The sequence below is a fragment of the Mobula birostris genome, unplaced genomic scaffold, assembly GCF_030028105.1.
Source record: "Mobula birostris isolate sMobBir1 unplaced genomic scaffold, sMobBir1.hap1 scaffold_1234, whole genome shotgun sequence".
NCBI lineage: Eukaryota > Metazoa > Chordata > Chondrichthyes > Myliobatiformes > Myliobatidae > Mobula > Mobula birostris.
Genome location: NW_027274275.1, coordinates 7 through 71,621, shown reverse-complemented (window position 1 = coordinate 71,621; position 71,615 = coordinate 7). Strand labels below are relative to the sequence as shown.

Here is a 71,615-nt window from a genome sequence, read left to right as displayed (position 1 = left end):
TTTTTCCCCTCACACCAGAAACTTTCTCCTCTCACACCAGAAACATTCTCCCCTCCCACCAGAAACTTTCTCCCTCTCCCACCAGAAACCTTTTCCCCTCACACCAGAAACTTTCTACTCTCTCACCCAAAACTGTCACCTCTCACACCAAAACTTTCCTCCCCTCCCACCAGAAACTTTCTCCCCCTCACACCAGATACTTTCTCCCCTCATACCAGAAACTTTTTCCTCTCTCACCAGAAACTTTTCCCTGTCACACCAGAAATTTTCTTCTCCCTCACCAGAAACTTTGTCCACTCACACCAAAAACTTCCTCCCCTCCCACCAGAAGCTTTCTCCCCGTCACCAGAAACTTTCTCCCATCACATCAGAAATTTTCTCCCCCTCTAACCAGAAACTTCTTCCACCTCTCACCAGAAACTTTCTCCCCCTCTCACCAGAAACTTTCTCCGCTCACACCAGAAACTTGCTTCCCTCCCACCAGAAACTTTCTCCCCTCCAACCAGAAACTTTCCCCCCTCCCACCAGAAAGCTTCTCCCCTCACACCAGAAACTTCCTCCTCTCTCACCAGAAACTTTCTCCTCTCACACCAGAAACATTCTCCCCTCCCACCAGAAAATTTCTCTCTCTCCCACCAGAAACTTTTCCCCCTCACATCAGAAACTTTCTCCTCTCTCACTAGAAACTTCCTCCCCTCCCACCAGAAACTTTCTCCCCCTCTCACCAGAAACTTTCTCCCCCTCCCACCAGAAGCTTTCTCCCTCTTCCACCAGAAACTTTCTCCCTCTCCCACCAGAAATTTACTCCCATCCGACCAGAAATTTTCTCCCCTCCCACCAGAAACGTTCTCCCCCTCTCACCAGAAACTTTCTCCCCCTCACACCAGAAACTTTCTCTCCTCTCACCAGAAACTTTCTCCTCTCTCACCAGAAACTCTCTCCTCCTCTCACCAGAAACTTCTTCCACCTCTCATCAGAAACTTAATCCCCCTCCCACCAGAAACTTTCTCCCCCTCCCACCAGAAACTTTCTCCCGTCCCACCAGAAAGTTTCTCCGCCTCACACCAGAAATTTTCTCCCATCCCACCAGAAACTTTCTCCCCCTCTCATCAGAAACTTTTCCCCCTCACAACAGAAACTTTCTCTCCTCCCACCAGAAACTTTCTCCCCCTCTGACCAGAAACTGCTTCCCCCTCTCACCAGAAACCTTCTCCTCTCCTACCAGAAAATTTCTCCCCCTCTCACCAGAAACTTTCACCTCTCTCACCAGAAATTTTCTCCCCCTGTCACCAGAAACTTTTCCCTCTCACACCAGAAACTTTCTCCTCCTCTCACCAGAAACTTTCTCCCCTCCCACCAGAAACTTTCCCCCTCACACCAGAAAGATTCTCCCCTCCCACCAGAAACTTTCTCCCTCTCCCACCAGAAACTTTCTCCCCTCACACCAGAAACGTTCTACTCTCTCACCAGAGACTTTCACTTCTCACACCAAAATCTTCCTCCCCTCCCACCAGAAACTTTCTCCCCCTCACACCAGATACTTCCCCCCTCATACCAGAAACTTTTTCCTCTCTCACCAGAAACTTTTCCGTCACACCAGAAACTTTCTTCTCCCTCACCAGAAACTTTCTCCTCTCACAACAAAAACGTCCTCCCCTCCCACCAGAAACTTTCTCCCCATTACCAGAAACTTTCCCCCCTCACACCAGAAACTTTCTCCCATCACATCAGAAATTTTCTCCCCCTCTCACCAGAAACTTCTTCCACCTCTCACCAGAAACTTTCTCCCCCTCTCAGCAGAAACTTTCTCCTCTCAAACCAGAAACTTGCTTCCCTCCCACCAGAAACTTTCTCCCCTCCAACCAGAAACTTTCCACCCTCCCACCAGAAAGCTTCTCCCCTCACAACAGAAACTTCCTCCTCTCTCACCAGAAACTTTCTCCTCTCACACCAGAAACATTCTCCCCTCCCACCAGAAAATTTCTCTCTCCCACCAGAAACTTTTCCCCCTCACATCAGAAACTTTCTCCTCTCTCACCAGAAACTTCCTCCCCTCCCACCAGAAACTTTCTCCCCCTATCACCAGAAACTTTTCCCCCTGCCACCAGAAACTTTCTCCCCTCCCACCAGAAATTTACTCCCATCCCACCAGAAATTTTCTCCCCTCCCACCAGAAACTTTCTCCCCCTCCCACCAGAAGCTTTCTCCTTCTTCCACCAGAAATTTTCTCCCCCTCACACCAGAAACTTTCTCTCCTCTCACCAGAAACTTTCTCCTCTCACACCAGAAACATTCTCCCCTCCCACCAGAAACTTTCTCCCTCTCCCACCAGAATCTTTTTCCCCTGACACCAGAAACTTTCTCCTCTCACACCAGAAACATTCTCCCCTCCCACCAGAAACTTTCTCCCTCTCCCACCAGAAACTTTTTCCCCTCACACCAGAAACTTTCTCCTCTCTCACCAGAACATTATTCCTCTCCCACCAGAAACTTCCTCCCCTCACACCAGAAACTTTCTCCTCTCTCACGAGAAACTTTCTCCTCTCACACCAGAAACATTCTCCCCTCCCACCAGAAACTTTCTCCCTCTCCCACCAGAAACTTTTTCCCCTCACACCAGAAACATACTCCTCTCTCACCAGAAACTTTCACCTCTCACACCAAAAGCTTCCTCCCCTCCCACCAGAAACTTTCTCCCCCTCACACCAGATACTTTCCCCCCTCATACCAGAAACTTTCTCCTCTCTCACCAGAAACTTTTCCTTGTCACAGCAGAAACTTTCTTCTCCCTCACCAGAAACTTTCTCCTCTCACAACAAAAACGTCCTCCCCTCCCACCAGAAACTTTCTCCCCGTTACCAGAAACTTTCCCCCCTCACACCAGAAACCTTCTCCCATCACATCAGAAATTTTCTCCCCCTCTCACCAGAAACTTCTTCCACCTCTCACCAGAAACTTTCTCCCTCTCTCACCAGAAACTTTCTCCTCTCAAACCAGAAACTTGCTTCCCTCCCACCAGAAACTTTCTCCCCTCCAACCAGAAACTTTCCACCCTCCCACCAGAAAGCTTCTCCCCTCACACCAGAAACTTCCTCCTCTCTCACCAGAAACTTTCTCCCCTCCCACCAGAAACTTTCTCCCCCTATCATCAGAAACTTTTCCCCCTGCCACCAGAAACTTTCTCCCCTCCCACCAGAAATTTACTCCCATCCCACCAGAAATTTTCTCCCCTCCCACCAGAAACTTTCTCCCCCTCTCACCAGAAACTTTCTCCCCCTCCCACCAGAAGCTTTCTCCTTCTTCCACCAGAAATTTTCTCCCCCTCACACCAGAAACTTTCTCTCCTCTCACCAGAAACATTCTCCTCTCACACCAGAAACTTTCTCTCCTCTCACCAGAAACTTTCTCCTCTCACACCAGAAACATTCTCCCCTCCCACCAGAAACTTTCTCCCTCTCCCACCAGAATCTTTTCCCCCTGACACCAGAAACTTTCTCCCCCTCACACCAGAAACATTCTCCCCCTCCCACCAGAAGCTTTCTCCTCTCTCACGAGAAACTTTCTCCTCTCACACCAGAAACATTCTCCCCTCCCACCAGAAACTTTCTCCAACTCCCACCAGAAACTTTTTCCCCTCACACCAGGAACTTTCTCCTCTCTCACCAGAACATTTTTCCTCTCACACCAGAAACTCCTACCCTCCCACCAGAAAATTTCTCCCCCTCTCACCAGAATCTTTTCCCCCTCACACCAGAAACTTTCTCCCCTCCCACCAGAAACTTTCTCCCCTTCTGACCAGAAACTTCTTCCCCCCTCTGACCAGATACTTTTTCCCCTCCCACCAGAAACTTTCTCCCCTCCCACCAGAAATTTCCTCCACTCCCACCAGAAACTTTCTCCACCTCTCACCAGAAACTTTCTCCCCCTCCCACCTGAAGGTTTCTCCCTCTCCGACCAGATACTTTCTCCCTCTCCCACCAGAATCTTTTCCCCCTGACACCAGAAACTTTCTCCTCTCTAACCAGAAACTTTCTCGTCTCAGATCAGAAACTTCCTCCGCTCCCACCAGAAACTTTCTCCCCCTGTCACCAGAAACTTTTCACCCTCACAACAGAAACTTTCTCCCCTCACACCAGAAACTCTCTCCTCCTCTCACCAGAAACTTCTTCCACCTCTCATCAGAAACTTACTCCCCCTCCCACCAGAAACTTTCTCCCCCCCCCACCAGAAACTTTCTCCCCTCCCACCAGAAAGTTTCTCCCCCTCTCAATAGAAACTTTTCCCCCTCACACCAGAAACTTTCTCTCCTCCCACGAGAAACTTTCTCCCCCTCTGACCAGAAACTGCTTCCCTCTCTCACCAGAAACTTTCTCCCCTCCCACCAGAAACTTTCTCCCCCCACACCAGAAACTTTCTCCCCCTCCCACCAGAAACTTTTTCTGCTCCCACCAGAAACTTTCTCCCCCTCACACCAGAAACTTTCTCCTCTCTCACGAGAAACTTTCTCCTCTCACACCAGAAACATTATCCCCTCCCACCAGAAACTTTCTCCCTCTCCCACCAGAAACTTTTTCCCCTCACACCAGAAACTTTCTCCTCTCACACCAGAAACATTCTCCCCTCCCACCAGAAACTTTCTCCCTCTCCCACCAGAAACTTTTTCCCCTCACACCAGAAACTTTCTACTCTCTCACCCGAAACTGTCACCTCTCACACCAAAACCTTCCTCCCCTCCCACCAGAAACTTTCTCCCCCTCACACCAGATACTTTCCCCCCTCATACCAGAAACTTTTTCCTCTCTGACCAGAAACTTTTCCCTGTCACACCAGAAACTTTCTCCTCTCTAACCAGAAACTTTCTCGTCTCAGATCAGAAACTTCCTCCGCTCCCACCAGAAACTTTCTCCCCGTCACCAGAAACTTTTCCCTCTCACACCAGAAACTTTCTCTCCTCACACCAGAATCTTTCTCCCCCTCCCACCAGAAACTTTTTCTGCTCCCACCAGAAACTTTGTCCCCCTCACACCAGAAACTTTCTCCTCTCTCACGAGAAACTTTCTCCTCTCACACCAGAAACATTCTCCCCTCCCACCAGAAATTTTCTCTCTCTCCCACCAGAATCTTTTTCCCCTCACACCAGAAACTTTCTCCTCTCTCACCAGAAAATTTTTCCTCTCACACCAGAAACTTCCTCCCCTCCCACCAGAAACTTTCTCCCCCTTTCACCAGAATCTTTTCCACCTCACACCAGAAACTTTCTCCCCTCCCACCAGAAATTTTCTCCCCTCCCACCAGAAACTTTCACCCCCTCTCACCAGAAACTTTTCCCCCTGCCACCAGAAACTTTCTCCCCTCCCACCAGAAACTTTGTCCCCCTCACACCAGAAACTTTCTCCTCTCTCACGAGAAACTTTCTCCTCTCACACCAGAAACATTCTCCCCTCCCACCAGAAACTTTCTCTCTCACCCACCAGAATCTTTTTCCCCTCACACCAGAAACTTTCTCCTCTCTCACCAGAACATTTTTCCTCTCACACCAGAAACTTCCTCCCCTCCCACCAGAAACTTTCTCCCCCTTTCACCAGAATCTTTTCCACCTCACACCAGAAACTTTCTCCCCTCCCACCAGAAATTTTCTCCCCTCCCACCAGAAACTTTCACCCCCTCTCACCAGAAACTTTTCCCCCTGCCACCAGAAACTTTCTCCCCTCCCACCAGAAACTTTTCCCTGTCACACCAGAAACTTTCTTCTCCCTCACCAGAAACTTTCTCCTCTCACAACAAAAACGTCCTCCCCTCCCACCAGAAACTTTCTCCCCATTACCAGAAACTTTCCCCCCTCACACCAGAAACTTTCTCCCATCACATCAGAAATTTTCTCCCCCTCTCACCAGAAACTTCTTCCACCTCTCACCAGAAACTTTCTCCTCCTCTCACCAGAAACTTTCTCCTTTCAAACCAGAAACTTGCTTCCCTCCCACCAGAAACTTTCTCCCCTCCAACCAGAAACTTTCCACCCTCCCACCAGAAAGCTTCTCCCCTCACAACAGAAACTTCCTCCTCTCTCACCAGAAACGTTCTCCTCTCACACCAGAAAAATTCTCCCCTCCCACCAGAAAATTTCTCTCTCTCCCACCAGAAACTTTTCCCCCTCACATCAGAAACTTTCTCCTCTGTCACCAGAAACTTCCTCCCCTCCCACCAGAAACTTTCTCCCCCTATCACCAGAAACTTTTCCCCCTGCCACCAGAAACTTTCTCCCCTGCCACCAGAAATTTACTCCCATCCCACCAGAAATTTTCTCCCCTCCCACCAGAAACTTTCTCCCCCTCTCACCAGAAACTTTCTCCCCCCCCCACCAGAAACTTTCTCCCCTCCCACCAGAAAGTTTCTCCCCCTCTCAAAAGAAACTTTTCCCCCTCACACCAGAAACTTTCTCTCCTCCCACGAGAAACTTTCTCCCCCTCTGACCAGAAACTGCTTCCCTCTCTCACCAGAAACTTTCTCCCCTCCCACCAGAAACTTTCTCCCCCTCCCACCAGAAACTTTTTCTGCTCCCACCAGAAACTTTCTCCCCCTCACACCAGAAACTTTCTCCTCTCTCACGAGAAACTTTCTCCTCTCACACCAGAAACATTATCCCCTCCCACCAGAAACTTTCTCCCTCTCCCACCAGAAACTTTTTCCCCTCACACCAGAAACTTTCTCCTCTCACACCAGAAACATTCTCCCCTCCCACCAGAAACTTTCTCCCTCTCCCACCAGAAACTTTTTCCCCTCACACCAGAAACTTTCTACTCTCTCACCCGAAACTGTCACCTCTCACACCAAAACCTTCCTCCCCTCCCACCAGAAACTTTCTCCCCTTCACACCAGATACTTTCCCCCCTCATACCAGAAACTTTCTCCTCTCTCACCAGAAACTTTTCCCTGTCACACCAGAAACTTTCTTCTCCCTCACCAGAAACTTTGTCCTCTCACACCAAAAACTTCCTCCCCTCCCACCAGAAACTTTCTCCCCGTCACCAGAAACTTTCTCCCATCACATCAGAAATTTTCTCCCCCTCTCACCAGAAACTTCTTCCACCTCTCACCAGAAACTTTCTCCCCCTCTCACCAGAAACTTTCTCCGCTCACAGCAGAAACTTGCTTCCCTCCCACCAGAAACTTTCTCCCCTCCAACCAGAAACTTTCCCCCCTCCCACCAGAAAGCTTATCCCCTCACACCAGAAACTTCCTCCTCTCTCACCAGAAACTATCTCCTCTCACACCAGAAACATTCTCCCCTCCCACCAGAAAATTTCTCTCTCTCCCACCAGAAACTTTTCCCCCTCACATCAGAAACTTTCTCCTCTCTCACTAGAAACTTCCTCCCCTCCCACCAGAAACTTTCTCCCCCTATCACCAGAAACTTTTCCCCCTGCCACCAGAAACTTTCTCCCCTCCCACCAGAAATTTACTCCCATCCGACCAGAAATTTTCTCCCCTCCCACCAGAATCTTTCTCCCCCTCTCACCAGAAACTTTCTCCCCCTCTCACCAGAAACTTTCTCCCCCTCCCACCAGAAGCTTTCTCCCTCTTCCACCAGAAACTTTCTCCCTCTCCCACCAGAAACTTTCTCCCCCTCACACCAGAAACTTTCTCTCCTCTCACATGAAACTTTCTCCTCTCTCACCAGAAACTCTCTCCTCCTCTCACCAGAAACTTCTTCCACCTCTCATCAGAAACTTACTCACACTCCCACCAGAAACTTTCTCCCCCTCCCACCAGAAACTTTCTCCCCTCCCAGCAGAAACTTTCTCCCCTCCCACCAGAAATTTACTCTCATCCGACCAGAAATTTTCTCCCCTCCCACCAGAAACTTTCTCCCCCTCTCACCAGAAACTTTCTCCCCCTCACACCAGAAACTTTCTCTCCTCTCACCAGAAACTTTCTCCTCTCTCACCAGAAACTCTCTCCTCTTCTCACCAGAAACTTCTTCCACCTCTCATCAGAAACTTAATCCCCCTCCCACCAGAAACTTTCTCCCCCTCTCAACAGAAACTTTTCCCCCTCACACCAGAAACTTTCTCTCCTCCCACCAGAAACTTTCTCCCCCTCTGACCAGAAACTGCTTCCCCCTCTCACCAGAAACCTTTTCCCCTCCTACCAGAAACTTTCTCCCCCTCTCACCAGAAACTTTCTCCTCTCTCACCAGAAATTTTCTCCCCCTGTCACCAGAAAATTTTCCCTCTCACACCAGAACCTTTCTCCCCCTCACACCAGAATCTTTCTCCCCCTCCCACCAGAAACTTTTTCTGCTCCCACCAGAAACTTTGTCCCCCTCACACCAGAAACTTTCTCCTCTCTCACGAGATACTTTCTCCTCTCACACCAGAAACATTCTCCCCTCCCACCAGAAACTTTCTCCCTCTCCCACCAGAATCTTTTCCCCCTGACACCAGAAACTTTCTCCTCTCACACCAGAAACATTCTCCCCTCCCACCAGAAACTTTCTCCCTCTCCCACCAGAAACTTTTTCCCCTCACACCAGAAACTTTCTCCTCTCTCACCAGAACATTATTCCTCTCACACCAGAAACTTCCTCCCCTCACACCAGAAACTTTCTTCTCTCTCACGAGAAACTTTCTCCTCTCACACCAGAAACATTCTCACCTCCCAACAGAAACTTTCTCCCTCTCCCACCAGAAACTTTTTCCCCTCACACCAGAAACTTTCTACTCTGTCACCAGAAACTGTCACCTCTCACACCAAAAGCTTCCTCCCCTCCCACCAGAAACTTTCTCCCCCTCACACCGGGAACTTTCTCCTCTCTCACCAGAAACTTTCTCCTCTCTCACCAGAAACTTTTCCCTGTCACACCAGAAACTTTCTTCTCCCTCACCAGAAACTTTCTCCTCTCACAACAAAAACGTCTTCCCCTCCCACCAGAAACTTTCTCCCCGTTACCAGAAACTTTCCCCCCTCACACCAGAAACCTTCTCCCATCACATCAGAAATTTTCTCCCCCTCTCACCAGAAACTTCTTCCACCTCTCACCAGAAACTTTCTCCCTCTCTCACCAGAAACTTTCTCCTCTCAAACCAGAAACTTGCTTCCCTCCCACCAGAAACTTTCTCCCCTCCAACCAGAAACTTTCCACCCTCCCACCAGAAAGCTTCTCCCCTCACACCAGAAACTTCCTCCTCTCTCACCAGAAACTTTCTCCTCTCACACCAGAAACATTCTCCCCTCCCACCAGAAAATTTCTCTCTCTCCCACCAGAAACTTTTCCCCCTCACATCAGAAACTTTCTCCTCTCTCATCAGAAACTTCCTCCCCTCCCACCAGAAACTTTCTCCCCCTATCACCAGAAACGTTTCCCCCTGCCACAAGAAACTTTCTACCCTCCCACCAGAAATTTACTCCCATCCCACCAGAAATTTTCTCCCCTCCCAACAGAAACTTTCTCCCCCTCTCACCAGAAACTTTCTCCCCCTCCCACCAGAAGCTTTCTCCTTCTTCCACCAGAAATTTTCTCCCCCTCACACCAGAAACTTTCTCTCCTCTCACCAGAAACTTTCTCCTCTCACACCAGAATCTTTTTCCCCTCACACCAGAAACTTTCTCCTCTCTCACCAGAACATTTTTCTTCTCACACCAGAAACTTCCTCCCCTCCCACCAGAAACTTTCTCCCCCTTTCACCAGAATCTTTTCCACCTCACACCAGAAACTTTCTCCCCTCCCACCAGAAATTTTCTCCCCTCCCACCAGAAACTTTCACCCCCTCTCACCAGAAACTTTTCCCCCTGCCACCAGAAACTTTCTCCCCTCCCACCAGAAACTTTCCCCCTCACACCAGAAAGATTCTCCCCTCCCACCAGAAAGTTTCTCCCTCTCCCACCAGAAACTTTTTCCCCTCACACCAGAAACGTTCTCCTCTCTCACCAGAAACTTTCACCTCTCACACCAAAAGCTTCCTCCCCTCCCACCAGAAACTTTCTCCCCCTCACACCAGATACTTTCCCCCCTCATACCAGAAACTTTTTCCTCTCTCAGCAGAAACTTTTCCCTGTCACACCAGAAACTTTCTTTTCCCTCACCTGAAACTTTCTCCTCTCACAACAAAAACGTCCTCCCCTCCCACCAGAAACTTTCTCCCCATTACCAGAAACTTTCCCCCCTCACACCAGAAACTTTCTCCCATCACATCAGAAATTTTCTCCCCCTCTCACCAGAAGCTTCTTCCACCTCTCACCAGAAACTTTCTCCCCCTCTCACCAGAAACTTTCTCCTCTCAAACCAGAAACTTGCTTCCCTCTCACCAGAAACTTTCTCCCCTCCAACCAGAAACTTTCCACCCTCCCACCAGAAAGCTTCTCCCCTCACAACAGAAACTTCCTCCTCTCTCACCAGAAACTTTCTCCTCTCACACCAGAAACATTCTCCCCTCCCACCTGAAAATTTCTCTCTCTCCCACCAGAAACTTTTCCCCCTCACATCAGAAACATTCTCCTCTCTCACCAGAAACTTCCTCTCCTCCCACCAGAAATTTTCTCCCCCTATCACCAGAAACTTTTCCCCCTGCCACCAGAAACTTTCTCCCCTCCCACCAGAAACTTTTTCTGCTCCCACCAGAAACTTTTTCCCCTCACACCAGAAACTTTCTCCTCTCACACCAGAAACATTCTCCCCTCCCACCAGAAACTTTCTCCCTCTCCCACCAGAAACTTTTTCCCCTCACACCAGAAACTTTCTACTCTCTCACCCGAAACTGTCACCTCTCACACCAAAACCTTCCTCCCCTCCCACCAGAAACTTTCTCCCCTTCACACCAGATACTTTCCCCCCTCATACCAGAAACTTTTTCCTCTCTCACCAGAAACTTTTCCCTGTCACACCAGAAACTTTCTTCTCCCTCACCAGAAACTTTGTCCTCTCACACCAAAAACTTCCTCCCCTCCCACCAGAAACTTTCTCCCCGTCACCAGAAACTTTCTCCCATCACATCAGAAATTTTCTCCCCCTCTCACCAGAAACTTTTCCCCCTCACATCAGAAACATTCTCCTCTCTCACCAGAAACTTCCTCCCCTCCCACCAGAAACTTTCTCCCCCATTCACCAGAAACTTCTCCCCCTGCCACCAGAAACTTTCTCCCCTCCCACCAGAAATTTACTCCCATCCAACCAGAAATTTTCTCCCCTCCCACCAGAAACTTTCTCCCCCTCTCACCAGAAACTTTCTCCCCCTCCCACCAGAAGCTTTCTCCTTCTTCCACCAGAAATTTTCTCCCCCTCACACCAGAAACTTTCTCTCCTCTCACCAGAAACTTTCTCCTCTCACACCAGAAACTTTCTCTCCTCTCACCAGAAACTTTCTCCTCTCACACCAGAAACATTCTCCCCTCCCACCAGAAACTTTCTCCCTCTCCCACCAGAATCTTTTCCCCCTGACACCAGAAACTTTCTCCTCTCACACCAGAAACATTCTCCCCTCCCACCAGAAACTTTCTCCCTCTCCCACCAGAAACTTTTTCCCCTCACACCAGAAACTTTCTCCTCTCTCACCAGAACGTTATTCCTCTCACACCAGAAACTTCCTCCCCTCACACCAGAAACTTTTTTCTCTCTCACGAGAAACTTTCTCCTCTCACACCAGAAACATTCTCACCTCCCAACAGAAACTTTCTCCCTCTCCCACCAGAAACTTTTTCCCCTCACACCAGAAACTTTCTACTCTGTCACCAGAAACTGTCACCTCTCACACCAAAAGCTTCCTCCCCTCCCACCAGAAACTTTCTCCCCCTCACACCGGGAACTTTCTCCTCTCTCACCAGAAACTTTCTCCTCTCTCACCAGAAACTTTTCCCTGTCACACCAGAAACTTTCTTCTCCCTCACCAGAAACTTTCTCCTCTCACAACAAAAACGTCCTCCCCTCCCACCAGAAACTTTCTCCCCGTTACCAGAAACTTTCCCCCCTCACACCAGAAACCTTCTCCCATCACATCAGAAATTTTCTCCCCCTCTCACCAGAAACTTCTTCCACCTCTCACCAGAAACTTTCTCCCTCTCTCACCAGAAACTTTCTCCTCTCAAACCAGAAACTTGCTTCCCTCCCACCAGAAACTTTCTCCCCTCCAACCAGAAACTTTCCACCCTCCCACCAGAAAGCTTCTCCCCTCACACCAGAAACTTCCTCCTCTCTCACCAGAAACTTTCTCCTCTCACACCAGAAACATTCTCCCCTCCCACCAGAAAATTTCTCTCTCTCCCACCAGAAACTTTTCCCCCTCACATCAGAAACTTTCTCCTCTCTCATCAGAAACTTCCTCCCCTCCCACCAGAAACTTTCTCCCCCTATCACCAGAAACTTTTCCCCCTGCCACAAGAAACTTTCTACCCTCCCACCAGAAATTTACTCCCATCCCACCAGAAATTTTCTCCCCTCCCACCAGAAACTTTCTCCCCCTCTCACCAGAAACTTTCTCCCCCTCCCACCAGAAGCTTTCTCCTTCTTCCACCAGAAATTTTCTCCCCCTCACACCAGAAACTTTCTCTCCTCTCACCAGAAACTTTCTCCTCTCACACCAGAATCTTTTTCCCCTCACACCAGAAACTTTCTCCTCTCTCACCAGAACATTTTTCCTCTCACACCAGAAACTTCCTCCCCTCCCACCAGAAACTTTCTCCCCCTTTCACCAGAATCTTTTCCACCTCACACCAGAAACTTTCTCCCCTCCCACCAGAAATTTTCTCCCCTCCCACCAGAAACTTTCACCCCCTCTCACCAGAAACTTTTCCCCCTGCCACCAGAAACTTTCTCCCCTCCCACCAGAAACTTTCCCCCTCACACCAGAAAGATTCTCCCCTCCCACCAGAAAGTTTCTCCCTCTCCCACCAGAAACTTTTTCCCCTCACACCAGAAACGTTCTCCTCTCTCACCAGAAACTTTCACCTCTCACACCAAAAGCTTCCTCCCCTCCCACCAGAAACTTTCTCCCCCTCACACCAGATACTTTCCCCCCTCATACCAGAAACTTTTTCCTCTCTCAGCAGAAACTTTTCCCTGTCACACCAGAAACTTTCTTCTCCCTCACCTGAAACTTTCTCCTCTCACAACAAAAACGTCCTCCCCTCCCACCAGAAACTTTCTCCCCATTACCAGAGACTTTCCCCCCTCACACCAGAAACTTTCTCCCATCACATCAGAAATTTTCTCCCCCTCTCACCAGAAACTTCTTCCACCTCTCACCAGAAACTTTCTCCCCCTCTCACCAGAAACTTTCTCCTCTCAAACCAGAAACTTGCTTCCCTCTCACCAGAAACTTTCTCCCCTCCAACCAGAATCTTTCCACCCTCCCACCAGAAAGCTTCTCCCCTCACAACAGAAACTTCCTCCTCTCTCACCAGAAACTTTCTCCTCTGACACCAGAAACATTCTCCCCTCCCACCTGAAAATTTCTCTCTCTCCCACCAGAAACTTTTCCCCCTCACATCAGAAACATTCTCCTCTCTCACCAGAAACTTCCTCTCCTCCCACCAGAAATTTTCTCCCCCTATCACCAGAAACTTTTCCCCCTGCCACCAGAAACTTTCTCCCCTCCCACCAGAAACTTTCTCCCCCTCCCACCAGAAACTTTTTCTGCTCCCACCAGAAACTTTTTCCCCTCACACCAGAAACTTTCTCCTCTCACACCAGAAACATTCTCCCCTCCCACCAGAAACTTTCTCCCTCTCCCACCAGAAACTTTTTCCCCTCACACCAGAAACTTTCTACTCTCTCACCCGAAACTGTCACCTCTCACACCAAAACCTTCCTCCCCTCCCACCAGAAACTTTCTCCCCTTCACACCAGATACTTTCCCCCCTCATACCAGAAACTTTTTCCTCTCTCACCAGAAACTTTTCCCTGTCACACCAGAAACTTTCTTCTCCCTCACCAGAAACTTTGTCCTCTCACACCAAAAACTTCCTCCCCTCCCACCAGAAACTTTCTCCCCGTCACCAGAAACTTTCTCCCATCACATCAGAAATTTTCTCCCCCTCTCACCAGAAACTTCTTCCACCTCTCACCAGAAACTTTCTCCCCCTCTCACCAGAAACTTTCTCCGCTCACAGCAGAAACTTGCTTCCCTCCCACCAGAAACTTTCTCCCCTCCAACCAGAAACTTTCCCCCCTCCCACCAGAAAGCTTATCCCCTCACACCAGAAACTTCCTCCTCTCTCACCAGAAACTATCTCCTCTCACACCAGAAACATTCTCCCCTCCCACCAGAAAATTTCTCTCTCTCCCACCAGAAACTTTTCCCCCTCACATCAGAAACTTTCTCCTCTCTCACTAGAAACTTCCTCCCCTCCCACCAGAAACTTTCTCCCCCTATCACCAGAAACTTTTCCCCCTGCCACCAGAAACTTTCTCCCCTCCCACCAAAAATTTACTCCCATCCGACCAGAAATTTTCTCCCCTCCCACCAGAATCTTTCTCCCCCTCTCACCAGAAACTTTCTCCCCCTCTCACCAGAAACTTTCTCCCCCTCCCACCAGAAGCTTTCTCCCTCTTCCACCAGAAACTTTCTCCCTCTCCCACCAGAAACTTTCTCCCCCTCACACCAGAAACTTTCTCTCCTCTCACATGAAACTTTCTCCTCTCTCACCAGAAACTCTCTCCTCCTCTCACCAGAAACTTCTTCCACCTCTCATCAGAAACTTACTCACACTCCCACCAGAAACTTTCTCCCCCTCCCACCAGAAACTTTCTCCCCTCCCAGCAGAAACTTTCTCCCCTCCCACCAGAAATTTACTCTCATCCGACCAGAAATTTTCTCCCCTCCCACCAGAAACTTTCTCCCCCTCTCACCAGAAACTTTCTCCCCCTCACACCAGAAACTTTCTCTCCTCTCACCAGAAACTTTCTCCTCTCTCACCAGAAACTCTCTCCTCTTCTCACCAGAAACTTCTTCCACCTCTCATCAGAAACTTAATCCCCCTCCCACCAGAAACTTTCTCCCCCTCCCACCAGAAACTTTCTCCCCTCCCACCAGAAAGTTTCTCCGCCTCACACCAGAAATTTTCTCCCGTCCCACCAGAAACTTTCTCCCCCTCTCAACAGAAACTTTTCCCCCTCACACCAGAAACTTTCTCTCCTCCCACCAGAAACTTTCTCCCCCTCTGACCAGAAACTGCTTCCCCCTCTCACCAGAAACCTTTTCCCCTCCTACCAGAAACTTTCTCCCCCTCTCACCAGAAACTTTCTCCTCTCTCACCAGAAATTTTCTCCCCCTGTCACCAGAAAATTTTCCCTCTCACACCAGAACCTTTCTCCCCCTCACACCAGAATCTTTCTCCCCCTCCCACCAGAAACTTTTTCTGCTCCCACCAGAAACTTTGTCCCCCTCACACCAGAAACTTTCTCCTCTCTCACGAGAAACTTTCTCCTCTCACACCAGAAACATTCTCCCCTCCCACCAGAAACTTTCTCTCTCTCCCACCAGAATCTTTTTCCCCTCACACCAGAAACTTTCTCCTCTCTCACCAGAACATTTTTCCTCTCACACCAGAAACTTCCTCCCCTCCCACCAGAAACTTTCTCCCCCTTTCACCAGAATCTTTTCCACCTCACACCAGAAACTTTCTCCCCTCCCACCAGAAATTTTCTCCCCTCCCACCAGAAACTTTCACCCCCTCTCACCAGAAACTTTTCCCCCTGCCACCAGAAGCTTCCTCCCCTCCCACCAGAAACTTTCTCCCCCTCACACCAGATACTTTCCCCCCTCATGCCAGAAACTTTTTCCTCTCTCAGCAGAAACTTTTCCCTGTCACACCAGAAACTTTCTTTTCCCTCACCTGAAACTTTCTCCTCTCACAACAAAAACGTCCTCCCCTCCCACCAGAAACTTTCTCCCCATTACCAGAAACTTTCCCCCCTCACACCAGAAACTTTCTCCCATCACATCAGAAATTTTCTCCCCCTCTCACCAGAAACTTCTTCCACCTCTCACCAGAAACTTTCTCCCCCTCTCACCAGAAACTTTCTCCTCTCAAACCAGAAACTTGCTTCCCTCTCACCAGAAACTTTCTCCCCTCCAACCAGAAACTTTCCACCCTCCCACCAGAAAGCTTCTCCCCTCACAACAGAAACTTCCTCCTCTCTCACCAGAAACTTTCTCCTCTCACACCGGAAACATTCTCCCCTCCCACCTGAAAATTTCTCTCTCTCCCACCAGAAACTTTTCCCCCTCACATCAGAAACATTCTCCTCTCTCACCAGAAACTTCCTCTCCTCCCACCAGAAATTTTCTCCCCCTATCACCAGAAACTTTTCCCCCTGCCACCAGAAACTTTCTCCCCTCCCACCAGAAATTTACTCCCATCCCACCAGAAATTTTCTCCCCTCCCACCAGAAACTTTCTCCCCCCTCACCAGAAACTTTCTCCCCCTCCAACCAGAAGCTTTCTCCTTCTTCCACCAGAAATTTTCTCCCCCTCGCACCAGAAACTTTCTCTCCTCTCACCAGAAACTTTCTCCTCTCACACCAGAAACTTTCTCTCCTCTCACCAGAAACTTTCTCCTCTCACACCAGAAACATTCTCCCCTCCCACCAGAAACTTTCTCCCTCTCCCACCAGAATCTTTTCCCCCTGACACCAGAAACTTTCTCCTCTCACACCAGAAACATTCTCCCCTCCCACCAGAAACTTTCTCCCTCTCCCACCAGAAACTTTTTCCCCTCACACCAGAAACTTTCTCCTCTCTCACCAGAACATTATTCCTCTCACACCAGAAACTTCCTCCCATCACACCAGAAACTTTCTCCTCTCTCACGAGAAACTTTCTCCTCTCAAACCAGAAACATTCTCCCCTCCCAACAGAAACTTTCTCCCTCTCCCACCAGAAACTTTTTCCCATCACACCAGAAAGTTTCTACTCTGTCACCAGAAACTGTCACCTCTCACACCAAAAGCTTCCTCCCCTCCCACCAGAAACTTTCTCCCCCTCACACCAGGAACTTTCTCCTCTCTCACCAGAACATTTTTCCTCTCACACCAGAAGCTTCCTCCCCTCACACCAGAAACTTTCTCCTCTCTCACGAGAAACTTTCTCCTCTCTCACCAGAAACATTCTCCCCTCATACCAGAAACTTTCTCCTCTCTCACCAGAAACTTTTCCCTGTCACACCAGAAACTTTCTTCACCCTCACCAGAAACTTTCTCCTCTCACAACAAAAACGACCTCCCCTCCCACCAGAAACTTTCTCCCCGTTACCAGAAACTTTCCCCCCTCACACCAGAAACCTTCTCCCATCACATCAGAAATTTTCTCCCCCTCTCACCAGAAACTTCTTCCACCTCTCACCAGAAACTTTCTCCCCCTCTCACCAGAAACTTTCTCCTCTCAAACCAGAAACTTGCTTCCCTCCCACCAGAAACTTTCTCCCCTCCAACCAGAAACTTTCCACCCTCCCACCAGAAAGCTTCTCCCCTCACACCAGAAACTTCCTCCTCTCTCACCAGAACATTATTCCTCTCACACCAGAAGCTTCCTCCCCTCACACCAGAAACTTTTTCCTCTCTCACGAGAAACTTTCTCCTCTCACACCAGAAACATTATCCCCTCCCACCAGAAACTTTCTCCCTCTCCCACCAGAAACTTTTTCCCCTCACACCAGAAACGTTCTCCTCTCTCACCAGAAACTGTCACCTCTCACACCAAAAGCTTCCTCCCCTCCCACCAGAAACTTTCTCCCCCTCACACCAGATACTTTCCCCCCTCATACCAGAAACTTTCTCCTCTCACACCAGAAACATTCTCCCCTCCCACCTGAAAATTTCTCTCTCTCCCACCAGAAACTTTTCCCCCTCACATCAGAAACATTCTCCTCTCTCACCAGAAACTTCCTCTCCTCCCACCAGAAATTTTCTCCCCCTATCACCAGAAACTTTTCCCCCTGCCACCAGAAACTTTCTCCCCTCCGACCAGAAATTTACTCCCATCCCACCAGAAATTTTCTCCCCTCCCACCAGAAACTTTCTCCCCCCTCACCAGAAACATTCTCCCCCTCCCACCAGAAGCTTTCTCCTTCTTCCACCAGAAATTTTCTCCCCCTCACACCAGAAACTTTCTCTCCTCTCACCAGAAACTTTCTCCTCTCACACCAGAAACATTCTCCCCTCCCACCAGAAACTTTCTCCCTCTCCCACCAGAATCTTTTCCCCCTGACACCAGAAACTTTCTCCTCTCACACCAGAAACATTCTCCCCTCCCACCAGAAACTTTCTCCCTCTCCCACCAGAAACTTTTTCCCCTCACACCAGAAACTTTCTCCTCTCTCACCAGAACATTATTCCTCTCACACCAGGAACTTCCTCCCCTCACACCAGAAACTTTCTCCTCTCTCACGAGAAACTTTCTCCTCTCAAACCAGAAACATTCTCCCCTCCCAACAGAAACTTTCTCCCTCTCCCACCAGAAACTTTTTCCCCTCACACCAGAAAGTTTCTACTCTGTCACCAGAAACTGTCACCTCTCACACCAAAAGCTTCCTCCCCTCCCACCAGAAACTTTCTCCCCCTCACACTAGGAACTTTCTCCTCTCTCACCAGAACATTTTTCCTCTCACACCAGAAGCTTCCTCCCCTCACACCAGAAACTTTCTCCTCTCTCACGAGAAACTTTCTCCTCTCTCACCAGAAACATTCTCCCCTCATACCAGAAACTTTCTCCTCTCTCACCAGAAACTTTTCCCTGTCACACCAGAAACTTTCTTCACCCTCACCAGAAACTTTCTCCTCTCACAACAAAAACGTCCTCCCCTCCCACCAGAAACTTTCTCCCCGTTACCAGAAACTTTCCCCCCTCACACCAGAAACCTTCTCCCATCACATCAGAAATTTTCTCCCCCTCTCACCAGAAACTTCTTCCACCTCTCACCAGAAACTTTCTCCCCCTCTCACCAGAAACTTTCTCCTCTCAAACCAGAAACTTGCTTCCCTCCCACCAGAAACTTTCTCCCCTCCAACCAGAAACTTTCCACCCTCCCACCAGAAAGCTTCTCCCCTCACACCAGAAACTTCCTCCTCTCTCACCAGAAACTTTCTCCTCTCACACCAGAAACATTCTCCCCTCCCACCAGAAAATTTCTCTCTCTCCCACCAGAAACTTTTCGCCCTCACATCAGAAACTTTCTCCTCTCTCATCAGAAACTTCCTCCCCTCCCACCAGAAACTTTCCCCCCCTATCACCAGAAACTTTTCCCCTGCCACCAGAAACTTTCTCCCCTCCCACCAGAAATTTACTCCCATCCCACCAGAAATTTTCTCCCCTCCCACCAGAAACTTTCTCCCCCTCTCACCAGAAACTTTCTCCCCCTCCCACCAGAAGCTTTCTCCTTCTTCCACCAGAAATTTTCTCCCCCTCACACCAGAAACTTTCTCTCCTATCACCAGAAACTTTCTCCTCTTACACCAGAATCTTTTTCCCCTCACACCAGAAACTTTCTCCTCTCTCACCAGAACATTTTTCCTCTCACACTAGAAACTTCCTCCCCTCCCACCAGAAACTTTCTCCCACTTTCACCAGAATCTTTTCCACCTCACACCAGAAACTTTCTCCCCTCCCACCAGAAATTTTCTCCCCTCCCACCAGAAACTTTCACCCCCTCTCACCAGAAACATTTCCCCCTGCCACCAGAAACTTTCTCCCCTCCCACCAGAAACTTTCCCCCTCACACCAGAAAGATTCTCCCCTCCCACCAGAAACATTCTCCCTCTCCCACCAGAAACTTTTTCCCCTCACACCAGAAACGTTCTCCTCTCTCACCAGAAACTTTCACCTCTCACACCAAAAGCTTCCTCCCCTCCCACCAGAAACTTTCTCCCCCTCACACCAGATACTTTCCCCCCTCATACCAGAAACTTTTTCCTCTCTCAGCAGAAACTTTTCCCTGTCACACCAGAAACTTTCTTCTCCCTCACCAGAAACTTTCTCCTCTCACAACAAAAACGTCCTCCCCTCCCACCAGAAACTTTCTCCCCATTACCAGAAACTTTCCCCCCTCACACCAGAAACTTTCTCCCATCACATCAGAAATTTTCTCCCCCTCTCACCAGAAACTTCTTCCACCTCTCACCAGAAACTTTCTCCCCCTCTCACCAGAAACTTTCTCCTCTCAAACCAGAAACTTGCTTCCCTCCCACCAGAAACTTTCTCCCCTCCCACCAGAAAGTTTCTCCGCCTCACACCAGAAATTTTCTCCCGTCCCACCAGAAACTTTCTCCCCATCTCAACAGAAACTTTTCCCCCTCACACCAGAAACTTTCTCCCATCACATCAGAAATTTTCTCCCCCTCCCACCAGAAACTTTCTCCCTCTCCCACCAGAATCTTTTCCCCCTGACACCAGAAACTTTCTCCTCTCACACCAGAAACATTCTCCCCTCCCACCAGAAACTTTCTCCCTCTCCCACCAGAAACTTTTTCCCCTCACACCAGAAACTTTCTCCTCTCTCACCAGAACATTATTCCTCTCACACCAGAAACTTCCTCCCCTCACACCAGAAACTTTCTCCTCTCTCACGAGAAACTTTCTCCTCTCAAACCAGAAGCATTCTCCCCTCCCAACAGAAACTTTCTCCCTCTCCCACCAGAAACTTTTTCCCCTCACACCAGAAAGTTTCTACTCTGTCACCAGAAACTGTCACCTCTCACACCAAAAGCTTCCTCCCCTCCCACCAGAAACTTTCTCCCCCTCACACCAGGAACTTTCTCCTCTCTCACCAGAACATTTTTCCTCTCACACCAGAAGCTTCCTCCCCTCACACCAGAAACTTTCTCCTCTCTCACGAGAAACTTTCTCCTTTCTCACCAGAAACATTCTCCCCTCATACCAGAAACTTTCTCCTCTCTCACCAGAAACTTTTCCCTGTCACACCAGAAACTTTCTTCACCCTCACCAGAAACTTTCTCCTCTCACAACAAAAACGTCCTCCCCTCCCACCAGATACTTTCTCCCCGTTACCAGAAACTTTCCCCCCTCACACCAGAAACCTTCTCCCATCACATCAGAAATTTTCTCCCCCTCTCACCAGAAACTTCTTCCACCTCTCACCAGAAACTTTCTCCCCCTCTCACCAGAAACTTTCTCCTCTCAAACCAGAAACTTGCTTCCCTCCCACCAGAAACTTTCTCCCCTCCAACCAGAAACTTTCCACCCTCCCACCAGAAAGCTTCTCCCCTCACACCAGAAACTTCCTCCTCTCTCACCAGAAACTTTCTCCTCTCACACCAGAAACATTCTCCCCTCCCACCAGAAAATTTCTCTCTCTCCCACCAGAAACTTTTCGCCCTCACATCAGAAACTTTCTCCTCTCTCATCAGAAACTTCCTCCCCTCCCACCAGAAACTTTCCCCCCCTATCACCAGAAACTTTTCCCCTGCCACCAGAAACTTTCTCCCCTCCCACCAGAAATTTACTCCCATCCCACCAGAAATTTTCTCCCCTCCCACCAGAAACTTTCTCCCCCTCTCACCAGAAACTTTCTCCCCCTCCCACCAGAAGCTTTCTCCTTCTTCCACCAGAAATTTTCTCCCCCTCACACCAGAAACTTTCTCTCCTATCACCAGAAACTTTCTCCTCTTACACCAGAATCTTTTTCCCCTCACACCAGAAACTTTCTCCCCTCCCACCAGAAATTTTCTCCCCTCCCACCAGAAACTTTCACCCCCTCTCACCAGAAACATTTCCCCCTGCCACCAGAAACTTTCTCCCCTCCCACCAGAAACTTTCCCCCTCACACCAGAAAGATTCTCCCCTCCCACCAGAAACATTCTCCCTCTCCCACCAGAAACTTTTTCCCCTCACACCAGAAACGTTCTCCTCTCTCACCAGAAACTTTCACCTCTCACACCAAAAGCTTCCTCCCCTCCCACCAGAAACTTTCTCCCCCTCACACCAGATACTTTCCCCCCTCATACCAGAAACTTTTTCCTCTCTCAGCAGAAACTTTTCCCTGTCACACCAGAAACTTTCTTCTCCCTCACCAGAAACTTTCTCCTCTCACAACAAAAACGTCCTCCCCTCCCACCAGAAACTTTCTCCCCATTACCAGAAACTTTCCCCCCTCACACCAGAAACTTTCTCCCATCACATCAGAAATTTTCTCCCCCTCTCACCAGAAACTTCTTCCACCTCTCACCAGAAACTTTCTCCCCCTCTCACCAGAAACTTTCTCCTCTCAAACCAGAAACTTGCTTCCCTCCCACCAGAAACTTTCTCCCCTCCCACCAGAAAGTTTCTCCGCCTCACACCAGAAATTTTCTCCCGTACCACCAGAAACTTTCTCCCCATCTCAACAGAAACTTTTCCCCCTCACACCAGAAACTTTCTCTCCTCCCACCAGAAACTTTCTCCCCCTCTGACCAGAAACTGCTTCCCCCTCTCACCAGAAACCTTCTCCCCTCCTACCAGAAACTTTCTCCCCCTCTCACCAGAAACTTTCTCCTCTCTCACCAGAAATTTTCTCCCCCTGTCACCAGAAACTTTTCCCTCTCACACCAGAAACTTTCTCTCCTCACACCAGAAACTTTCTCCTCCTCTCACCAGAAACTTCTTCCCCCTTTCACCAGAAACTTTCTCCCCCTCACACCAGAATCTTTCTCCCCCTCCCACCAAAAAACTTTTTTCGCTCCCACCAGAAACTTTGTCCCCCTCACACCAGAAACTTTCTCCTCTCTCACCAGAACATTATTCCTCTCACACCAGAAGCTTCCTCCCCTCACACCAGAAACTTTCTCCCCCTCACACCAGATACTTTCCCCCCTCATACCAGAAACTTTCTCCTCTCTCACCAGAAACTTTTCCCTGTCACACCAGAAACTTTCTTCACCCTCACCAGAAACTTTCTCCTCTCACAACAAAAACGTCCTCCCCTCCCACCAGAAACTTTCTCCCCGTTACCAGAAACTTTCCCCCCTCCCACCAGAAACCTTCTCCCATCACATCAGAAATTTTCTCCCCCTCTCACCAGAAACTTCTTCCACCTCTCACCAGAAACTTTCTCCCCCTCTCACCAGAAACTTTCTCCTCTCAAACCAGAAACTTGCTTCCCTCCCACCAGAAACTTTCTCCCCTCCAACCAGAAACTTTCCACCCTCCCACCAGAAAGCTTCTCCCCTCACACCAGAAACTTCCTCCTCTCTCACCAGAAACTTTCTCCTCTCACACCAAAAACATTCTCCCCTCCCACCAGAAAATTTCTCTCTCTCCCACCAGAAACTTTTCGCCCTCACATCAGAAACTTTCTCCTCTCTCATCAGAAACTTCCTCCCCTCCCACCAGAAACTTTCCCCCCCATCACCAGAAACTTTTCCCCCTGCCACCAGAAACTTTCTCCCCTCCCACCAGAAATTTACTCCCATCCCACCAGAAATTTTCTCCCCTCCCACCAGAAACTTTCTCCCCCTCTCACCAGAAACTTTCTCCCCCTCCCACCAGAAGCTTTCTCCTTCTTCCACCAGAAACTTTCTCTCCTATCACCAGAAACTTTCTCCTCTTACACCAGAATCTTTTTCCCTTCACACCAGAAACTTTCTCCTCTCTCACCAGAACATTTTTCCTCTCACACTAGAAACTTCCTCCCCTCCCACCAGAAACTTTCTCCCCCTTTCACCAGAATCTTTTCCACCTCACACCAGAAACTTTCTCCCCTCCCACCAGAAATTTTCTCCCCTCCCACCAGAAACTTTCACCCCCTCTCACCAGAAACTTTTCCCCCTGCCACCAGAAACTTTCTCCCCTCCCACCAGAAACTTTCCCCCTCACACCAGAAAGATTCTCCCCTCCCACCAGAAACTTTCTCCCTCTCCCACCAGAAACTTTTTCCCCTCACACCAGAAACGTTCTCCTCTCTCACCAGAAACTTTCACCTCTCACACCAAAAGCTTCCTCCCCTCCCACCAGAAACTTTCTCCCCCTCACACCGGATACTTTCCCCCCTCATACCAGAAACTTTTTCCTCTCTCAGCAGAAACTTTTCCCTGTCACACCAGAAACTTTCTTCTCCCTCACCAGAAACTTTCTCCTCTCACAACAAAAACGTCCTCCCCTCCCACCAGAAACTTTCTCCCCATTACCAGAAACTTTCCCCCCTCACACCAGAAACTTTCTCCCATCACATCAGAAATTTTCTCCCCCTCTCACCAGAAACTTTCTCCCCCTCTCACCAGAAACTTTCTCCTCTCAAACCAGAAACTTGCTTCCCTCCCACCAGAAACTTTCTCCCCTCCCACCAGAAAGCTTCTCCCCTCACAAAAGAAACTTCCTCCTCTCTCACCAGAAACTTTCTCCTCTCACACCAGAAACATTCTCCCCTCCCACCAGAAAATTTCTCTCTCTCCCACCAGAAACTTTTCCCCCTCACATCAGAAACTTTCTCCTCTCTCACCAGAAACTTCCTCTCCTCCCACCAGAAACTTTCTCCCCCTATCACCAGAAACTTTTCCCCCTGCCACCAGAAACTTTCTCCCCTCCCACCAGAAATTTACTCCCATCCCACCAGAAATTTTCTCCCCTCCCACCAGAAACTTTCTCCCCCTCTCACCAGAAACTTTCTCCCCCTCCCACCAGCAGCTTTCTCCTTCTTCCACCAGAAATTTTCTCCCCCTCGCACCAGAAACTTTCTCTCCTCTGACCAGAAACTTTCTCCTCTCACACCAGAAACTTTCTCTCCTCTCACCAGAATCTTTTCCCTCTCACACCAGAAACATTCTCCCCTCCCACCAGAAACTTTCTCCCTCTCCCACCAGAAACTTTTTCCCCTACACCAGAAACTTTCTCCTCTCTCACCAGAACATTATTCCTCTCACACCAGAAACTTCCTCCCCTCACACCAGAAACTTTCTCCTCTCTCAGGAGAAACTTTCTCCTCTCAGACCAGAAACATTCTCCCCTCCCAACAGAAACTTTCTCCCTCTCCCACCAGAATCTTTTTCCCCTCTCACCAGAAACTTTCTACTCTGTCACCAGAAACTGTCACCTCTCACACCAAAAGCTTCCTCCCCTCCCACCAGAAACTTTCTCCCCCTCACACCAGGAACTTTCTCCTCTCTCTCCAGAACATTTTTCCTCTCACACCAGAAGCTTCCTCCCCTCACACCAGAAACTTTCTCCTCTCTCACGAGAAACTTTCTCCTCTCACACCAGAAACATTCTCCCCTCCCACCAGAAAGTTTCTCCCCCTCTCAAAAGAACCTTTTCCCCCTCACACCAGAAACTTTCTCCTCTCTCACCGGAACATTTTTCCTCTCACACTAGAAACTTCCTCCCCTCCCACCAGAAACTTTCTCCCCCTTTCACCAGAATCTTTTCCACCTCACACCAGAAACTTTCTCCCCTCCCACCAGAAATTTTCTCCCCTCCCACCAGAAACTTTCACCCCCTCTCACCAGAAACATTTCCCCCTGCCACCAGAAACTTTCTCCCCTCCCACCAGAAACTTTCCCCCTCACACCAGAAAGATTCTCCCCTCCCACCAGAAACATTCTCCCTCTCCCACCAGAAACTTTTTCCCCTCACACCAGAAACGTTCTCCTCTCTCACCAGAAACTTTCACCTCTCACACCAAAAGCTTCCTCCCCTCCCACCAGAAACTTTCTCCCCCTCACACCAGATACTTTCCCCCCTCATACCAGAAACTTTTTCCTCTCTCAGCAGAAACTTTTCCCTGTCACACCAGAAACTTTCTTCTCCCTCACCAGAAACTTTCTCCTCTCACAACAAAAACGTCCTCCCCTCCCACCAGAAACTTTCTCCCCATTACCAGAAACTTTCCCCCCTCACACCAGAAACTTTCTCCCATCACATCAGAAATTTTCTCCCCCTCTCACCAGAAACTTCTTCCACCTCTCACCAGAAACTTTCTCCTCTCACACCAGAAACATTCTCCCCTCCCACCAGAAAATTTCTCTCTCTCCCACCAGAAACTTTTCCCCCTCACATCAGAAACTTTCTCCTCTCTCACCAGAAACTTCCTCTCCTCCCACCAGAAACTTTCTCCCCCTATCACCAGAAACTTTTCCCCCTGCCACCAGAAACTTTCTCCCCTCCCACCAGAAATTTACTCCCATCCCACCAGAAATTTTCTCCCCTCCCACCAGAAACTTTCTCCCCCTCTCACCAGAAACTTTCTCCCCCTCCCACCAGCAGCTTTCTCCTTCTTCCACCAGAAATTTTCTCCCCCTCGCACCAGAAACTTTCTCTCCTCTGACCAGAAACTTTCTCCTCTCACACCAGAAACTTTCTCTCCTCTCACCAGAATCTTTTCCCTCTCACACCAGAAACATTCTCCCCTCCCACCAGAAACTTTCTCCCTCTCCCACCAGAAACTTTTTCCCCTACGCCAGAAACTTTCTCCTCTCTCACCAGAACATTATTCCTCTCACACCAGAAACTTCCTCCCCTCACACCAGAAACTTTCTCCTCTCTCAGGAGAAACTTTCTCCTCTCAGACCAGAAACATTCTCCCCTCCCAACAGAAACTTTCTCCCTCTCCCACCAGAATCTTTTTCCCCTCTCACCAGAAACTTTCTACTCTGTCACCAGAAACTGTCACCTCTCACACCAAAAGCTTCCTCCCCTCCCACCAGAAACTTTCTCCCCCTCACACCAGGAACTTTCTCCTCTCTCTCCAGAACATTTTTCCTCTCACACCAGAAGCTTCCTCCCCTCACACCAGAAACTTTCTCCTCTCTCACGAGAAACTTTCTCCTCTCACACCAGAAACATTCTCCCCTCCCACCAGAAAGTTTCTCCCCCTCTCAAAAGAACCTTTTCCCCCTCACACCAGAAACTTTCTCCTCTCTCACCAGAACATTTTTCCTCTCACACTAGAAACTTCCTCCCCTCCCACCAGAAACTTTCTCCCCCTTTCACCAGAATCTTTTCCACCTCTCACCAGAAACTTTCTCCCCCTCTCACCAGAAACTTTCTCCTCTCAAACCAGAAACTTGCTTCCCTCCCACCAGAAACTTTCTCCCCTCCCACCAGAAAGTTTCTCCGCCTCACACCAGAAATTTTCTCCCGTCCCACCAGAAACTTTCTCCCCATCTCAACAGAAACTTTTCCCCCTCACACCAGAAACTTTCTCTCCTCCCACCAGAAACTTTCTCCCCCTCTGACCAGAAACTGCTTCCCCCTCTCACCAGAAACTTTCTCCTCTCTCACCAGAAATTTTCTCCCCCTGTCACCAGAAACTTTTCCCTCTCACACCAGAAACTTTCTCTCCTCACACCAGAAACTTTCTCCTCCTCTCACCAGAAACTTCTTCCCCCTTTCACCAGAAACTTTCTCCCCCTCACACCAGAATCTTTCTCCCCCTCCCACCAAAAAACTTTTTTCGCTCCCACCAGAAACTTTGTCCCCCTCACACCAGAAACTTTCTCCTCTCTCACCAGAACATTATTCCTCTCACACCAGAAGCTTCCTCCCCTCACACCAGAAACTTTTTCCTCTCTCACGAGAAACTTTCTCCTCTCACACCAGAAACATTATCCCCTCCCACCAGAAACTTTCTCCCTCTCTCACCAGAAACTTTTTCCCCTCACACCAGAAACGTTCTCCTCTCTCACCAGAAACTGTCACCTCTCACACCAAAAGCTTCCTCCCCTCCCACCAGAAACTTTCTCCCCCTCACACCAGATACTTTCCCCCCTCATACCAGAAACTTTCTCCTCTCTCACCAGAAACTTTTCCCTGTCACACCAGAAACTTTCTTCACCCTCACCAGAAACTTTCTCCTCTCACAACAAAAACGTCCTCCCCTCCCACCAGAAACTTTCTCCCCGTTACCAGAAACTTTCCCCCCTCACACCAGAAACCTTCTCCCATCACATCAGAAATTTTCTCCCCCTCTCACCAGAAACTTCTTCCACCTCTCACCAGAAACTTTCTCCCCCTCTCACCAGAAACTTTCTCCTCTCAAACCAGAAACTTGCTTCCCTCCCACCAGAAACTTTCTCCCCTCCAACCAGAAACTTTCCACCCTCCCACCAGAAAGCTTCTCCCCTCACACCAGAAACTTCCTCCTCTCTCACCAGAAACTTTCTCCTCTCACACCAAAAACATTCTCCCCTCCCACCAGAAAATTTCTCTCTCTCCCACCAGAAACTTTTCGCCCTCACATCAGAAACTTTCTCCTCTCTCATCAGAAACTTCCTCCCCTCCCACCAGAAACTTTCCCCCCCTATCACCAGAAACTTTTCCCCCTGCCACCAGAAACTTTCTCCCCTCCCACCAGAAATTTACTCCCATCCCACCAGAAATTTTCTCCCCTCCCACCAGAAACTTTCTCCCCCTCTCACCAGAAACTTTCTCCCCCTCCCACCAGAAGCTTTCTCCTTCTTCCACCAGAAACTTTCTCTCCTCTGACCAGAAACTTTCTCCTCTTACACCAGAATCTTTTTCCCTTCACACCAGAAACTTTCTCCTCTCTCACCAGAACATTTTTCCTCTCACACTAGAAACTTCCTCCCCTCCCACCAGAAACTTTCTCCCCCTTTCACCAGAATCTTTTCCACCTCACACCAGAAACTTTCTCCCCTCCCACCAGAAATTTTCTCCCCTCCCACCAGAAACTTTCACCCCCTCTCACCAGAAACTTTTCCCCCTGCCACCAGAAACTTTCTCCCCTCCCACCAGAAACTTTCCCCCTCACACCAGAAAGATTCTCCCCTCCCACCAGAAACTTTCTCCCTCTCCCACCAGAAACTTTTTCCCCTCACACCAGAAACGTTCTCCTCTCTCACCAGAAACTTTCACCTCTCACACCAAAAGCTCCTCCCCTCCCACCAGAAACTTTCTCCCCCTCACACCGGATACTTTCCCCCCTCATACCAGAAACTTTTTCCTCTCTCAGCAGAAACTTTTCCCTGTCACACCAGAAACTTTCTTCTCCCTCACCAGAAACTTTCTCCTCTCACAACAAAAACGTCCTCCCCTCCCACCAGAAACTTTCTCCCCATTACCAGAAACTTTCCCCCCTCACACCAGAAACTTTCTCCCATCACATCAGAAATTTTCTCCCCCTCTCACCAGAAACTTTCTCCCCCTCTCACCAGAAACTTTCTCCTCTCAAACCAGAAACTTGCTTCCCTCCCACCAGAAACTTTCTCCCCTCCCACCAGAAAGCTTCTCCCCTCACAAAAGAAACTTCCTCCTCTCTCACCAGAAACTTTCTCCTCTCACACCAGAAACATTCTCCCCTCCCACCAGAAAATTTCTCTCTCTCCCACCAGAAACTTTTCCCCCTCACATCAGAAACTTTCTCCTCTCTCACCAGAAACTTCCTCTCCTCCCACCAGAAACTTTCTCCCCCTATCACCAGAAACTTTTCCCCCTGCCACCAGAAACTTTCTCCCCTCCCACCAGAAATTTACTCCCATCCCACCAGAAATTTTCTCCCCTCCCACCAGAAACTTTCTCCCCCTCTCACCAGAAACTTTCTCCCCCTCCCACCAGCAGCTTTCTCCTTCTTCCACCAGAAATTTTCTCCCCCTCGCACCAGAAACTTTCTCTCCTCTGACCAGAAACTTTCTCCTCTCACACCAGAAACTTTCTCTCCTCTCACCAGAATCTTTTCCCTCTCACACCAGAAACATTCTCCCCTCCCACCAGAAACTTTCTCCCTCTCCCACCAGAAACTTTTTCCCCTACACCAGAAACTTTCTCCTCTCTCACCAGAACATTATTCCTCTCACACCAGAAACTTCCTCCCCTCACACCAGAAACTTTCTCCTCTCTCAGGAGAAACTTTCTCCTCTCAGACCAGAAACATTCTCCCCTCCCAACAGAAACTTTCTCCCTCTCCCACCAGAATCTTTTTCCCCTCTCACCAGAAACTTTCTACTCTGTCACCAGAAACTGTCACCTCTCACACCAAAAGCTTCCTCCCCTCCCACCAGAAACTTTCTCCCCCTCACACCAGGAACTTTCTCCTCTCTCTCCAGAACATTTTTCCTCTCACACCAGAAGCTTCCTCCCCTCACACCAGAAACTTTCTCCTCTCTCACGAGAAACTTTCTCCTCTCACACCAGAAACATTCTCCCCTCCCACCAGAAAGTTTCTCCCCCTCTCAAAAGAACCTTTTCCCCCTCACACCAGAAACTTTCTCCTCTCTCACCAGAACATTTTTCCTCTCACACTAGAAACTTCCTCCCCTCCCACCAGAAACTTTCTCCCCCTTTCACCAGAATCTTTTCCACCTCACACCAGAAACTTTCTCCCCTCCCACCAGAAATTTTCTCCCCTCCCACCAGAAACTTTCACCCCCTCTCACCAGAAACATTTCCCCCTGCCACCAGAAACTTTCTCCCCTCCCACCAGAAACTTTCCCCCTCACACCAGAAAGATTCTCCCCTCCCACCAGAAACATTCTCCCTCTCCCACCAGAAACTTTTTCCCCTCACACCAGAAACGTTCTCCTCTCTCACCAGAAACTTTCACCTCTCACACCAAAAGCTTCCTCCCCTCCCACCAGAAACTTTCTCCCCCTCACACCAGATACTTTCCCCCCTCATACCAGAAACTTTTTCCTCTCTCAGCAGAAACTTTTCCCTGTCACACCAGAAACTTTCTTCTCCCTCACCAGAAACTTTCTCCTCTCACAACAAAAACGTCCTCCCCTCCCACCAGAAACTTTCTCCCCATTACCAGAAACTTTCCCCCCTCACACCAGAAACTTTATCCCATCACATCAGAAATTTTCTCCCCCTCTCACCAGAAACTTCTTCCACCTCTCACCAGAAACTTTCTCCTCTCACACCAGAAACATTCTCCCCTCCCACCAGAAAATTTCTCTCTCTCCCACCAGAAACTTTTCCCCCTCACATCAGAAACTTTCTCCTCTCTCACCAGAAACTTCCTCTCCTCCCACCAGAAACTTTCTCCCCCTATCACCAGAAACTTTTCCCCCTGCCACCAGAAACTTTCTCCCCTCCCACCAGAAATTTACTCCCATCCCACCAGAAATTTTCTCCCCTCCCACCAGAAACTTTCTCCCCCTCTCACCAGAAACTTTCTCCCCCTCCCACCAGCAGCTTTCTCCTTCTTCCACCAGAAATTTTCTCCCCCTCGCACCAGAAACTTTCTCTCCTCTGACCAGAAACTTTCTCCTCTCACACCAGAAACTTTCTCTCCTCTCACCAGAATCTTTTCCCTCTCACACCAGAAACATTCTCCCCTCCCACCAGAAACTTTCTCCCTCTCCCACCAGAAACTTTTTCCCCTACGCCAGAAACTTTCTCCTCTCTCACCAGAACATTATTCCTCTCACACCAGAAACTTCCTCCCCTCACACCAGAAACTTTCTCCTCTCTCAGGAGAAACTTTCTCCTCTCAGACCAGAAACATTCTCCCCTCCCAACAGAAACTTTCTCCCTCTCCCACCAGAATCTTTTTCCCCTCTCACCAGAAACTTTCTACTCTGTCACCAGAAACTGTCACCTCTCACACCAAAAGCTTCCTCCCCTCCCACCAGAAACTTTCTCCCCCTCACACCAGGAACTTTCTCCTCTCTCTCCAGAACATTTTTCCTCTCACACCAGAAGCTTCCTCCCCTCACACCAGAAACTTTCTCCTCTCTCACGAGAAACTTTCTCCTCTCACACCAGAAACATTCTCCCCTCCCACCAGAAAGTTTCTCCCCCTCTCAAAAGAACCTTTTCCCCCTCACACCAGAAACTTTCTCCTCTCTCACCAGAACATTTTTCCTCTCACACTAGAAACTTCCTCCCCTCCCACCAGAAACTTTCTCCCCCTTTCACCAGAATCTTTTCCACCTCTCACCAGAAACTTTCTCCCCCTCTCACCAGAAACTTTCTCCTCTCAAACCAGAAACTTGCTTCCCTCCCACCAGAAACTTTCTCCCCTCCCACCAGAAAGTTTCTCCGCCTCACACCAGAAATTTTCTCCCGTCCCACCAGAAACTTTCTCCCCATCTCAACAGAAACTTTTCCCCCTCACACCAGAAACTTTCTCTCCTCCCACCAGAAACTTTCTCCCCCTCTGACCAGAAACTGCTTCCCCCTCTCACCAGAAACCTTCTCCCCTCCTACCAGAAACTTTCTCCCCCTCTCACCAGAAACTTTCTCCTCTCTCACCAGAAATTTTCTCCCCCTGTCACCAGAAACTTTTCCCTCTCACACCAGAAACTTTCTCTCCTCACACCAGAAACTTTCTCCTCCTCTCACCAGAAACTTCTTCCCCCTTTCACCAGAAACTTTCTCCCCCTCACACCAGAATCTTTCTCCCCCTCCCACCAAAAAACTTTTTTCGCTCCCACCAGAAACTTTGTCCCCCTCACACCAGAAACTTTCTCCTCTCTCACCAGAACATTATTCCTCTCACACCAGAAGCTTCCTCCCCTCACACCAGAAACTTTTTCCTCTCTCACGAGAAACTTTCTCCTCTCACACCAGAAACATTATCCCCTCCCACCAGAAACTTTCTCCCTCTCTCACCAGAAACTTTTTCCCCTCACACCAGAAACGTTCTCCTCTCTCACCAGAAACTGTCACCTCTCACACCAAAAGCTTCCTCCCCTCCCACCAGAAACTTTCTCCCCCTCACACCAGATACTTTCCCCCCTCATACCAGAAACTTTCTCCTCTCTCACCAGAAACTTTTCCCTGTCACACCAGAAACTTTCTTCACCCTCACCAGAAACTTTCTCCTCTCACAACAAAAACGTCCTCCCCTCCCACCAGAAACTTTCTCCCCGTTACCAGAAACTTTCCCCCCTCACACCAGAAACCTTCTCCCATCACATCAGAAATTTTCTCCCCCTCTCACCAGAAACTTCTTCCACCTCTCACCAGAAACTTTCTCCCCCTCTCACCAGAAACTTTCTCCTCTCAAACCAGAAACTTGCTTCCCTCCCACCAGAAACTTTCTCCCCTCCAACCAGAAACTTTCCACCCTCCCACCAGAAAGCTTCTCCCCTCACACCAGAAACTTCCTCCTCTCTCACCAGAAACTTTCTCCTCTCACACCAAAAACATTCTCCCCTCCCACCAGAAAATTTCTCTCTCTCCCACCAGAAACTTTTCGCCCTCACATCAGAAACTTTCTCCTCTCTCATCAGAAACTTCCTCCCCTCCCACCAGAAACTTTCCCCCCCTATCACCAGAAACTTTTCCCCCTGCCACCAGAAACTTTCTCCCCTCCCACCAGAAATTTACTCCCATCCCACCAGAAATTTTCTCCCCTCCCACCAGAAACTTTCTCCCCCTCTCACCAGAAACTTTCTCCCCCTCCCACCAGAAGCTTTCTCCTTCTTCCACCAGAAACTTTCTCTCCTATCACCAGAAACTTTCTCCTCTTACACCAGAATCTTTTTCCCTTCACACCAGAAACTTTCTCCTCTCTCACCAGAACATTTTTCCTCTCACACTAGAAACTTCCTCCCCTCCCACCAGAAACTTTCTCCCCCTTTCACCAGAATCTTTTCCACCTCACACCAGAAACTTTCTCCCCTCCCACCAGAAATTTTCTCCCCTCCCACCAGAAACTTTCACCCCCTCTCACCAGAAACTTTTCCCCCTGCCACCAGAAACTTTCTCCCCTCCCACCAGAAACTTTCCCCCTCACACCAGAAAGATTCTCCCCTCCCACCAGAAACTTTCTCCCTCTCCCACCAGAAACTTTTTCCCCTCACACCAGAAACGTTCTCCTCTCTCACCAGAAACTTTCACCTCTCACACCAAAAGCTTCCTCCCCTCCCACCAGAAACTTTCTCCCCCTCACACCGGATACTTTCCCCCCTCATACCAGAAACTTTTTCCTCTCTCAGCAGAAACTTTTCCCTGTCACACCAGAAACTTTCTTCTCCCTCACCAGAAACTTTCTCCTCTCACAACAAAAACGTCCTCCCCTCCCACCAGAAACTTTCTCCCCATTACCAGAAACTTTCCCCCCTCACACCAGAAACTTTCTCCCATCACATCAGAAATTTTCTCCCCCTCTCACCAGAAACTTCTTCCATCTCTCACCAGAAACTTTCTCCTCTCAAACCAGAAACTTGCTTCCCTCCCACCAGAAACTTTCTCCCCTCCCACCAGAAAGCTTCTCCCCTCACAAAAGAAACTTCCTCCTCTCTCACCAGAAACTTTCTCCTCTCACACCAGAAACATTCTCCCCTCCCACCAGAAAATTTCTCTCTCTCCCACCAGAAACTTTTCCCCCTCACATCAGAAACTTTCTCCTCTCTCACCAGAAACTTCCTCTCCTCCCACCAGAAACTTTCTCCCCCTATCACCAGAAACTTTTCCCCCTGCCACCAGAAACTTTCTCCCCTCCCACCAGAAATTTACTCCCATCCCACCAGAAATTTTCTCCCCTCCCACCAGAAACTTTCTCCCCCTCTCACCAGAAACTTTCTCCCCCTCCCACCAGCAGCTTTCTCCTTCTTCCACCAGAAATTTTCTCCCCCTCGCACCAGAAACTTTCTCTCCTCTGACCAGAAACTTTCTCCTCTCACACCAGAAACTTTCTCTCCTCTCACCAGAAACTTTCTCCTCTCACACCAGAAACATTCTCCCCTCCCACCAGAAACTTTCTCCCTCTCCCACCAGAATCTTTTCCCTCTCACACCAGAAACATTCTCCCCTCCCACCAGAAACTTTCTCCCTCTCCCACCAGAAAATTTTTCCCCTACACCAGAAACTTTCTCCTCTCTCACCAGAACATTATTCCTCTCACACCAGAAACTTCCTCCCCTCACACCAGAAACTTTCTCCTCTCTCAGGAGAAACTTTCTCCTCTCAGACCAGAAACATTCTCCCCTCCCAACAGAAACTTTCTCCCTCTCCCACCAGAAACTTTTTCCCCTCTCACCAGAAACTTTCTACTCTGTCACCAGAAACTGTCACCTCTCACACCAAAAGCTTCCTCCCCTCCCACCAGAAACTTTCTCCCCCTCACACCAGGAACTTTCTCCTCTCTCTCCAGAACATTTTTCCTCTCACACCAGAAGCTTCCTCCCCTCACACCAGAAACTTTCTCCTCTCTCACGAGAAACTTTCTCCTCTCACACCAGAAACATTCTCCCCTCCCACCAGAAAGTTTCTCCCCCTCTCAAAAGAACCTTTTCCCCCTCACACCAGAAACTTACTCTCCTCCCACGAGAAACTTTCTCTCCCTCTGACCAGAAACTGCTTCCCTCTCTCACCAGAAACTTTCTCCCCTCCCACCAGAAACATTCTCCCCCTCACACCAGAAACTTTCTCCCCCTCCCACCAGCAACTTTCTCTGCTCCCACCAGAAACTTTCTCCCCCTCACACCAGAAACTTTCTCCCCCTCACACCAGAAACTTTCTCCCCTCCCACCAGAAACTTTCTCCCCCTCACACCAGATACTTTCCCCCCTCATACCAGAAACTTTTTCCTCTCTCACCAGAAACTTTTCCCTGTCACACCAGAAACTTTCTTCTCCCTCACCAGAAACTTTGTCCTCTCACACCAAAAACTTCCTCCCCTCCCACCAGAAACTTTCTCCCCGTCACCAGAAACTTTCTCCCATCACATCAGAAATTTTCTCCCCCTCTCACCAGAAACTTCTTCCACCTCTCACCAGAAACTTTCTCCCCCTCTCACCAGAAACTTTCTCCGCTCACACCAGAAACTTGCTTCCCTCCCACCAGAAACTTTCTCCCCTCCAACCAGTAACTTTCCCCCCTCCCACCAGAAAGCTTCTCCCCTCACACCAGAAACTTCCCCTCTCTCACCAGAAACTTTCTCCTCTCACACCAGAAACATTCTCCCCTCCCACCAGAAAATTTCTCTCTCTCCCACCAGAAACTTTTCCCCCTCACATCAGAAACTTTCTCCTCTCTCACTAGAAGCTTCCTCCCCTCCCACCAGAAACTTTCTCCCCCTATCACCAGAAACTTTTCCCCCTGCCACCAGAAACTTTCTCCCCTCCCAGCAGAAATTTACTCCCATCCGAGCAGAAATTTTCTCCCCTCCCACCAGAATCTTTCTCCCCCTCTCACCAGAAACTTTCGCCCCCTCTCACCAGAAACTTTCTCCCCCTCCCACCAGAAGCTTTCTCCCTCTTCCACCAGAAACTTTCTCCCTCTCCCACCAGAAACTTTCTCCCCCTCACACCAGAAACTTTCTCTCCTCTCTCACCAGAAACTCTCTCCTCCTCTCACCAGAAACTTCTTCCACCTCTCATCAGAAACTTACTCACACTCCCACCAGAAACTTTCTCCCCCTCCCACCAGAAACTTTCTCCCCTCCCACCAGAAACTTTCTCCCCTCCCACCAGAAATTTACTCCCATCCGACCAGAAATTTTCTCCCCTCCCACCAGAAACTTTCTCCCCCTCTCACCAGAAACTTTCTCCCCCTCACACCAGAAACTTTCTCTCCTGTCACACCAGAAACTTCCTCCTCTCTCACCAGAAACTTTCTCCTCTCTCACCAGAAATTTTCTCCCCCTCTCACCAGAAACTTTCTCCCTCTCCCACCAGAAACTTTCTCCCCTCACACCAAAAGCTTCCCCCCCCCACTAGAAACTTTATCCTCCTCACACCAGATACTTTCCCCTCTCATACCAGAAACTTTTCCCCCTCACAACAGAAACTTTCTCTCCTCCCACCAGAAACTTTCTCTCACTCTGACCAGAAACTGCTTCCCCCTCTCACCAGAAACTTTCTCCCCCTCACACCAGAAACTTTCTCTCCTCACACCAGAAACTTTCTCCCCCTCTACCCAGAACCTTTCTGCTCTCTCACCTGAAACTTTCTCCCTCTTTCACCAGAAACTTTGTCCCCCTCTCACCAGAAACTTTCTCTCCTCCCACCAGAAACTTTATCCCCCTCCCACCAGCAACTTTCTCCCCTCCTACCAGAAACTTTCTCCCCTCACACCAGAAACTTTCACCTGTCACACCAAAAACTTCCTCCACTCCCACCAGAAACTTTCTCCCCGTCACCAGAAACTTTCTCCCATCACATCAGAAATTTTCTCCCCTTCTCACCAGAAACTTTCTCCTCTCACACCAGAAACTTGCTTCCCTGCCACCAGAAACTTTCTCTCCTCCAACCAGAAACTTTCCCCCCTCCCACCAGAAAGCTTCTCCCCTCACTCCAGAAACTTTCTCCTCTCTCACCAGAAACTTTCTCCTCTCACACCAGAAACATTCTCCCCTCCCACCAGAAAATTTCTCTCTCTCCCACCAGAAACTTTTCCCCCTCACATCAGACACTTTCTCCTCACTCACCAGAAAGTTTCTCCGCCTCACACCAGAAACTTTCTCCCCTCCCACCAGAAACGTTCTCCCCCTCTCACCAAAAACTTTCTCCTATCTCACCAGAAATTTTCTCTCCCTGTCACCAGAAACTATTCCCCCTCACACCAGAAACTTTCTCTCCTCACACCAGAAACTTTCTCCCCCTCTCACCAGAAACTTCTTCCCCCTCTCACCAAAAACTTTCTCCCCCTCACACCAGAAACTTTCTCTCCTCACACCTGAAACTTTCTCCCCTCCAACCAAAAACTTTCTCCCCCTCCCACCAGAAACTTTCGCCCCCTCCCACCAGAAACATCCTCCCCTCTCACCAGAAACTTTCTCCCAGTCTCACCAGAAACTTTCTCCCCTCCCACCAGAAACTTTCTCCCCTCCCACCAGAAACTTTGTCCCTCTTCCACCAGAAACTTTTCCCCCTCACACCAGAAACCTTTTCTCCGTCTGACCAGAAACTTCTTCCCCCTCTCACGAGAAACTTTCTGCCACTCCCACCAGAAACTTCCCCCTTTTTCACCAGAAACTTTCTCCTGTCACACCAGAAACTTCCTCCCCTCCCACCAGAAACTTCCTCCACTCCCACCAGAAACTTCCTCCCCTCTGAACAGAAACTTTCTCCCCTCCCAGCAGAAACATTCTGCCTCACACCAGAAACTTCCTCCCTTTTCACCAGAAACATTCTCCCCTCCCACCAGAAACTTCCTCCCCTCCCACCAGAAACATTCTCCTCTCACACCAGAAACTTTCTCCCTCTCTCACCAGAAACTTTCTCTCCTCCCACCAGAAACTTTCTCCCCCTCTCACCAGAAACTTTTCCCCCTCACACCAGAAACTGTCTCCCCTCCCACCAGAAACTTTCTCTCCCTCTGACCAGTAACTTCTTCCCCCTCTCACCAGAAACTTTCTCCCACTCTCACCAGAAACTTTCCCCTCTTTTACCAGAACCTTTCTCCTGTCACACCAGAAACTTCCTCCTCTCTCACCAGAAACTTTCTCCTCTCTCACCAGAAATTTTCTCCCCCTCTCACCAGAAACTTTCTCCCTCTCCCACCAGAAACTTTCTCCCCTCACACCAAAAGCTTCCCCCCCTCCCACTAGAAACTTTATCCTCCTCACACCAGATACTTTCCCCTCTCATACCAGAAACTTTTCCCCCTCACAACAGAAACTTTCTCTCCTCCCACCAGAAACTTTCTCTCACTCTGACCAGAAACTGCTTCCCCCCTCACCAGAAACTTTCTCCCCCTCACACCAGAAACTTTCTCTCCTCACACCAGAAACTTTCTCCCCTCCAACCAAAAACTTTCTCCCCCTCCCACCAGAAACTTTCTCCCCTTCCCACCAGAAACAGCCTCCCCTCTCACCAGAAATTTTCTCCCCTCCCACCAGAAACTTTCTCCCACTCGCACCAGAAACTTTCTCCCCTCCCACCAGAAACTTTCTCCCTCTCCCACCAGAAACTTTTCCCCCTCACACCAGAAAATTTCTCGTCTCACACCAGAATCTTCCTCCCCTCCCACCAGAAACTTTCTCCCCTTCTCACCAGAAACTTTCTCCCCCTCCCACCAGAAACTTTCTCCGCTCCCACCAGAAACTTTCTCTCCTGTCACACCAGAAACTTCCTCCTCTCTCACCAGAAACTTTCTCCTCTCTCACCAGAAATTTTCTCCCCCTCTCACCAGAAACTTTCTCCCTCTCCCACCAGAAACTTTCTCCCCTCACACCAAAAGCTTCCCCCCCCCACTAGAAACTTTATCCTCCTCACACCAGATACTTTCCCCTCTCATACCAGAAACTTTTCCCCCTCACAACAGAAACTTTCTCTCCTCCCACCAGAAACTTTCTCTCACTCTGACCAGAAACTGCTTCCCCCTCTCACCAGAAACTTTCTCCCCCTCACACCAGAAACTTTCTCTCCTCACACCAGAAACTTTCTCCCCCTCTACCCAGAACCTTTCTGCTCTCTCACCTGAAACTTTCTCCCTCTTTCACCAGAAACTTTGTCCCCCTCTCACCAGAAACTTTCTCTCCTCCCACCAGAAACTTTATCCCCCTCCCACCAGCAACTTTCTCCCCTCCTACCAGAAACTTTCTCCCCTCACACCAGAAACTTTCACCTGTCACACCAAAAACTTCCTCCACTCCCACCAGAAACTTTCTCCCCTTCTCACCAGAAACTTTCTCCTCTCACACCAGAAACTTGCTTCCCTGCCACCAGAAACTTTCTCTCCTCCAACCAGAAACTTTCCCCCCTCCCACCAGAAAGCTTCTCCCCTCACTCCAGAAACTTTCTCCTCTCTCACCAGAAACTTTCTCCTCTCACACCAGAAACATTCTCCCCTCCCACCAGAAAATTTCTCTCTCTCCCACCAGAAACTTTTCCCCCTCACATCAGACACTTTCTCCTCACTCACCAGAAAGTTTCTCCGCCTCACACCAGAAACTTTCTCCCCTCCCACCAGAAACGTTCTCCCCCTCTCACCAAAAACTTTCTCCTATCTCACCAGAAATTTTCTCTCCCTGTCACCAGAAACTATTCCCCCTCACACCAGAAACTTTCTCTCCTCACACCAGAAACTTTCTCCCCCTCTCACCAGAAACTTCTTCCCCCTCTCACCAGAAACTTTCTCCCCCTCACACCAGAAACTTTCTCTCCTCACACCTGAAACTTTCTCCCCTCCAACCAAAAACTTTCTCCCCCTCCCACCAGAAACTTTCGCCCCCTCCCACCAGAAACATCCTCCCCTCTCACCAGAAACTTTCTCCCAGTCTCACCAGAAACTTTCTCCCCTCCCACCAGAAACTTTCTCCCCTCCCACCAGACACTTTGTCCCTCTTCCACCAGAAACTTTTCCCCCTCACACCAGAAACCTTTTCTCCGTCTGACCAGAAACTTCTTCCCCCTCTCACGAGAAACTTTCTGCCACTCCCACCAGAAACTTCCCCCTTTTTCACCAGAAACTTTCTCCTGTCACACCAGAAACTTCCTCCCCTCCCACCAGAAACTTTCTCCACTCCCACCAGAAACTTCCTCCACTCCCACCAGAAACTTCCTCCCCTCTGAACAGAAACTTTCTCCCCTCCCAGCAGAAACATTCTGCCTCACACCAGAAACTTCCTCCCTTTTCACCAGAAACATTCTCCCCTCCCACCAGAAACTTCCTCCCCTCCCACCAGAAACATTCTCCTCTCACACCAGAAACTTTCTCCCTCTCTCACCAGAAACTTTCTCTCCTCCCACCAGAAACTTTCTCCCCCTCTCACCAGAAACTTTTCCCCCTCACACCAGAAACTGTCTCCCCTCCCACCAGAAACTTTCTCTCCCTCTGACCAGTAACTTCTTCCCCCTCTCACCAGAAAATTTCTCCCACTCTCACCAGAAACTTCCCCCTCTTTTACCAGAACCTTTCTCCTGTCACACCAGAAACTTCCTCCTCTCTCACCAGAAACTTTCTCCTCTCTCACCAGAAATTTTCTCCCCCTCTCACCAGAAACTTTCTCCCTCTCCCACCAGAAACTTTCTCCCCTCACACCAAAAGCTTCCCCCCCTCCCACTAGAAACTTTATCCTCCTCACACCAGATACTTTCCCCTCTCATACCAGAAACTTTTCCCCCTCACAACAGAAACTTTCTCTCCTCCCACCAGAAACTTTCTCTCACTCTGACCAGAAACTGCTTCCCCCTCTCACCAGAAACTTTCTCCCCCTCACACCAGAAACTTTCTCTCCTCACACCAGAAACTTTCTCCCCTCCAACCAAAAACTTTCTCCCCCTCCCACCAGAAACTTTCTCCCCTTCCCACCAGAAACAGCCTCCCCTCTCACCAGAAATTTTCTCCCCTCCCACCAGAAACTTTCTCCCACTCACACCAGAATCTTCCTCCCCTCCCACCAGAAACTTTCTCCCCTTCTCACCAGAAACTTTCTCCCCCTCCCACCAGAAACTTTCTCCGCTCCCACCAGAAACTTTCTCCCCTTCCCACCAGAAACTTTCTTCCCTCCCACCAGAAACTTTCTCCCCTCCCACCAGAAACTTTCTCCCCTCCCACCAGAAACTTTCTCCCCTTCCCACCAGAAACTTTCTCCCTCCCACCAGAATCTTTCTCCCCCTCCCACCAGATAGTTCCTCCCCTCTCACCAGAAACTTTCTCCCCTCCCACCAGAAACTTTCTCCCCTCCCACCAGAAACTTTCTCCCTCTCTCACCAGAAACTTTCTCCCCTTCCACCAGAAACTTTCCCCCTCTCTCACCAGAAACTTTCTCCTGTCACACCAGAAACTTTCTCCCCTCCCACCAGAAACTTTCTCCCTCTCCCACCAGAAACTTTTCCCCCTCACACCAGAAAGTTTCTTCTCTCACACCAGAAACTTCTTCCCCTCCCACCAGAAACTTTCTCCCCTCCCACCAGAACGTTTCTCCCCCTCTCACCAGAAACTTTCTCCCCTCCCAGCAGGAACTTTCTCCCCCTCCCACCAGAAACTTTCTCCCCATCCCACCAGAAACTTTCTCCCCTCCCACCAGAAACTTTCTCCCTCTCTCACCGGAAACTTTCTCCCCTCCCACCAGAAACTTTCTCCCTCTCCCACCAGAAACTTTCTCCCCTTAAAGCTACACCCTGTATATGGGATATTTCTGTCCTTTGAATAGGTCTGTGCCTCTCGTAATCTTACAAAGTTTTGTTAGGTCTCCCCTGATCCTCTGATGCTCCTGAGCAAACTGTCCAAGGTTGAAGGTTGGGAGGTGTGGGGAGCGGGTGTTTGATAGGGAAGGGCTTGGGGTAAGTCAGGGCATGTGGTTGGCAGGGCAGAGAGCCAGGGGTAGGGGGAGATGGTGCTACCCTCGGTTGAGGAAGTGGGTGAACAAATGCAGGGGTTGGTTGTTGTATTCCAGCCAATATCCAGGGTCTGGAAGGGAGGGGGTTTTGCTGGTGGATGTTGGAAGTAGGGAAGTTAATGTGTTAATGGTTGTGTTTGACCCAAATGTTCACGAACCTTTGATACCACACGGAAAATGCTGGAGGAACTCAGCAGGTCAGGCAGCATCTATAGGAAGGAACAAACAGCCGGCGTTTCGGGCCGAGACCCTTTCGAGACCTCAACTGTTTATTCCTCTCCAGAGCTTCTCCTGCATTTTCTGTGTGTCTCTCTGGATTTCCACCAGACAGGGGTTGGCATGGTGGTTTAACGGTTAGCACAGCACTTGACAGGACCGGTTGACTAGGTTAGAGTTAAATTGGGGAATTACTGGGCCGATTCCGCGCTCTGTCTCAATAAACGAGTAAGTAAATCTGCAGAATCTCGTGTCTGCTCCCGACTGTGGCCGCCCCGTTAACCCTGTGCCGCTCTGTCTTGCCCCAGACATCGACGAGTGCAGCTATTCAAACTACCTGTGTCACTACCAGTGCGTCAATGAGCCAGGCAGCTTCTCCTGCGTCTGCCCCAAAGGGTACCAGCTCCTCGGCACCAGGATCTGTCAAGGTAACGGCTCGAGCTTCCTTCACCGAGACCCCGAACCGATGGGGAGTGGGGGGGGGGAGATGGACAGATTCCACGCAGACACGGTGGTACAGTGGGTAGAGCTGAAGCCTGAAGGCTCCAGAGACCCAGGTCTGATCCTGACCATAAGACCATCAGACATAGGAGCAGAATTAGGCCATTTGGCCCATCGAGTCTGCTCCGCCATTCAATCATGGCTGATCCTTTTTTCCCCTCCGTGGCCCCACTCTCCGGCCTTCTCCCCGTAACCTTTGATGCCGTGTCCAATCAAGAACTGATCAAGCTCTGCCCCAAATACACCCAACAACCCGGCCTCCACAGCTGCCTGTGGTAATAAATTCCACAAATTCACCACCCTCTGGGTAAAGAAATTTATCCCCATCTCTGTTTTAAATGGACACCCCTCTATCCTGAGGCTGTGCCCTCTTGTCCTAGACTCCCCCACCATGGGAAACACCCTTTCCACATCTACTCTGTCTAGGCCTTTCAACATTTGGAAGGTTTCAATGAGATCCCCCCTCATCCGTCTGAATTGCAGTGAGTACAGACCCAGAGCTATCAAACGTTCCTCATATGATAACCCTTTCATTCCTGGAATCATCCTTGTGAACCTCCTCTGGACCCTCTCCAATGCCAGCACATCTTTTCTGAGATGAGGGGCCCAAAACTGTTCACAATACAGGAACCAAAAACTGTACACCAGTGCCTTAGAAAGCCTCAGCTTCACATCCTTGTTCTTGTATTCCAAGAATGCTAGTTTGTGTGCTAACCTCTGGCATTGTGAGTCTTTGTGCGAGAGCGTCTGTGTGTGTGTCTGTGTGTGAGAGTGTGTGTGTACGTGTACGTGTACGTGAGTGTGTGAGTATGAGTGTGTGTGTGTGTGTGTGTGAGTGAGAGTATGTGTGTGTGTGTGTTTGTGTGTGTGTGTGCGTGAGCATGTGAGTACGTGTGTGTGTGTGTGAGAGTGTGTGTGTGTGTGTGTGTGTGTGTGTGTGTGTGTGTGTGTGTGTGTGTGCGCGCGCGTGTGCGCATGTGTGTGTGTGTGTGTATATACATGTTCTCCCTGTGACCACGTACCTCCCCTGGGTGCTTGGGTTCCCACTCACTTCCCAGCAACGTGCAGCCGGCGGGTTATCTGACCGCTGCGAACTGGACACACTACAGCAGTGATGAGAGACCGTGTGATCGCTGTGCGGGCTCAGTGAGTCACAGAGGCGCTCGACTCCCCCAATCTACTGACAACACCTAACCCCCTCCTCCCCCCATCACCGCTTCCCCTCTCCCCCCCGCCCACTGAGCCTCTCCGCCTTCCCGCAGACGTGAACGAGTGCGAGACGGGACAGACTCCCGCCGACCCATGGATTCCCCTCTCCCCCCGCCCACTGAGCGCCTGCCTTTCCGCCTTCCCGCAGACGTGAACGAGTGCGAGACGGGACAGACTCCCGCCGACCCATGGATTCCCCTCTCCCCCCGCCCACTGAGCGCCTGCCTTTCCGCCTTCCCGCAGACGTGAACGAGTGCGAGACGGGACAGACTCCCACCGACCCATGGATTCCCCTCTCCCCTCTCCCCCCCACCCACTGAGCGCCTGCCTCTCCGCCTTCCTGCAGACGTGAACGAGTGCGAGACGGGACAGCACCAGTGCGCCGAGGGGCAGTACTGCACCAACGTGTATGGGGGCTTCCGCTGCGCGCCGAGGGACCACTGCCAGGAGCCCTACGTCCAGGTGTCCGACAAGTAAGCCCCCTCCATCCTCACCCCGACCCCAGGGCAAGCCGGTGCCTCCGGGGTCAGGGGGCCACTGTCTGGTGGAGGGTGGAAGAGGGGAACCAGTTACTGTCCAGGGGTGGGGGGGGGGGGGTGGACTGAGGACAGCCAGTAAGTGTCCGGGGGGGGGGCGGTCAGTACCTCGTAAACTTCCACAACACACTCTGTGAAGTGAAGGGAGGGAGGTGGGTTTAGTGTGGACATGGGACCCTCTCCTACCCCATCGCCGCTGTGACGGGTACACGGACAGAATCGTAAACCCAGTGCATGGTCTCTCGGAGATCCCAAAAGACCCTTGATACCTGCAGCAGAGACCAAGGCACAGCAAGATCCCAGCGGGACCCTCTTCCCCATCCCAGAGGTGGCGGAATTGAGGGGGGGGCTGCACTGTCGGGGGTGGGGTGTTGTTACTGTCTCACGCCGCCCGTAGGCCAGTGGGGTTGCGTGGTGGTTGGGGGGATTTAAGGCCCAGTGGGGCAATTGGCGGTATGGTAGCCCTCTCACTCCGCGCATGCGGGAGGTGGGTTGGAGTCTCGGGAGTGACGAGGGCTCCCATCCCACCGATTGAAGCCACGGTATGTCTGGTGCTTGCAGCCGCTGCCTTTGCCGGTCCTCAGACGCAGCGTGTGAGGACAAACCGGCCTCCATCGTCTTCCGCTACATGAGCATCACGTCGGAGCGCAGCGTCCCGTCCGACATCTTCCAGATCCAGGCCACCAGCATCTACCCCGGCGCCTACAACACCTTCCGCATCAAGGCCGGCAACGAGCAGGGGGAGTTCTACATCAGGGTGAGTTCGGCCTCTTGTGTCTGCCGCCGCCGCTGTAATCACTGCTCCCCATGCCCCACGCAGAGGTCCTGGTCCAGTACGCAAAGGGTCAGAGCAAGTCCAGATGGAGACCCCCAACACCTCTGCCCACCAGCCCCTCCTCCTCCCCATGTGAAGCCCACCTTGCATTCCCCGTCCTCTTCAAACCCTCTCCTGCACCAGAACTCTCCCATCTTCCCAGCCTCATTCCATATCCGTCAACCCCTTCTCCTCTCCATCTCACCCCACACCTCTCATCTCCCCTCCCCTCCACTCTCCTCACCCTTCCCCAGCTCTGCACCTCCACCCTCCTCTCCTTCCTCCTTCCCCCCTGTACCTTGGGACATGTGACCATAACCACTTCACAAATGTAATCCTTCTCCTCTCAACTTAGATCGATGCTCTCTCGTTCTCATGCCCGCCATCCTGCTCCCCTCCTCAGACCATAAGATATAGGAGCAGAATTAGGCCATTTGTCCCATCGAGTCTGCTGCACCATTTCATCATGGCGGATCTGTTTTCCCTCTCAGCCCCCAATCTCCTGCCTTCTCCCCGTACCCCTTCATGCCCCAACCAATCTAGAATCTATCAACCTCTGCCTTAAATATACCCAATGACTTTGCCTCCACAGACACCTGTAGCAATGAATTCCACAGATTCACCACTCTCTGGCTAAAGAAATTCCTCCTCATCTCTGTTCTAACAGGATACTCCTGTATTCTGAGGCTGTGTCCTCTGGCCTTAGACTCTCCCACCATAGGAAACATCCTCTCCACCTCTACTCTATCGTGGCCTTTCACCATTCGATAGGTTTCAATGAGGTCACCCCTCATTCTTCTGAATTCCAGTGGATACAGGCCTGGAGCCATCAAACACTCCTCATATGACAAGCCATTCAGTCCTGGAATCATTTTTGAGAACCCCCTTTAAGCCCACTCCAGTTTCAGCACATCCTTTCTTAGGCAGAGACCCAAAACTGTTCAAGATATGCCATGTGAAGCCTCACCATTGTTTTATAAAGTCTAAACATTACATCCTTCACAAAATGCTGGAGGAACTCAGCCGGCCAGGCAGCATCTATGGAAAAGAGGACAGTCCACGTTTCGGGCTGAGGCCCTTCATCAGGACTGGAGAAAAATAGACGAGGAGCAGAGTTAAAGGGTGGGGGGAGAAACACAAGGTGATCTAGGCGAAACCAGGAGAGGGAGTGTTGAAGTAAAGAGCTGGGAAGTTGATTGGTGAAAGAGATACTGGGATGGAGAAGAGGGAATCTAATAGGAGAGGACAGAAGGCCATGGAAGAAAGAAAATGGGGGAAGGACCACCAGAGGGAGGTGATGAGTGGGCAAGGAGATAAGGTGAGAGAGGGAAAAGGGGGTGGGGATTGGCAGAGATTGTGGGGGTGGTGGGAGCATTGCTCGAAGTTCAAGAAATCAATGTTCATGCCATCAAGTTGGAGGCTACCCAGATGTTGTTCCTCCAACCTGAGTGTGGCCTCATCACAGCAGTAGAGGAAACCATGGATAGACATATCAGAATGGGAAAGGGAAGTGGAATTAAAATGGATTGCCACTGGGAGATCCTACTTTTTCTGGCGAAGTGGTGTTCCAATCTACATCAGGTCTCACCGATATACAGGAGGCCACAACAGCAGCCCTGGACACAGTAGATGACCCCAACAGACTCATGGGTGAAGTGTCACCTCACCTGGAAGGACTGTTTAGAGCCCTGAATGGTAGTGAGGGAGGAGGTGTGGCACTTGTTTTGCTTGCAAAGATAATTGCCAGGAGGGAGATCAGTGGGGAACGACGAATGGACAAGGGAGTCGTGTAGGGAGCGATCCCTGTGGAAAGCAGAGAGTGGGGGGGGAGGAGGGAAAGATGTGCTTGATAGCAGGATCCTGTTGGAGATGGCAGAAGTTGTGGAGAATTATGTGCTGGACTCGGAGGCTGGTGGGGTGGTAGGTGAGGACAAGTGGAAACTCATCCATGGTAAGGTGGCGGGAGGATGGAGTGAGAGCGGACAAATGCGAAATGGAAGAGATGTGGTTGATGGTGAAGGAAGGGAAGCCCCTTTCTTTGAAGGAGGACATCTTTGTTCTGGAATAAAAAGCCTCAACCTGAGAGCAGATGCACAGGAGATGAAAGAATTGAGAGAAGGGGATGGCATTTTTACCAGTGACAGGGTGGGAAGAGGTATAGTCTAGGCAGCTGTGAGGGTCTATTGCCTCCCTCTGGTGCTCCTCCCCCGTTTTCTTGCTTCCATGGCCTCCTGTCCTTTCCTATCAGATTCCCCCTTCTCCAGCCCTGTATCTCTTTCACCAATCAACTTCCCAGCTCTTCACCCATCACCTTGTGTTTCTTCCTCCACTCCCCCACCTCCTAACTCTGACTCCTCATCTATTTTTTCTCCAGTCTTGCTGAAGGGCCTCGACCCGAAACGTCGACTGTACACTTTTCCATAGATGCCCCCTGGCCTGCTGTGTTCCTCCAGCAATGTGTGTGCGTTGCTTGGATTTCCAGCATCTGCATATTACATCCTTGCTTTTAGATTCTAGTCCTCTGGAAATGAATGCTAACACTGCCTTAGACTTCCTCACGACAGACTCAACCTGCAAATTAAATTTCAGGAATCCTGCACGAGTCCCTTTGCACCTCAGATTTTTGTATTTTCTCTGCATTTAGAAAATAGCCTACACTTTTATTTCTTCTACCAACGTGCATGACCATACACTTCCTGACACTGTATTCCACAGATGCTGCACGACCCACTGAGTTTTTGCAGCATCTGCAGTCTCTAGTGATTGCTTCCCTCTGTCTCCTAGCTGTCCTTCCCCCTTTTTAGATGTCATTCCCCTCTCCTGATGAGGGAAGTTGTGAAACGGCAGCTGTTTGGTGCCGACAGAGGATCGAGAGGCTGAATGGCCTCTGGAGGTCAATAGAGAGACCAAATGGCCTTCAAGGAGGTCAATTGGCCTCAGTGGCATGGGATCGAAGGACTGAGAGGCCTCCTACAGAAGGGTTTCGAGGGGTCAAGGGGTTTCTGTAGGACTGATTCGATCAGCCTCAGTGGAATGGGATTGAGGGGTGGGAACGCAGATCTCTCCGGCCCATGGTCTGGAGTTGGTAGAGGGGGTCTGCTGGTTGGATTCACACGTGGCAGAGGCTGGACCGGCACACAAAGCTGGCAATTGCCTCAGGACTGGCCCTCACCTCTCTTTTTGTTCTGATCCCCACAGCAACTCAACAACATCAGCGCCATGCTGGTGCTGGTCAAACAGGTGACGGGTCCGCAGGAGTTTGTCCTGGATCTGGAGATGGTGACTGTCAACCCACTGATGTCCTACCAGTCGAGCTCCGTGCTGAGGCTGACCATAGACGTGGGTGCTTACTCCTTCTAGGGAGAGAGGGGCGACACAGCAAAAGAGATCTTTAACAAAGACTGTTTGTGACCTCTGCTCTGAATCTCTGAGTACTTGTCCCTTGTAGTTCTTTCATCGATAAACTCTGCTGAAGTCAAAAAATTTATTATTCCTCTCAACCCCATTCTCCTGCATTCTCCCTTTGACGCCCTGACTAATCAGGAACCCATCAATCTCTTTATTTCCAGAGGCTGTGCCCTCTGCTCCTAAGTCAACCCAATGAAAGGAAACATCCTCTCCATGCCCACTCTATCAATATTCCATAGGTTTCAATGAGATCTCTTCCCCCACGCCTTAGCTAATCGGGATATACAGCACCATTTTATTGAGTGGAGAGATTGCACAAGACACACGAGTCCATTATATATGGGGGCAGGGTGAGAGGGGCCTGTAGTCAGCGTAACACTACTAGAGTGTGAGCGAGCCGGGTTCAGTTCCTGCTGCTGTCCATAGAGAACGTGCACCTTCTCTTCGCCACCACATAGATTTCCTCCCGGTGCTCCGTTTTCCCCCCACGTTCCAGCCATACGGGTTAACTGGTCACATGGGTGTAGTTGGGCGGCGCACTGTATCTCTAAATAAAAGAAATATTAACCCTACCCCAATTCCACTTAATTCTCTCTAAATGCTACAGTACTGATCGCGGACACTGTTCACGCTTAATGTCCTGAAATGTCGATTTACTCTGCTCCCCGACCTGACCTACTGAGTTCCTCCAGCGTTTTGTAGCTCTGGATTTCCAGCATCTGCAGAACTTTTTGTGATTACAGTTAATGTTTTTGTTCCGAGGCCTCGTTTAACGACGGAACTTTCATTAGTTCTCCCTCCCGACCTGCCGAGACGTGTTTCAGATTTTACCTCGGGTTCCCAGCAGCTGCAGATGCACAGGTTGGGAACCTTCGGGTCCCATTGCTCCCCCTCACCTCCCCCCAGGCTCGAAGGAAAACAGGTCACAGGCCCATCCACGCACTGAACCTTTATTTTGTTTCCGTTTAAAACAGTTCAATAGCACCTGGCTCTGCTTCACTGCCTCAGCCCCGGGCCGGGTCCAGAAACGTCCCCAACTCGCTCATGGGGGACAAATCTCCGACAGGGCCAGGGGCGAGGGTGGGGGGAGAATGCCAGCGCAGAGCACACTGTCACTTCTATAACCTCACACACAAAGCACAGACATCACAAGCAACGCACGGTAAATGTACCTCACACACAATCCACGGGACCACATCACAGACGGGGCGACAAAGACCTCACAATGATTTCTGAATACATTAAACACTTAACACGAACAGCAACAAGCACTAACTTTGTAAATGCAAACACATCACATGGAATAAAGCTACAGTTCCTGGTATCCGGGCTCAGTCGGTGGTTGGCCTGGCCTCGCATCAGCTCTGTCTCTCCCACCCTGCGACGAAGAGAAGTGGGATTCCACCTGCTCTCCCGGAACAGGAGGAGGGCCGGCTCATTGCATGCCCTGGGTAACTTTTCCATGAGAGAGAAGAGGAGGTTAATTGGTAACAAGGACCACATGATGGCAGGGCTTGGGAATCGGAGAGTCAGAAACTTTGACAACAGACAGAGATATAGAGAGACGGGGGGTGGGATAAAGAGACAGACAGAGAGGGACGGAGTGAGAGACAGGGAGGAGAGGGAGTGAGAGAGAAGGATGGAGAGGCAGAGAGAAATGGAGGAGAGAGAGGGAGAAAGAGAGGAAGGAAGGAGAGTGCGGGGAGAAGGGGAGAAAGAGCTGGAAAGACCGAGGAAGAGATGGAAAGGAAGAGAAAGGGACAGGGAGAAAGGGGGAAGGAAGGGAGAGAGACAGGCAGGGAAAGGGGATGAGAGAGATAGATAAGAGACATCTGACAGACGGTTCCTGAGGGGAGAGAATGGTATTCCTTCCCCGAACTTGGGTTGTTTGCGTATAAAATCAGCACCTGCATTGATGGCTGTGTCAGTGTAAGGACAGCACTGTGGTTCAAAAGGAAACCTTTATCAGTGGCCATTCAGAATCAAAGCCTCCATTTACTCTAAAAATATGGTCCACGCCCAAAACGACGCAAAGACCTTCCGTTTAACTCATGATATTTTGTTTTAAAAAAAAAACATCGCTCCACCCCACTGGGGAAACGGTGGGCTGGATCTGTCTCTAAAAACAAGGTCTCGTGGCACCGCACAGCTAAAATCCGCGACCGAGTCTCCAGCTCCTTCTGGGATTCGAAGGGGCGGCTTGGTGCCCGACTCCGGGTCAAGGCAAAGTCTTGAGAAACAGGATGAGAGGCGACGTGTCTGTAGATTCTGCGCACCAAGGATTCGCCGGCTTCCCTCAGGGAACTGGGGGGAAGTGAAAGGGAGGGAATGGGGGGTGAGGGGGAGGTGAGGGCTGGGGATGGAGGAGAGGGTAGGGGCAATAGGCCGAGAACTTGGTTCCATTTGATAGCAGCTCCTCGGGGTGGGTGGGGGGGATCTCCCTCGATGGGTGACAGTCGGGTTCCCTCCGGCAGGTCTCACAGCAGTTGCTGGCAGTGCTGGTTCAGCAGAGTGGCCCCTCCGTGCAGTACAGCTGTGACACGGTCTTGCTCAGAGCTGGGCCCAGGTTCCTGTGGCGGGGAGAAGGGCAGAGAGTGGCTTTACCACCATGCAGATGGACACAGACCGCACGTCACTGTCACTTAACGGGCAGGGCGGGCACTGCGGGGAGCCGGAGGCTGAGGGGTTTACCCCGATCAGGGTGCCCACAGTCAGGATTGACCTCCCCTTCTCGCTGTACAGCCAGGCCCACCCTCTCGATACAACGCTCTTTCCCCACTCCACCCCTCCGTCAATCCCAACCCCTCCCTAAACATCTGTGCCAGCCCCCAAGCTCCTGAGCTTTGGGAGCTCCGGCTGTGGAGGGGGGCAGGTGCAGAACCTGAGATCGGGCTGTTGGGGGTGTGAGACTCCATGGACAGTGCGGTCAGTGTGGTCAGCACGGACCGTGTAGACACTGTGCCCAGTGTGGTCAATACAGCCAGTGCGGCCAGTACAGACAGTGCGGTCAGTAGAGACCATGTAGACATTGTGCCCAGTGTGGTGACTACAGACCGTGGTACTCACCGCTGGGGGCTCTGAAAGCCTGTGGTCAGTACGGACAGAGTGGTCAGTATGGACACTGTGGTCAGTACGGACAGTGCGGTCACTACAATCTGGTACTCACCGCTGGGGGCTCTGAAACCCTGTGGTCGGTATGGACACTGTGGTCAGTACGGACAGTGCGGTCAGTATGGACAGTGTGGTCAGTACGGACAGTGCGGTCACTACAATCAGTGGTACTCACTGCTGGGGGCTCTGAAAGCCTGTGGTCAGTACGGACACTGCGGTCAGTACGGACAGTGCGGTCACTACAATCAGTGGTACTCACCGCTGGGGGCTCTGAAACCCTGTGGTCAGTACGGACAGTGCGGTCACTACAATCAGTGGTACTCATCGCTGGGGGCTCTGAAAGCCTGTGGTCAGTATGGACACTGCGGTCAGTATGGACAGTGCGGTCACTACAACCAGTGGTACTCACCGCTGGGGGCTCTGAAAGCCTGTGGTCAGTATGGACACTGCGGTCAGTATGGACAGTGCGGTCACTACAACCAGTGGTACTCACCGCTGGGGGCTCTGAAAGCCTGTGGTCAGTATGGACACCGTGGTCAGTACGGACAGTGTGGTCACTACAATCAGTGGTACTCACCGCTAGGGGCTCTGAAAGCCTGTGGTCAGTACGGACAGAGCGGTCAGTATGGACAGTGTGGTCAGTACGGACAGTGCGGTCACTACAATCAGTGGTACTCACCGCTGGGGGCTCTGAAACCCTGTGGTCAGTACGGACAGTGCGGTCACTACAATCAGTGGTACTCACCGCTGGGGGCTCTGAAAGCCTGTGGTCAGTATGGACACCGTGGTCAGTACGGACAGTGCGGTCACTACAACCAGTGGTACTCACCGCTGGGGGCTCTGAAAGCCTGTGGTCAGTACGGACAGAGCGGTCAGTATGGACAGTGTGGTCAGTACGGACAGTGCGGTCACTACAATCAGTGGTACTCACCGCTGGGGGCTCTGAAACCCTGTGGTCAGTACGGACAGTGCGGTCACTACAATCAGTGGTACTCACCGCTGGGTGCTGCCACACTTGATGTTAGAAAGTAGCTTCTCCCGCCCCACTGTGGTTGGACACGCCTCATAGGCTTTCATCAGGCTGTCAATCAGAAGCAGAGTGTCAGTGAGTCCACCAATGGACGGCTCAGATCACAGTCAGGCAACCAACCAGAAACACTTGGCCCTGAGGCGCCTGGACTGTTCACTCCCATTCAGTCCATCCCAGTGCCGGGACTTTGCAGCAACTTACAACACGGACTGTTCAGCCCTTTCAGTCCATGCCAGCTCCCAACAGGGAAATCCCCATCAGTCCCGATCTCCCACTGCCTACAGTATCTCAAACCACCTCTGCCTCTTCTTGCAACTTAGAAGATACAACAGTACAGCACAGGAAAAGACTCTTCACCCACAATGTCTGTACGAAACATGGTGTGGAATTAAACTACAGAGGGAAAGGACAGTCAGCAATTCAAATGGAGAGTCCACAGCAGGGATTCTTAACCTGGGGTCCATGAATTTGGATGGGAAAAATATTACGTCTTTATTTTCACTAACCTCTAACTGAAATTTAGCATTTCCTTCAGTTATGAATGTGGGCAACAAGCCCGTGTAGTATTAGCAGTACCTGTGACTTTGTCACCAATGGAAATTGCAGATATTTTCATACCACGTTGCAATTGCTACAAATATCGTTTACAGCCACTACTTCGAAATTACGGTCATCATTAGACCTGCCACTAGATTGAGCATGACCATGTGTGTGGCTTCGTCAAAGACCGCCCCACAGTTTAATGTTCTTATTCAACCTCAGCGACAACAGTCTCCACACTGGAATGTCTCATTATCTAATAGGTTAATAAAGCACATACATTACTATATCATGAATTTGAGTTTTTAAAATATTTTGATAACTGTTTTTCAATATAATTGGTTTCTTTTATTTGTATATGTGTTTTATTTTCTACATTTAAATATATTATTCTGAGAAGCAGTCCTTGCAATCAGGATCAGAATCAGGTTTAATACAGAAACATAGAAAACTACAGCACAATACAGGCCCTTCGGCCTGTAAAGCTGTGCCGAACATGTCCTTACCTTAGAAATTACCCAGGGTTACCCATAGCCCTTTATTTTTCTGAGCTCCATGTACTTGTCCAGGAGTCTCTTAAAAGACCCTATCGTATCCGCCTCCACCACCGTCGCCGGCAGCCCAACCCACACACTCACCACTCTCTGCGTAAAGAACTTACCCCGACATCTCCTCTGTACTTACTTCCAAGCACCTTAAAACTGTGCCCTCTCGTGCTAGCCATTTCAGCCTTGGAAAAAGCCTCTGACTGTCCACACGATCAATGCCTCTCATCATCTTATACACCTCTATCAGGTCACGTCTCATTCTCCGTCGCTCCAAGGAAAAAAGGCCAAGTTCACTCAACCTATTCTCATAAGGCATGCTCCCCAATCCAGGCAACATCCTTGTAAATCTCCTCTGCACCCTTTCTAAGGTTTCCACATCCTTCCTATAGTGAGGTGACTAGAACTGAGCTCAGTACTCCAAGTGGGGTCTGACCAGGGTCCTATATAGTTGCAACATTACCTCTCAGCTCCTAAACTCAATCCCACGGTTGATGAAGGCCAATGCACTGTATGCCTTCTTAACCATACAGTCAATCTGCGTAGCAGCTTTGAGTGTCCTATGGACTCAGAACCCAAGATCTCTCTGATCCTCCAGACTGCCAAGAGTCTTACCATTAATACTATATTCTGCCATCATATTTGACCTACCAAAATGAATTACCTCACACCTCACTCAATAGTAACAGGGACATCGAGGAGCAGATAGGGAGGCAGATTCTGCAAAGTTGTAATAATAACAGGGTTGTTGTGGTGGGAGATTTTAATTTCCCAAATATTGATTGGCATCTCCCTTGAGTGAGGGGTTCAGATGGGGTGGAGTTTGTTAGGTGTGCTCAGGAATGTTTCTTGACACAATATGTAGACAAGCCTACAAAAGAGGAGAGGCTGTACTTGATCTGGTATTGGGAAATGAACCTGGTCAGGTGTCAGGTCTCTCAGTGGGAGAGCATTTTGGAGATAGTGATGACAATTCTGTATCCTTTACCATAGCATTGGAGAAGGATAGGATCAGACAAGTTAGGGAAATGTTTAATCGGAGTAAGGGAATATCGGGCGGGAACTTGGAAGCATAAATTGGAAACAGATGTTCTCAGGGAAATGTACAGAAGAAATGTGGCAAAAACATCCCCGACCTTTGTGTCATCAGTAAATTTACTAACCCATCCCTCCACTTCCTCATCCAGGTCATTAATAAAAATCACAAAGAGAAGGGGTCCCAGAACAGATCCCGAGGCACACCACTAGTCACCAACCTCCATGCAGAATATGACCCATCTACAACCACTCTTTCTCTTCTGTGAGCAAGTCAATTCTGGATCCACAAAGCAAGGTCCCCTTGGATCCTATGCCTCCTTACTTTCTCAATAAGCCTTGCATGGGGCACCTTATCAAATGCCTTGCTGAAACCCATATACACTACATCTACTGCTCTTCCTTCATCAACGTATTTAGTCACATCCACAAAAATTCAATCAGGCTCTTAAGGCACGACCTGCCTTTGACAAGGCCATGCTGACTATTCCTAATCATATTATGCTTCTCCAAATGTTCATAAATCCTGCCTCTCGGGATCTTCTCAATCACCTTACCAACCACTGAAGTAAGACTCACTGGTCTATAATTTCCTGGGTTATCCCTACTCCCTTTCTTGAATAAGGGAACGACAGCTGCAACCCTCTAACCCTCTGGAAACTCTCCCATCCACAATTGAGCCCGAGGCTCAGCAATCTCCTCCCTCGCCTCCCACAGTAGCCTGGGGTACATCTCATCTGGTCCCGGAGACTTATTCAACTTGATGCTTTCCACAAGTTCCAGCACATCCTCTTTCATGCTCAAGCTTTTCAGTCCACTGTATGTCATCCCTACAATCGACAAGATCCTTTTCTGTAGTGAATACTGAAGCAGAGTGTTCATTAAGTACCTCTGCTATCTCCTCTGGTTCTATAAACATTTTTCCACTGTCACACTTGATTGGTCCTATTCTCTCACATCTTATCCTCTTGCTCTTCACATACTTGTAGAATGCCTTGGGGTTTTCCTTAATCCTGCTTGCCAAGGCCTTCTCATGGCCCCTTCTGGCTCTCCTAATTTCATTCTTAAACTCCTTCCTGCTAGCCTTATAATCTTCTAGATCTCTATCATTACTCAGTTTTTTGAACCTTTTGTAAGCTTTTCTTTTCTTCTTGACTAAATTTTCAACAGCCTTTGTACACCACGGTTCCTGTACCCTACCATCCTTTCCCTGTCTCATTAGAACGTACCTATGCAAGTATTCTTAGAGATCGTATATATAATTATCTGGATCGACAGGGTCTGATTAGGAACAGTCATCATGGATTTGTGCGTGGAAGGTCATCTTTGACAAATCTTATTGAATTTTTTGAAGAGGTTACTAGGAAAGTTGATGAGGGTAAAGCGGTGGATGTTGTCTATATGGACTTCAGTAAGGCCTTCGACAAGGTTCCACACGGAAGGTTAGTTAGGAAGGTTCAATCGTTAGGTATTAATATTGAAGTAGTAAAATGCATTCAGCAGTGGCTGGATGGGAGACGCCAGAGAGTAGTGGTGGATAACTGTTTGTCAGATTGGAGGCCGGTGACTAGTGGTGTGCCTCAGGGATCTGTACTGGGTCCAATGTTGTTCGTCATATCATTAATGATCTGGATGATGGGGTGGTAAATTGGATTAGTAAGTATGCAGATGATACTAAAAGATTATTATGTTATTATGTGTATGCATAATAAAGAACTTCAATTCCCAGCAGGCAATGCAGGCAGTTCACCTGGAAGTGGAAGCTTCATTGGTGACCTGGTCATGCGCACTCAGTGTTGAACAATTCTGTAATAAAATATTCTAGCGTTTGACCAAGCCAAGTTTGTCTTTATTAAGAACAAATATAACATAGTGTCAGAAATAGGATATAACAGGCTATTTGGAAGAGGGTTGGGTGTCTTAAGTTACTGTTGTCTGAGAACAGGGACTTGAATTCTGCTGCAGCACCCTCAAAAGGAGACTGTGTATTGTGATTGGATGAACTCTGTTGGGAGAACTGGCTTGGGTTTTGTCCAAGGAATCTGTTGCAAATTATCACTGTACTGGCTGACTGGTGGAAAAAGTTTGGATTCATTTTATAAAGTTCCCGGAGCAGCTTCTGTTCATATTTTTGATGTTTCCTTGCCTGCGTATCCAACTCCCAGCTCGTGCAAATACATACAGTCTGGTTTAAGACACTGCACATTCTCAGAAAGACACAGATATTAATGTATCAAGTGCAAGCAATATACACTGTGGAAACAAATAGTAGACCGAAAAGGATCATTAAACCGCCTCAGAGACTGATTGCAAGTCGATGAGTGGAAAAGGGACTGGCTACAAAATATAGTTGTTTTTGTTGGAAAGGATTATTGTTTCTTGCAGGTTTATGAGGACATAGCATTATGTTTGTTATTATGTGTGTACACAATTAAGAACTTCAGTCTCCAGTGGGCAATGAGGGCAGTTCACCCGGAAGCGGAAGCTTCCATGGTGAGCTGGTTGCATAAAGGTCAGTGTTGAACAGCTCTGTAATAAAATGCCCTTGAACTTACCTATGCCAAGTTTGTCCTTATTAAGAATGAACATAACACACACCTGGCGACGGAGTCGTAGTGGTTCAGAATGGCCACAGCTTTCTCTCCACTGATCCCGTTAATCTGCATCAGCTGCTTAGCAAAGACCTCCTTCACAGTCTGTGCCTGGAAGACAGCAGAGCCATCCAACAGGCAACTTTAGACGCAGAAAAAAAACGTCAAAGGGCATCATTACTTATTTAGGGATTGGTGGCGCAATGGGGAGAGCTGGTGCCAGAGACCCGGGACCGATCGTGACCTTTCGGGGACGCTGCAGTTCACCTTCTGCGAATTGCTTGTTACTTGTTAAAATTCTTGTTGCACAATTTGTTCTTTTCTCATGCACGGTCTCTGTTTTTTGCCTATTCTACTGCGGTTCTTTGTTTGTGGCTGCCTGCAAGAAGATGAATCTGAGGGTTGTACATATTATACATACATTGATAATAAATTGACTTTGAACTAGTAATTTGTTATGCCCACACTGTACTGCTGCCACAAAACAACAAATTTCATGACCTACATCAGCGATAATTGTGCTGTTAATATTTCACTAATATTTGAGTAATCGATGTATTGTTTGATTAAGAATTCTTGCTCATTTAAATAACTCATTGTGGGTTATACGTACAAATACGTGAATTGCATATGTCATCGCGCCTCCCTTAAAGTAAATTCGAAGTTAGACCTGCTTTTCAGACTTCCGTATCTTTCTTTGAATTAGTTTAATGTTTTAAAGTTACAAAGGAGAACAATAATAATCCTGATTCTGGCAGTGACCGGGTAAACAGAGCAGGGTCTAATACTGACATGGTACAGGTAAGAAGGGAACGTGCAGGTAACTGGGCACAGGAGTTGCCTAGGGAACTGGCCAGGGTCCAGGTAAATAGGAGATGCCCAGGTGAACAGATTGGATCAAGACACTTCAGGAGGGAGGGAGCAATGGCTCTAATTGAATGTGTGGCTTCAGACTGCAAGGGGAGGGTTTTGGGGGTGGGGTGCAGGTGCTGGTAAACAGGGGAAGGAGCAGGTGTCACTCTGAACTGAAAGGTTAAGCGAGCTAGGGATTTTCACTTTAAAGAAGGGTACAAGGTGACTTGACATGATCTCTCGTTTGCTGCTCCCTGGGGAAGGCCCCTGTGTCTGGATGGTCTTCCTCTCTCCCACAATGCTGTTGGAGGATGTTATTGAAGCTCTGGGAGTGTGATTTATGAATTGGACTGTGGATCTCCTGGACTTCTTCAGTTTTGTGTTTTATATTCTGTGATTTTGCCTGTTCTTTCTCGTTGCGGTTTGGGCGATTTGTTTTTTTTTCGCACGGGGGTGGGTTTGGGGTTTCAATAGCTAAATTTAATATCAGAGAAATGTATACAATACACATCCTGGAATTCTTTTTTCTTCGCAAACATCCATGAAAACAGAGGAGTGCTCCAAAGAATGAATGACAGTTAAACGTTAGAACCCCAAAGGCCTCCCCCAGTCTGCACCATTTCTTTGCTGGGGGGGGGGGGCAGGTTTGATGTTCTTGTGCAGTTGGTGCAATTTGCTTTTTTTTTGCATGTGTGGGGTGGGGGAGGGAAGGGTTGATGTTCTTGTGTCGTTGGCACAAATCGTTTTTTTTCTGCATGGGGGTGTGGGGTGGTAGTGATGTTCTCGTGCAATTGGCACAAGGTTTTTTTCCTGCACATGGGGGTGGGGGGGGGAGAGGGGCAGGTTTGATGTTCTTGGCTGTTGGCATGATTTGTTTTCTTTCTGCCAATTGGGGGGGAGCAGGTTTGATGTTTTCCTTTGAACGGCTTCCATGGTTTTCTTTGTTTTGTGGCTGTCTGGAGAAGACAAATCTCAGGGTTGTATATGGCATACTTTGATTACAAATGTACCTTGAACCTTGAAGTGTGTAAGATTACAAGGGGCATTGATCCTGGGCTCTTCTTCCCAGGGCGGCAATGGCCAAAACCAGGGGAATCCTTTCTGGATGAGTGGAGGTAAGTTTGGGGGGGGGGGGGGGGAATGTCAGAGGTAAATCTACGTTTTATACTGAGGGTGGTGGGTGCCTGGAATGCGCTGCCTGAAGTGATGGTAGCGACAGATACACAGAACAGTACAGCACCAAAAGAGACCCTTCAGCCCACAATGGTGTGCTGACCCACCTAAAAAGTAAATTTAAAAAACCCCAAAAACGAATCCCTCTTATTTACACAATGTCCATAACCATCCCCCCCCCCCCATCTTCTTCACATATGCGTGCCTATCTAAATGTCTCTTAAAAGCCTCTAATGTATTTGCCTCCACCACCATACCAGGTAGTGCATTCCAGAGTAGTCTGTTGAGTAAGAAACTTACCCCTCACAGCCCCTCCCACCTTCAATGCATGCCCTTTGAGAACACTTAAACTTATGTAGGCACATGGATGAAAGGAAAAAAAAACAGAGGGTTATGGGCTGGGTCGGAGGGAAGGGTTAGATAGATCATGGGGAGTCGGTTGAAAGGATGGCACAACATTGTGGGCTGAAGGGCCTGGACTGCACTGTTCTATGAGGGGAAAGAGTGAAGTTGATAGAGGGGTGGTGGGGAGAAGGATGCAAACTGACCTCAGGAGTATGCGGAAGAACTGAGCGAGTGGGCGAGAATGTGGTAGGTGGGGAAAACGCAATGAAAACTCCCAAGCACAGGGTGGTGTTGGTGGTCAAAGCGGTGGGGCTGCACACGAGTCTCTGAAGGCCAGTGTCCAGGGAAGGCAGGTGATTGGTGAGGCCCAACGATGAGGGGATTTGAGTTCAGGGGGTGCAGAGGTCCTACACAGAGCCTTGGTGAGACCGCCGGGGGAGCACAGTGGACAGATTAGGTCTCTTCGTCCAAAAGCGGACGTATTGGTCACAGGCGGAGTGCTGCAGAGATTGAACGGAGCGGCCCCACGAGATGGCAGGCCCTCCACATGAGGAGGGGTTCGGTAGACTGGGACTGCAAGAGATTCTGCAGATGCTGGAAGTCCAGGGCCACACTCACAAAAATGCTGGAGGATCTCAGCAAGGTCAGGCGAACAGTGGGGAATAAACAGACGATGTCTCTACTTCCTGAGGAGACTGAGGTCCTTTAACATCTGCCAGACGATGCTGAGGATGTTCTACGAGTCTGTGGTGGCCAGTGCTATCATGTTTGCTGTTGTGTGCTGGGGCAGCAGGCTGAGGGTAGCAGACACCAACAGAATCAACAAACTCATTCGTAAGGCCAGTGATGTTGTGGGGATGGAACTGGACTCTCTGACGATGGTGTCTGAAAAGAGGACGCTGTCCAAGTTGCATGCCAACTTGGTCAATGTCTCCCATCCACTACATAATGTACTGGTTGGGCTCAGGAGTACATTCAGCCAGAGACCCATCCCACCGAGATGCAGCACAGAGCGTCATAGGAAGTCATTCCTGCCTGTGGCCATCAAACTTCGCAACTCCTCCCTTGGAGGGTCAGACACCCTGAGCCAATAGGCTGGTCCTGGATTTATTTCATAATTTACTGGCATAATTTACATATTACTACTTAATTATTTATGGTTTTATATTGTTATATTTATACTCTGTTCTTGGTTGGTGCAACTGTAACGAAACCAAATTTCCCTCGGGATCAATAAAGTATGACTATGACGTCTCGGGCCAAGGCTCTTCATCAGCACCAGTGTTTTTTCTGTTTTACGTTCTACGGAGCAGGTGCACAAGGGTGGAGAGTTCAGGGTAAAGACTGTGTGCAGAAGAACAGCCGAGCGAAGGGATGTTATGCCCGCATGCAGGGCTGACAGGATGGGGCAGAGTCAGCGAGAGAGGAGGGGGAGAGTTAGTGAGAGAGCAGAGGGACAGAGCGGGCATTTCAGAGGGACACTGGATGGATTGAGGAACCCAGAGCTGTGCTTTAGGAAGTGCAAAAGGAGAACAAAATGGTGAGATAGTATACATGGTCCATTCAGAAGTCTGATGGTGGAGGGGAAGAAGCTGTTCCTGAATCGTCGTGCGTGCCTTCAGGCTCCTGATGGTGGCAATGAAATGTTGTGAGTGGTGGGGGTCCTACCACCTTCTGGAGATGTTCTCAATGGTCGGGAGGCTAGTGTCCACGATGGGGCTGGCTGAAAACTCAAACTCACAACCCTCTGCAGCTGACGTGCCTGACGTGACCCTGCAGTCCCATCCTGATTGGGTGGTCTGAGGTCCCAGCAACCTCCCACCCCCCACACTCACCCTGTTCTTCATGGCTCCTTCGTTGAAGTCGCTGAAGGTCAGCAGGACGCAGGTGTTGGAGTCCGTCTCCCCTTGCTGCACGCTGCCTGCTCCTCCTTCCTGCAGCTCACCAGGGTCTTCTGCTGTTGGGGGTAGAGAGGGAAGGCACGGTATGTTAACAGCCTCTCTGCTCTGCAGCCCCATGTGAAGCCTCTACACCTCCCCCTTCTGCAAACCCCTGCATGGGAGAGAGGAGGCTGACCTCTACAAGTTGCCAGCACCCTCTCTTACACCACCCTCCTGAACCAGCGTGGATAACTTCACTCACCTCAACTCCAAACTGATTCCACAACCTACAGACTCACTTTCAACCACTCTACAGCTCATATTCTCAGTTTTTTTTTTACTTTATATACTTTATACTTTATTGTCGCCAAACAACTGGTACTAGAACGTACAATCATCACAGCGATATTTGATTCTGTGCTTCCCGCTCCCTAGATTACAAATACTAAATATTAAAAATAGTTAAAATTAGCAAATATTAAAAATTTAAATTATAAATCATAAATAGAAAATAGAACAGGGGAAGTAAGGTAGTGCAAAAAAACCGAGAGGCAGGTCCGGATATTTGGAGGGTACGGCCCAGATCCGGGTCAGGATCCGTTCAGCAGTCTTATCACAGTTGGAAAGAAGCTGTTCCCAAATCTGGCCGTACGAGTCTTCAAGCTCCTGAGCCTTCTCTCGGAGGGAAGAGGGACGAAAAGCGTGTTGGCTAGTTTTTCTATTTATGTGTGTTTTTTCTATTTATTCTTTCATTCATTTATCTGTCTTCCTCTCTATCTAAGTCTCTATTTATCTATCTCCCTGTCTATCTGAGTGTCTATCTGTCTGTCTGTCTCTATCTCCCTATCTGTCTGTATCCATCTTTCTATCTGTGACTATCTATCTATCTCTTTATTTATCCATCTATCTTTCTGTCTATCTCCCTATCTGTCTGTATCTATCTTTCTATCTGTGTCCATCTCTCTATGTTTACCTATTTATCTCTTTATCTGTATTTCTCTTTCTGTCTATCTATCTCACTATCTATCGGTTTGTCTGTCTGTGTCTATCTATTTCTCTATTTATTTATCTATCTATCTATCTTTTCTATCAATCTATTTGTATTCGCACAGTTTGTCTTCTTTAGTACATTGGTTGCTTGTCAGTCTTTCCCATCAATTCTTCCAGATTTCTTTATTTGCCTGCAGGGATGTGACTCTCAGGGCAGTGTATAATGATGTATTATAACACTTCAATTGGCTGGGGAAAAGGCAAACCCTTGTTACACAGGGGAATCCCTGCTGGAGCCGTCAGCTTCCCCCTCTGTTTTCTATCGAGTTACGTTAACAATGCCGTCTCCCAGACAGGCAGCCAGCAGCGAAGTGTGCACACCCGCCTCCCTCCACTCTGTTGTCGCAAGCCAGGCTCCCGAGAAAAGCATGCTATCTGACGCGCTACCGGGGGAGTACACTGGGTGGACAGAGGACATGAGTCAAGGACGTGCTTAAGTCTGCCCGCAAAAGCCCGGCCAACTCTCGCTCAGGAGTGGGAGGAGAGCGGCGCACTGCTTCAGGAAGGCCCAGGGTATCGTCACGGATACCTCCCACCCATGGTTTCGGTAACTGCTGCCCTGTGCTAGCTGTCTATGCATTTCATCATCTATCGAGTCACCTCTCGTCCTCCTTTGCTCCAGAGAGAGAAGCCCTAACTTGCTCAACCTGTCTTCATAACACCCGCTCTCTAATTCGAGAAAGCCTCCTCTGTACCCTCTCAAAAGCTTCCACGTCCTTCTATAATGAGGCAAACGGAACTGAAAGCAGTGCTCCAAGTGTGGTCTAACCAGAGTTTTATAGAGCTGTAACATTACCTCTCAGCTCTTCGGCTCAGTTCCAACTCACTGTACGCCTTCTTAATCACACTAGGAACTTGCAGACTGGGAACTGGTCAGCACTAGTGAAAGTGACCGTGCCCACACTGAGGAGAATACCACATGGGCAGGTAGCCCAGGACGGGTAAGGATTTCCTTCAGAGATGGAAGAGGTTTATGACAACACACAGATTCGCAGCCGCGGTTTGTTTCTTTATCTGACTCCGGACTAATGCGGACGGGTTTTTACAGAGGTGGTCTCACAACCAGCTCCAGCCCTCAAGCCTGTTCCGCGTAGCCAGACCTCACGGGATCCGACCGTTCCGTCGCAGGTTCACTGCTGATGACTGGTGGAGACATGATCCCACAGTTCTGGGTTCAATCGTTGCCAATCCCTGGCGGGTGTGTGCACGTGCACACGTGTGTTTCTCGGGTGGTCCGGTTCCCTCCCACGTCCCAATGAGGTGCGGGGTCAGTGGGTGAGGGGGTAGGAGCTGATGGGAATGATGGGAGCATAGGTTTGAACAGGACTGATGAAATTTGCTCTGAACTGACAGAGCCGATGGGTGGGGAGGGTTCTTTCTGTGCCGTGGAGCCTATTGGGTGTATAAGCACCAGTGTGCACCTACCAGGTACAGGTTCTGCAGGTTATCTGGTCATGATGGTGAGGTAGGCGGCCGACTCCTTCACATCCTTAGTCCGCTTGACAAAGAATCCATCCACAACCTGGCAGCGACAACATACAGAGGGTCGGTCAGATACACATCCCACAGAGCGGGGCGCTGGCAGCCTAGGACACCATGAAAGGAAGGTCGTGGGTGGGTGGGGGGGGTGGTGGTCAGAGTGCTGAGACTGCTGAGTCAGCAGGTGTTTCCGAAACATCCACCCGCCCAGGAACTGCAGGAGCGTCAGGCAGAGCCTGCGAGGAAGACGGGCTGGGAAAAAACCGGTTACATAGAGAAGGAACGTAATGAACAAGGCTCTCTTGCGTTCTGCAAAGGAAGGAGCAAGAGGAGAAAGGAACAGAGGGAGTCAAGAGTGGTGGCGGGAGGTCAGAGGAGAGAGAGAGAGGGGGCAAGAGAGAGGAGGGGAGCGAGAGCGGAAGGGGAGAGAGGGGAAGGGGAGAGAGGGGAAGGGGAGAGGGGAGGGGGAGAGAGGGGGAGAGAGGAGAAGGGGAGAGAGGGGAGGGGGAGAGAGGGGGAGGGGAGAGAGAGGGAAGGGGGGAGAGAGGGGAGGGGAGAGAGAGGGGAGGGGAGAGAGGGGAGGGGGAGAGAGGGGAGGGGGAGAGGGGGAAGGGGAGAGAGGGGAAGGGGAGAGAGGGGAAGGGGAGAGAGGGGGAGGGGAGAGGGGGAGGGGAGGGGGAGAGGGGGAGGGGAGGGGGGGAGGGGAGGGGGAGAGGGGGGAGGGGAGGGGGAGAGGGGGAAGGGGAGGGGGGAGGGGGGAAGGGGAGAGAGGGGAGGGGGATAGAGGGGAGGGGAGAGGGGGGAAGGGGAGGGGGGAAGGGGAGAGAGGGGAAGGGGAGAGGGGAGGGGGAGAAAGGGGAAGCGGAGGGGGGAAAGAGGAGAGAGGGGAGGGGGAGAGAGGGGAGGGGAGAAAGGGGAGGGGAGAGGGGGAAGGGGAGAGAGGGAAGGGGAGAGGGGGGAAGGGGAGAGAGAGGAGGGGGAGGGGGAGAGAGGGGATTCACCCCTCAACCACCAGGCTCTTGAACCAAAAGGGATAACTTCACTTGCCTCCTTATTGAAATGTTCCCACTCACTTTCAAGGACTCTTCACCTCATGTACTTGATATTTATTATTATTTCTTTCTGTTTGTATTTGCACAGTTTGTTATCTTTTGCACATCAGTCAAACGCCCAAGTAGATCTGGTCTTTCATTGATTCTGTTGTGGTTATTATTCCATTGTAGATTTATTGAGCAGGCACACAAGGAAATGAATCTCAGGGTTGTATACGGTGACATATAGGTACTTTGATAATAATTTTACTTTGAATTTTGTACTAATCGCCCTGACTGAGGAGCCTGATGGTTGAGAGATAATAACTAGTGGTGCGAGTCCTGAGGCTCCCTGATGGCAGCGGCGAGAAGAGAGCGTGTCTGGGGGTGGGGGAGATAACTAACCCTGAGAATGATTTTCCAAAGACAGCCAAAGAAAAATGAAGAAATACAATAGAATTCATGAGAAACTACATTTAGACGATGACTGACAAACATCCAGGGTGCAAAACTGTGCAATAAATACAAGTAAATAATTAACACTGAGAACAGGAGTTGTCGAGCGGTGAGTTTAGGGGATGAATTGCCAGAAGCAGTGGAGGCATTTAAAAGATATCTATACAAGTGCATGGAGAGGTTTAGAGGGACACAGAAGCCCGAGTGTCGGGTACGGAGGCGATGGTCAGGCTGTTTTCACTCGCTGTCCTGCAAATACTTACTCCTTTCTCTGTGGAGATCTGATCTGGCTGCTGGTGCGATGAACTGGGGACCGAGGCTTCGGCCTACTCTGGCTGCTCTGGGAGCGGACCTGGGACTCAGTCTGGTTCGGGACGCTGGGAGCGTGCATGATTCGTGTCTCTTTCTCTGCACAGTGGAACTTGGCCTTATTTTTAAGACTGGTTTATTTGGGTTTCTTGCTTCGTGGCTGCGAGTTTACACATTCTTCGATAATAAATGTGCTTTGAATCTTTGAATATGAGGCAAATGTGGGAAAATGGGGCTCGCTTTGTGGGGACAATGGTCAGCATAGACAAGTTGGTCTTAAGGACCTGTGTGATTCTGTCAGTACCTGATCTTGTGCCTTGCTCCCCATTCACAGTAAAATCCTGATAACCTTCCCCTTCTTCCCCGACCCCTCAGCACACTCTTCGTCCTTCAGCTGACATTTAACCTTCCTTGGTCTTCCCACACTCGCTCCTTGCTTCCTACTTCTGCCTTCGCCCCCCCCCCCCATTCCCCGCATCCGCGGAGACTTCACTCCCGACGGCGAAGGAGCCAAAGTCTTCCTGGGCCGCGGGGAGTGCCGCCGGTCCCCGGCCGGCGCCCGGTCCTGAGCTGCTCACCTGGGTGTTGACAATGGCCTGTTGCAGCGTGCTCTCCGGGAGGCTCAGGTGCTTGACGAAGCTGCAGTCCTCCACCAGATAGATGCGATTCCTCAGCCCACAGCGCTTCATCCGGAACTGCAGAAACAGGCAGTCAGACAACGCCGGGGAGCCACTTGCTCAGCGGTGCAGCTCCAGAGATCCGGGTTTGATCCCGGCCTCCGGTGGTGTGTGCGGGTGTGTGACAGTGAGTGAGAGAGAGAGAGAGGAAGACTATAAGAGACTGTGAGAGAGCGAGTGTGTTACAGTGTGAGAGAGATTGTGACAGGGAGTGTGAAAGAGGCAGAGTGTGAGTGTGCGAGAGAGGGGGGAGAGTGCGAGTGGGGTGAGAGTGCGAGGGGGGGGGAGAGTGCGAGGGGGGTGAGAGTGCGAGAGGGGGGAGAGTGCGAGGGGGATGAGAGTGCGAGAGAGGGGGTGAGAGTGCGAGAGGGGGGTGAGAGTGCAAGAGGGGTGAGAGTGCGAGAGAGGCGGTGAGAGTGCGAGGGGGGGAGACTGAGGGGGGAGAGTGCGAGAGGGGGTGAGAGTGCGAGAGAGGGGGTGAGAGTGTGAGGGGGGTGAGAGTGCAAGGGGGGGAGAGAGTGCGAGAGGGGGTGAGAGTGCGAGAGAGGGGGTGAGAGTGTGAGGGGGGTGAGAGTGCGAGAGGGGGGAGAGTGCGAGGGGGGTGAGAGTGTGAGAGAGGGGGTGAGAGTGTGAGGGGGGTGAGAGTGCGAGAGAGGGGGGAAAGTGCGAGAGAGGGGGGAAAGTGCGAGGGGGGTGAGAGTGCGAGAGGGGGAGAATGTGTGAGAGATTGTGAAGGAGGAAGAGTGTGTGAGAGATTGTGAGAGATGGAGTGTGAAAGAGTGTGTGTGAGAGAGGGAGAGTGTGAAAGAGTGTGTGAGAGAGAGAGTGTGTGAAAGAGTGTGTGAGAGATAGAGAGTGTGTGTGAGACAGAGAGTGTGTGAGAGATGGAGAGTGTGAAAGAGTGTGTGTGAGAGAGTGAGTTTGAGTGTCCATATGCGTGTGGAACTTGCACACTCTCTGTACAACCTCCTGCTTTTCCCCCCCGGGTGCTCTGCTTCCCGTTCACATCCCAGCGATGGGCAGGGAAGGTTCGATGGGGCCACCGGTTGTTGTAAACTGCTCCCCCCCACACCCGGTGTCTGGGTTATAAGAGTTGATGGGCATGTGGAGAGAAGGAAACAGGACTGGTGCAAACCGGTGGCTGACGGTCAGCACGGGCTTGGTGGGCTGAAGGGACTTGCTGGTGTGACGTTTGACCGACCTGGGAAAGCACACTGAGGCAGGCTACACCATGGGGACAAGAGCAGCCACAAACACTCAGGCTCAGGCACACACGTCCACCACTCTCCCCTCACTCGCGTGGCGAGGGCACTCTGCCAGCTTCAGTCGGCTCATTACCAAGCTCTCTCAGTTACCGATCAGCAACAGCATGGTGAGAGGGCTTGGGACTCCAGCCATGGATGAACAGGCCCACAGACGGCTGCCCCAGCACGCGATGACTCTCCTCACCTTCTGCTCCCGGAAACGGCCATCCACAATGCTGCCACACAAGTCGTCCATTCTCTTCCTCTCCACCACGTAGTCCAGGACCAGCTCCCGGGGGCGGAATGGGTGAGGTTGCCCTGCAACGGCAACACCGGGGGGTGCAGTGAGGAATGGAGTGAAGCTGCACAGAGAAAGAGAGTGAGGGGGGATAGAGTAGGGGAGAGGGAGTGGAGGAGAGAGCGAGAGGGGAGGAGAGGGAGGGTGGAGTGGGGGCGGGGGAGAGAGAGGGGTGGAGAGAGTGGGAGAGGGAGTAGAGAGAGGGGGGAGGTTGGGAGGAGAGAGGGAGTGGTGAGGGGGGAGAAAGTGGGGGAGGGAGGGAAGTGGGGAACAGGGAGAGGGACAGAGAAAGAAAGGGAGGGAGAAAGACACAAATGGAGACAGACAGACAGAAATAGGAGAGAGAGAGAGAACAAGAGAGAATAAGAGGCAGAACAAGAGAGAATAAGAGAGAGAGAGAATGAGAGATCGAGAGAGAGAGAACAAGAGAATGAGAGAGAGAGAATGAGAGAACGAGAGAGAACGAGGGAACGAGAGAGAGAGAGCGAGAGAACGAGAACGACTCCTGTAGCAGTACCTGGACTGTGCTGCACCCTCTCTCGGGCCACCCACAGGAAGTCCCCAACGTGAAGCTTGCGAACGTCGAAGTTGATTTTGTTTTTCCGCAGCTCAGTCACCAGCTCCCGCTTCCTGTGACTTGCCCCCCTGAAGGAAGAGCAGACTGACAGTCAGGGGTGGGGGGTAATGGGAGAGGGAGCCTGCTCGCAGGGTAACGGGGTGGGGGGGGGGAGGTCCGAGCTCTCTGCGCGAGTCTGTCCCCTCCGCGGCCCATCCGGGAAAACAGGAGGAGGGAGCAAAGCTCAGCTGACCCCTTAAGACCACCCACCCCCCCATTCATGTGTGGCAGCACCACGACCATGTTGGTCCCCTTGCACTATGACGGGCTTCTTTTATAGAATTTCAATCAGGTGTTTGACAAACACCAGAAAATCTGCAGATGCTGGAAATCCCAAGCAACACACACACACAAAATGCTGGAGGAACTCAGCAAGTCAGGCATCATGTGTGGAAAAGAGTAAACAGTGAACCTTTCGAGCCGATACACCCAGTGGTACGGAGGGCTCTGGTCCAGGTGCGGCAGAACAGGCTAGATGGGCCAAAAGGCCTGTCCCGTGTAAGTGCCCCAAGGGGCCACTCAGAGAAACAGCCCTTCGGCCCACCGACTCCGTGCTGGCCATCAACCACCCATTTACACTGATCCCAATTTATTCACTCACCCCCCCCCATTCTACCCATCACCCACACGGGGGGGTGGGCAATTGACAGCACTACCCTGCGTGTTGTCAGAATGTGGCAGGGAAGCAGAGCAGCTGGGGGTCGGGGGGAGAATCCACCCAGTCACGGGGAGAACGTGTGAACCTCTTACACACATGCACACACTCAGGGGTCACGATCAAATCAGCGTCTGCAGAGCTGCAACGCATTAACTCTCTGAGAACGATGATGAGATGGAGTACAGAGAGGAAGTGGGGTGTAGGTCGAAGAGAACAACCACCTCAGTCTGGACGTGCAGAAGACCACGGAAATGACTGCGGTCTTTAGGAAGGTGCAGATGAACCATCCCCCTCTTCGCAAACATGGCTCCTCCGTACACAGAATTCAGTGCACCAGGTTCCTGGGAGCTCACACCATGATGACCTTACCTGGTCCCTTAATATCACCTCCCTGAACAAGAAGGCACAGTAGCATCTCCACTTCCTGAGGAGTTTGAGGCAAGCGAGGCTCTCCCCACCTCCCCCATCTTAACTGGATTTTACAGGAGCATCACTGACAGCGTCCTGACAAGTTGCATCTCCATCTGGTCTGGGAGCAGCCGAGCATCGGACCGGAAGTCCCTACAAAGGACTGTGAGAACGGCCGAGAGGATCATAGGGGTCTCCCTACCGTCCATCGGGGACATTTATCAGGAGCGCTGCGTATGCAGGACCCTTAGTATTATCAAGGATCCCACCCATCCATCCAGCATCCTCTTTGACTTCTACCATCAGGCAGGAGACTCCGATGCGTAAAGACAAGAACGGTCCGGATGGGAAACAGTTTCTTCCCTCAGGCCATCAGGCTTCTGAACTCCCCGCTGCATCATATTCAAAGTGTCACAGGTTAATCTGTTCCGTATCTTACAACATTTAACTTACGCATTTCAGTTTGTTATTTATATGTGATTCAGCTGTAGATTTTATCCTTATCTTCATAAGTTATTGTGTGTTATGTGTACTACTTTGCTTTACACCCTGGTCCGCAGAAACGTTGTTTCCTTTGACGGTATATGTGTATATAGTTAAATGTATAGTTAAATGACAATAACTTGACTGCCCCCATTTTTGCCCATCTGGATGAAGAAATCCTCTCACCATTCTCAAACGCACTGATGGCTGGTCAATGGTCGGGCAGCTTGATAAGTTAATTAGAGAACGTCGGACCAGCACATCACTCTCCCTGATTATCAGGCAGCTAGCCATCAGTAAGTGCCTGTGGTTGTGACAATGCAGGGTCCCAGCCCAGTGTCAGAGAGTTAGCACACCAGAGGAGCCAGGGGGTGAAAGACAGTGAGTGTTAGTGAGGGGGGATGTAGAGACGGGAGGAGGGAAGGAAGGGAAGGGTGGAGGTGGGGAGTGCAGGAGGCAAGGAGGGGGATGGGAAAGTGGGCAGTGAGAGGGGCGGTAGAGAGAACCGGCGGCAGGAGGGGCGAGAGAGAGGAGAGACCAGGCTGCGAGGGACGAGGGAGAGAGAGGGAGAGAGAGGGAGAGAGAGGGAGAGAGAGGGGGGAGAGAGGGGGGAGAGAGAGAGAGAGAGAGGGAGAGGGGGAGGGAGGGAGAGAGAGAGAGAGAGGGAGGAGAGAGAGGGGGGGGGAGGGGGGAGAGAGAGGGAGAGAGAGAGAGAGGGAGAGGGGGAGGGAGGGAGAGGGAGGGAGAGGGAGGGGGGAGAGGGGGAGAGAGAGAGAGAGAGAGAGAGAGGGAGGGAGGGAGGGAGGGAGGGGGAGGGAGATAATGAGAGAGAATATGACCGACCGGGTGGCAGGGGGTAAGAGAGAGAGCGCGTGACCGGGAAGCGAGGGGCTGAGAGAGAGAGTGTGATCAGGCAGCAAGGGGGTATAGAGAAGGGAGGGGAGAGAAAGAGACAGAAAGAAAATGTGAGCGAGAGAGAGAAAGAGAGAAAAGTGAGAGAAAGAGAAAGGGA

The 71,615-nt window shown here is 50.3% G+C and overlaps 2 protein-coding genes across 2 annotated transcripts; one reads left to right on the top strand and one right to left on the bottom strand.

Moving 5' to 3' along the window:
- Positions 1-42,568: 42,568 nt before the first annotated feature.
- Positions 42,569-51,120, top strand: LOC140192373 (EGF-containing fibulin-like extracellular matrix protein 2; the record flags this gene model as incomplete). Its single annotated transcript, XM_072250028.1, has 4 exons — positions 42,569-42,752; positions 44,381-44,507; positions 45,132-45,327; positions 48,583-51,120. Coding segments are annotated over 4 exons (669 nt in total), but the record flags the coding sequence as incomplete, so codon positions are not given.
- Positions 50,768-69,083, bottom strand: LOC140192372 (crossover junction endonuclease MUS81-like; the record flags this gene model as incomplete). Its single annotated transcript, XM_072250027.1, is given in 10 exon segments — positions 50,768-51,362; positions 52,901-52,984; positions 57,652-57,755; positions 61,850-61,920; positions 61,923-61,971; positions 64,370-64,390; positions 64,392-64,466; positions 66,798-66,914; positions 68,346-68,458; positions 68,956-69,083. Coding segments are annotated over 10 exon segments (829 nt in total), but the record flags the coding sequence as incomplete, so codon positions are not given.
- Positions 69,084-71,615: the final 2,532 nt, after the last annotated feature.